Consider the following 72,089-nt stretch of genomic DNA (forward strand, 5'->3'; position numbering starts at 1 on the left):
CAGTACTTAGCCCACTGCTATATCGCATCACTCGTTGTTGATCTGTTTCCTAAAGTCAACACCTTGAAGAAAGTTTGCGGAATTCGAGGGTGTAGGAATCCACCTCCTTGTTGCCTTGGTGCAAGTTAAGTAATTTATGGAACATTACCTTCTCATAATTAAGAAGAACAAATATTGTAGTCAGGATCTGCTTCATGACCTCCCAATTAGTAACAGGTCCAAGTTTTTTGACAAACTTTACATGCAGTACATCATCCCACCATGAACATGCATACCCAATAAACTTGGTGAGGATGAGTTCACACTTCTTCTCGTCCAGAAGAGATTTATATGCAAAAATCCTCTCAACTTTGGAAAGCCAGTCAAGGAATTCTTCAGGTCCCTTTTCACCACTGAACTCTGGAACTTCAACTTTGATGCCATAATCTCAGTCAGAAAATTGTCATTTCACATCATAGGGGAAAACTGGATTAAGTTGCTGCCTCTGAGGTGTATCTTTGATCCGTAAAATATTGAACTGAGGAGGTAGTGTAGAGGATCCTTCAGTTCACTTGTTGGACCTCTTCATAAAAGCAGTCAAACTTGTCAAACTTGGCTTCAGTCCTCTCAAGCCTAGCATCAATATTCTGTTGATTCTCAGCTAATTCACAATACAATTTGTGCAGCTTGGAATTTGTGACATGACCTGCCATGGCTAAAAATTGCAGGAAACCTAGCTCTAATACTACTTGATGCGGATCCAAGTTCCAAAGACAGAAATGGATCACTCAAGGCCCACAAAAAAACAAATATTTCAATCTAGGCAAACCAAGGGCAACAATGTCATTTCTGGTACACTTTAGGAGCTTTTTAGAGTGAAATAATGGACTAAGGACTTAACAGGAATTAGACCCAAAGAGAAAGGTGAGTTCTGAAAATAAGAATAGTAGTGGCGCTAAACTGAAATAAGAATTCAGAATAAGGGTTATTTTGAGAATATCAAAGAAAAGGGGTTTAAATGTAAATAGGAAAAATATCATCTTCTACCTTTAGGTCACGTTAGAGAACAAACCAGTGTTAACCCAACCCCTGTTGGGTATCGATTCTCAGCCCAAACTCTACAACTCAATCTGAAGCATTAGATCAGAAGTCGCAGCAGCAAGATAATAGTAAATCCAGCTTCGAAAAACCTCAACAGCTCCAAATCAGATCTGTAGTGGAACCTGCAACTGCATCTGGTTGGTATAGACTTAGAGCTGAACCAGGTTCTAAATCTCTTGATAGGACGATCTTGTGGAGGTGAGATTCTAGGAATAGGGTCACTCAGGGAAGGGAAACTTCAACCGAAATATCAGTCCAAGCAGTTCAAGAGAGAGGAAGATCGATCCACTAGTGTGGTGCTGCTAACGTCGCCCAGAAACAGAGTATCTCATATCAGAAATTAAACAGCAAGAAATAAGAAAGGATTAGGAAGAAGATGAGAAGATTAGGGGCAGCAAGATTATTAGAAAGGGGGGAAAAATGAAGAAGAAAATTCAGGGATGGGAAGAGGGAGATGCAAGCTTCACGGCAGCCATGGGTCACCCCCAAAAATCTTTCAATTCATTCAAAATCTTCAAAACTTCAAGTCTGTCTGTCACTAGTGTATTACATGGCTTATAAAAGGAAACTCAAAGCATCACAATGGTAACTAATTAAAAATGAAAACTTAACCAATATAGAAACTGAAATAAAAATCCAAGCTAAATAAAATACCACAAACTAAATTTTTAAGTCTAAAATGGAAAGGAACCAAATCAAAAAATATTGTTTCTAAACCCATCGCCCAACTGCATCACCTTGAATTCTTACTCCAACTACGAAATTTTTTAAGCTTCAAAATAAGCCATTGGATTTTAATTCTGTTAGCAATTGCTTTCTGTTCTGAGCCTTCTTACAGTTTCAAAAAGTCAAACTTGAAACCAATTTCCCCTTTTCCTGGTATGTCTTATTTCAGTTTAATCAAATTTTCAAATTCCGTTTTCTATGTCTGATCTCAGATTTCTGACTCATTAGGCTTGTTATTTGGTAATAAATCAATATCTAATCTGATTTGTCTAAACCTTCGATTGATCCTCAGATTCTTATTCAAATAGGAATCTTCAGATCCTAAGAGTTCAACCGTTGGATCAAACCTGATTTCTGATATCACAGGGGAACAATGTACTGTGGAACATGTCCTACTGCAAATCTTTAACAGGTCAGTTTCTTGCTTATGTTTCATCATATCTAGAAGAGCATGGGCCCTCAATACTTAATCTCATTGTTTATGGATATGGACTTTCACCTTTGTCTTGTGTTTTCTTCATCCCACATTTAAGAAGTCAAAACCTTACCAAACACCACTAAACCTTGACAGCATAGGGTCATTCATGTAGTTCTGAGAAATGATAATAGACATTATTGCAGCTTCCTATAATTTATATTTGTCATATTTATGTAGTATGGTTGAAATTGAATAAGAAATTGCACCAATTCATCTATGTGAGTGTACTCATAAAAGCTTTGTGCTGCAACTTGAAAATCAATCAAAACCCTCATCCATGCACGGTGCAACTCCAAGCCCATTCTAGTTAGACACTCCAATATATACCTCTTTCTCCACAAGTACTTTCATTTCTTGGGTATCCTTATTGAATAAGGTCCCCATGACAGAGAGGCCTAGAGGTACCATAGCATTCTTATCACCCCACATTCTCTCCAAACATTAATGGATCAGCAATAACCTTATGTAAAGATACCAGTACCACAGAACAACTTCATAAATGTGGAAATCAAAATTATTTATGAATGTTGTAGGAATATATAGCAAAAATTTTCACCATTACATGGCAGGGTTCGTTTAGCTTTCATCCTAGATCGTATGGATCATACGAAACCAATCTTTTAAAGACGATAGCATATGATATTGTTCACTACTGTTCCACCTAAAAGCTCTAACTGTTAGGGAAGGGCAGGGTCAATGTATACATCGACATTTCCCCACACATGCAGTCCAAAATCCCATGGTCCTTGCACTTGGAGCTCACACGGCACCATGGGAGAAGAAATGTCAGAAAAACTCTTCCGATGCACTTCCCAGGAGTCAAAACACTTGATCTCCTTGCTCTGATAACATGTTCACTACCGTTTTACCTAAAAGCTTGAACCCTTAGGGAATGGTAGCATCAATGTATACATCAACAGATGAATGAGCGATAAGAATGCTAAATGGACACATACCTATGTGCAAAGAAATGGAGAGCTCCCAATTCCCCATAAGCCAAATGATTCTCAAGAAAAGCCAAGAAATAGAAACATAGCATTATACATACCAGCCCATAGGACGGTAGCTCTGTTACCCTCGATGCAATTCTCGCCTGCAACATCTCTACAAGTGATACTAAGTCTCATCTTGATCATCTCCCTAGTGTTATTGCAAATAAGAACTTCCATAGGAGTCATATCATGTGCAAGTATGGAACCTTTAGATCTTGGAGACTTCACTTGAATATTGGACTCTCTTGGTGAGTCAACTTGTGCAGTACCATTTTTAGCCAGCCTGAAGCCAAAGGTTAAAGGGTCTGGCAGCAATATGTCCATGACCGATGTTTGTAGAGCTGTTTGTATGGCATCCTTAATGTTCAATTCCCCAGAACTGTTCCTTCCAGATTGCCATCTGACCTTTATTCTGGAGATCAAATTCTTGATAGAAGTATTCAATTCAGCCTTGGTATTCTTCTCTGTAAAGTTTGAACTTCGACTAGTGGTAATATCATCTGCCTGAGAATCCTTTGCAAAAAATGATCCATCAAGAATAGGGAGCTTGAAATGCTCCAGGGGTATCAGTACCCTTGCAGAGTAATCCCTATCAATTCTAGTTTTTGGATAACCAAAATCAGCAGCATCATGATCAACAAAAGTAGAAGTATCTTCATCCTTCGCGCTTTCCAGCTGGACAGAAACACTAATGTCAAACACAACATCAGTTGGATTAGATAACTCAAGCTCAAGAAGGCGCAGACCCCAACTTCCTCTGTATGGATCGATCTTTACCAAGCTTTCAGTCTTGGCATCAGGAACAGTGGATTCTTCCATAAAACCGTTCTCTAGATAAACTGGCTTAGGCAGGTTTTCACTAACATGTGCTGGAATTTCCATTGAAAGCAAACGAGCTTTCACAAAGGACAACCCCTGCTGAACACAGATGTGCAATGGAACAACCAGACGTCTACCTGGAGGCACAACATTACCATTTACTGTGTTGTCTCCCGGATGTTCCAGTGGCCCTGATAGGAAAAACAGGAAGAGGCCAAACATTAGGAACATGTGTACTTCACATAAATTTTTCTTTCTTCATTCAAAAATAATAAAAGCAAGCTATCACAAGAACACATGACATCTGATGGCTGTAAGCATACAATTCATAAAGAGGGTTGTTGTAAAGATGTTTCGTCCTCTTATTTGCAAGTGGGGCACATGTGATATCTATGCACCAGCTTGAGGGGGAGTGTTGTAATAATGGGTTTTAGGGAAAGTGTCAGATTCCAAACGGGTCCTTAAGTCCTTAAGGGGTTTAATCGTCCTTGTAATATTCTAAAATTTTCTCTCCATTATTATAAATAAAGAGGGCTGTTGTCATATTTGACATAAGTCATTATCCCATCCAACAATATTGAAGGAAGTTAATGGTTGGATGATGAGAAACTGACATGGACGGAAATTAATAAGTTACAAAAACAGCAAAATATTAAAGTAGAGAAAACTGATATAACTCACCAGCCATCTTATGAACACAAGAATTATGTTGAATATAGTAGGGATGGAGGAGAGTAACATAGTTTAAAATCAGCCCAAACTGATAGACAGATTCTCAGAATCTATCAGCTGAAGTTTAAACAATGTTGCTGTCCAGTGGGAGATAACAGACATCATAATAGATCTGTAAAAACTGGCAAGAATATGAACTTATAATCATGGAACTAAATTTCAATTGAAACTGACCATAATCTCCGAGTTTTCTTGGTTTCGAGCCTGACTGAAACAAAACCTAGGGTCAAAACTTGGGTTTCAACCCATGGAGGCCAAGGGTCAAAACCTCGAAACGAGATATGGCAACTCTCAGTTTTGGGCCTGACCAAAACCAAGATCTCGGTCCTTGCTTATAAAGTTATAATACTGTGTTAAGAAATTAAATAAGAACAAAGAAGAAAATCAGAACGTAGGGATGCCCACAGTAGGAATTAGATCGCTGGATTTCTTGCTCAAACAGTGTGTGACAGGGAAGAAAACAGAAAGTGGAGAAACAAAGAAAAGGGTATGACCAATAGGTATCACCACCTATAGCCTGTGGTAGGCCATCACCACCCACCCTCCAAGGTTTTACCACCTAGGGTGTGACTGAATCACCCCCAGTTCACCGCTCTCAAAGACCATGAAATAACTCAACCAAAATCGTGGCCTATGGTGGCCCATCCTCTTTATTTATAATAAGAATAACCCTGTAATTACAATAATAGTAACTTGCAATAGCTTTGGGAGACGATTGACTGCCTTTTTCAGAAGGGGAAAAAAAAAACTAGCAATACGAGGAGATAGAAGCTTTAGTAACTAAATATTTAGAAACTCAAAAATCTCGGCAGCTTCAATTTGACCCACACCACATATGGCCATATGGGACACACAACTAAATTATACAAGAATCAAATCTGATCCCATACAGCTGGCTAACTAAGAACCAGAACCAGAAACATGGCCATTGTTTTGGGCCTGGTTCTGGCCTAAGAAATGGCCTGCCTTCCACTTCCTTCGATAAACCTTCAGCTCTGCATCAACCAAACAGCTAACTACGATGTTGCAATGCAGTAAGATGGGTTGTAATTGGAAATATGCAGGAATCCAACATTTAAGTTGTAGATTCAGAATGGGTTGGTATGAAGTACCAACGGTAAAACCTCAAACACTGTTGCCAAAGATTCGTGGGCTAGAACTTCAAATTAATCAATACGGACAGAAATGCGGGCACTGCAGAGAATAAAAATAATAACAAAGTATAGCACTACTATGAGCTGCATAACTGCTGCCATTAACTGCCAAGTAATACAAGTTATAAAATTACATTATCCAAAACAGTTATGGGCTAACACAAGTTCTCAATGACGAGAAATAAAGAAGAAGATAACTGAATAAACCTCCAGCAGATTTCAGATATTCTGTTTTTCCCTTCTGTTTTCATTTCATTGAAAAATCAAAGGACCAAACAGTTTGAGCAAATTCCATTAAACTGACAGTAATGATAAACAAGATTGAAACTGTTCAAGACAGAAAGTGGACAACATTGATATGGAGGAATATCTACCTGCATAATGAATAACCAACATGGGGCTGCTTCCATCTTTTGATAGCCGCCCTGCATTTCCTGAAATACTCTTTCCAGCAGAATTATCAGGGTCCACCAAGCAAAGCTGCCAAGCTTTTACAGTCACAGGTATCATAACTTCTGCACCTGGCTTTAAAGGAAGAGCTGAGCTTAGGGCTTCATATGCAACTGAAATAACAGAATCTTGATTCTTCCCTGACAGTGAAATATGTGCTTGTTCAACTGGTACAGATCCTGCATTTGCCAGACTTATCCACATATCACGAATTTCACCTTCATATAAGATAGCAGCACCATCACCTCCTACCACATGAGGTAGAAGCAGAGGTAGAGGCAGTACCACAGAAATATTTGGCACACACACATTTCTTAACTTGGGGGACCCACAGCAACGGAAAGGGTCAGAAAGTACCAGTCCTTGTGCTGCTCCAAGGAGCAAGTTATCAACATCCCTGAAAAGGTGCTCAGTTATAACACCAAAACAATGAACAGTGCATCCTGGAATCGTTACTGGACCTACAGAAGTTGGAATCCCTGACAAACTGATGACTTTTGATGAACTAGGTGGAAGACTCACACTTATGGGAAAGGCATCAAAATTTCCAGAATGGACTGACAGATATATACTGTCAACCACTAAGTCAAAGCCACATGGATTAGCCAATTCCACTAGAACTTGGACTGGTTCCCCGACAATCCAAATCAGCTCCTGCTTACTGCTATTATTTGGCTCTCCTTTACTGAATGGTGTATAAATAAAAGGCCCCGAAGGAGCTGAGCCTACCCACCATTCTTCCCTCCCTGGATTGCGTTTAACAATATCCATTTCTGATGGATGGAGAGGAAAAGAATGCAACCTGGAAACAATAAAACAAAATTATGTCGATCCAATGAATCCATTTTTTTTTTTTTTCTCAAGATAAAGAACTATACTTGTTAACCTAGGAAATAAAGGCTTGTTTAATATTACTTATAGGTTTCAGGATATGATTTAGATGCCTGAAACAGTAACCAGTAACTCAAAGAAAATATCCAGCTAACTCGGGCCAAGCGATTAGCCCCACCCCAGCTCAACTCCCCTGAACCTGTGCAGTTGTCATACCACCCCTAGCTGAGTTTACTTGGTGGACTCTCAATTTATTTATCATTTTGTTGAGACAGATGATGGACTGATGTATAACACCACCATTTTGGTGGGTGAGATTAACCTGTGCATGGAATCAAAATGTCGACAAGTTTCAATAATAAGATACCAAATACTCTGGTCTAACAGGGACCAAAATCAAAATATTTATTTACCCACCAAATAAATTAAAATATTTCAGGGATCTTAGTCAAATTTACAGTGATTTCTATTGAAATCACCAAAACATTTTCGTTTTAGCCATGACCAGAATCAAGATCAAAATTGAAATACAATTTGCTGAACCTAAGTTTTCTAGATATAAAACGTCAGTTTTAAAATATCAAAAAAAAAAAAAATTCGAATCAGAAATGAGAAGTAGTCAACATGATACAACACCTGTTTCAAGGCATAGAGGTAACATAAGGGTAGACCAGTGTCCACGCTGGTCCAGGTCAGATGTATTACTTCCTCCAGGAATATGTTTGCAGAAGCATCAAAAGATACAATTAATGGTGTTCTCTTGCAGGGATACACAGAATGAAGATATTCATAGTAACCAAGACCTCAATAATGGCAGAAACCTCTGAGAAACCTAGTTTATCCCCACAATATTCTTCCATAACTACGGAAGAATATTCCTTTTAATCTATAAAAAAAAAAACACTTGGCTACCTAGAAATCTCTAGATGTTATTCTGGAATACATCTGGATACACTAAATAAAAAGTTGTACACTTTTTCTCATAGCTAATTTTTAACAGAATAGAATATTAAAAATCAGAATGAATTGCAGTAAAAGGAACTATAGCCAGATTAGAGAAAATTTAGTAACTTAAAGAAAGCTAGTCTGATAGGCCTGAGATTTAGGCCAACACAGCAATTTATGAGACAGCAAAAGACTGCAAAGTTTGATTTAAATCTAATGGTTGGATCTCCAGATATTGAACAACCCTACTGGGACTAGGAAACTTGAAAAGTAACTCAAAACAGTAGAATCAACAAGGGAATTTCAGAACTCAGATCAGAAGTAAATGGGGATTCAAATTAAAGAGGTTTCAGTAACTGTAATCAGATTCAGAAGACTAAATCAGAAAGCTGAAAATTTTTCTTGTGGATGAATAAAATATATATAAGGAGAAGAATATACAACAAGGAGGAGGGAAGGGAGCCTCACCGGCAGGCGAGCAAAAGGGCAAAGCCCAAACAAAAAAAGGGGGGCACTACAGGGGTATACAATCCATCAGGGGGGAGCAGAGCACTACAAGGCAAAACAATCCTTCAGGGGGGAGCAGTAGATAAGATCGAGATGATGAGGCCCCAGGAGACAACAATGAGCTTGTTTCTTAGGGGATCTCTAACCGAGCAGTGGGGAAGTGAGCAAGTTTGGTGCTAACGTCAAAATAGATGGCCTTCCAAATCATGTCATATGAGCGGGAGTTGGAAGTCCATCTACGCAAGTTTCGCTCCATCCAGAGGTGGTTAATATTAGCACAAAAAGCAAGTTTCCCAATAATGTCACAGATGGTGGAGCCCCGAAATGTCATGTCAACCCAGATCCATTCTCTACAAAAAGGGAGGGGACTCCTAGTAGTAGGCCAGCAACATCCGAGAACCTTTTCCCAGATGGCAGAGGGGAAGAGACAAGAAAAGAATAAATGGTCAGCATCTTCATTGCCATTCCAGCACAGACAACAGGCAGGAGGAACCTGTATGTGATAATAAATGAGGTAGGACTGCATGGGAAGGCAATTGGAGAAGACCCACCAGGTGGTGAAACAATGACGAGGAATGTGACCTTTGAACCAAAGGATATTTCACCAGGGAGCGAGGGGGATGGAAGATCTGGCAAAGTTCCAAGCAGAGGAAGAGCTGAACAAGTTGGTAGGGGAGGGCTTCCAAAGGATGGAATCCACTCTGCCTCTATGCCTAGGGGGAAGGGGGGAGATTGACCCAAATGTCATCCGGAGGGGGAGGGGGAAAGGGGGGCCCAGCCGTCATTTCGGATGATGGAAGAGACAGAAGTTGAATGATCAAGACCCAGGGAATAGATAGTCTTGGCTAATGGAATGGAGAATCACACCTGACGGGTGCCAAAGGTTAAGCCAAAGGGACGTAGAGACACCATTACCAATGGAGTACGAGATGGCATCCATGACCAAGGGCCTTCAGCCAAGGATATCGCGCCAGACCCAAGATGCGTCCAGACTAAGGGAAGTGGACTAGAGGGAGTCATGCTTCAAAAGATGGGAATAAACCTAGGAGACCCAGATGCTGCTTTGTTTGGTCACCACCCTCCAAATGAGCTATAAGATGCCCGTGGAGTTGATATCTTTGATGCGCCTCAGACCCAAACCACCTTCAGAATGGGGGGGATAGACAATGCTTCAGTGGATGGGATGGAGGAACTCACTGGAGTAAGAACTTTTCCAAGGAACAAATGAGAGACTCAATGGATTTAATGATGGGAGGGGGAAGAACAAAGATACCACACCAGTAAAGGTACATGGATTGGAGAACCGATCTGGAAAGCTCAAGCTTCCTAGCATAAGAGAGAAGCTTGCTCTTCCACAGCTGCAGCCTCTTCCCCTGGAGATCGAGGATGGGAGTGAAGTGATGGGCAAAGAGCCTGGTAGGGATGAGGGGGAGCCTAAGATACTTAACTGGGAGGGAGCCAAGAGGGAAACCAGTAATCTCAAGGAGACAGCAGAAGCTACTTCAGAAATACCAGAAATGAAGATGCATGATTTGAGAGGGTTAAGGGGAAGACCCGAGAGCCTTTCAAAAAGGAGGGAAGACATGATGGAAGAAATGGAGGAATGATCAGCTTTAGAGAAGATCATGAGATCATCGGCAAAAGCAAGATGGGTAAGGGAGAGAGGCTAGCATTTCGGGATGGGGGAGATGAGGTGGAGGTCGGTGGAAGATTGGATGGATCGCAAAAGGACCTCAAGGCCATGGAAGAAAAGGAAAGGGGAGAGGGGGCATCCTTGGTGAATTCCAATAGAAAAATGAAAGAAAAGCCAGAGGGGCTACCATTCACCAAGAAAGAAACGGGGGGTAAAGATGCAAGCTAGGATCCAACGGACAAAGTTAGGGGGAAGGACATGTCCTTGAGATGAAGTCCCAACGGATAAAGTCAAAAGCTTATCGAGATTGATCTTAAGAAGAGCTACCGATCCATGGGATTTTCGCTCAAAGCCCCGATCAATCTCATGGCCACAGGATGATGTTATCGGGAATACTCCTACCAGAGATGAAGGTGGATTGGTTTTGGCTGACCAAGGAATCAATGACATTTTGGATGCAATTGGCCAAAATTTTGGCAATGAATTTGTACATCCGGTTACAGAGAGAGATGGGCCAGAAATCCTACATTGAAGAGGCTCATCGGATTTGGGGATGAGACAGAGGAAAGTTTGGTTCACACCATTGATCTGGCTAGGATCAAAGAAGAAGCTTTTAAGAGCCCGAATAAGATCTGTCTTGATGATGATTTTTGCTTGAGGAAGCTCTCTTATGGGGACAAGAGCAAGGAAAGCTCAAGGGAGACAAATCTTGCCTCCTCAGCTAAATTCGAGTTATAGAGATCCAAAAGGGGTCTAGCTTGGATAGCCTCAAGTCTGTCTTTACAAGAGGAGGCTCTGCCAGAGATCTTACTGAAGCTCCCAGAATTCCAAAGCTTAAGGGGAGCTTTGACGCTCTGAAGCTTCTTAGAGAAGGCAATGAGAGGAGAGAAGGCATGAACAAGAGAATACTCCAAGCTTCCAAAACAAGAGGGGAGAAATCAGGGTGGAGGTGTTGAAGAATTTGAAGCGCTTTGGACCAAAGGAGGAAGAATGATAAGCATGGAGAGAAATGAGACAGTGATCAGAGATGGAAGGGGAATCAAATGTGGCATGGGATAATGGAAAAGAAGAGATCCACGCTTTATAAACAAGGGCTCTGTCAATCTTACAAGCAACCCTGTCAACCCCACTTCTACGGTTTTGCTGAGTAAAGTTAGCACCATAATAGCGGAGGTCAAACATGCCAATATGTTCAAGACAGTTGTTGAAAGCTTCCGCGAAAGTGTGATCAATAGGACCCCCTCCCTGCTTTTCTGATGATATTAAAGTCACCCACCAACCCCTCAGGAGAGGAATCAACAGAGGAGGATATGGATCGAAGGTTAGTCCATAACGGGAGTCTTTCAGAAGCTCGAGGGCATAAACAACAAAGAAGACAGATGGACCCATAGAGGTCAGATATGGAGAGATGGATGAACTGGGAAGAGGAGAAGAGGGAAGTGATCTAGAGAAAAAGGGGGTTCTACAGGATCCAAATCCAACCATTCGAACAGTCAGAATAGTTGGCAAGGAAGGACCAGGATGGAGCTATAGAGGCTATAATGCAGGGGCCATTTGCCTCCAAGGAACCCAACCTAGGCTAGATCCTAATAAAACAAGCCTATCTTGGTGATGAATCTGCTGCATCAGGGAGACATGGTCTGATGGTCATGGTGAGAATCTGACCTGACAGGTTTTCAAAGGGTACGTGGAAGAAGCTGCATGCAGGAAGTGCTGGTCCCTACAAGATTCTAAAGAAACTTAGTGCCAATGCCTATCATTTGGAGTTGGCACCAGATATGGGCACCAGCCCAATTTTTAATGTTGAAGAACTTGTGCCTTACAAAGGATCAGCATTCCAAATCCCTTTGAGCCTTCCACTTCAGCTAGCCCAAACCCAACTACCATTCATACATTCTCATCTTCTGCCTCCCCCCCACCAGCATTACCAGCTATGCCAATAAGAAGAGAAGAGGTAGAAGATATTTTAGATAAGCAGATCGCGTCTACTCATGCAGGACGATATCGCAAGTTCCTAATCAAGTGAAGAGACAGACCTAGTACAGATTGCACATTGATCACTGAGGATGATCTTCAGTGCCTTAACCCTGATTTATTAGAGAGATACCAGAGCCTATTTTCACCGGAGGTGAATTCTTCCCACCTGGAGAGAATTGATGAGGACATCACTCCAGGATTTAGGACTTCTCAGTGGAGGCACAAACATATGTTGCCACATGTCACTTCATTACAGCTACATGACCAGCATTATATGTAGTCTTTTATTATTTTGTTGTATTTTTATTTGGGCTAGACTAATTTAGTTTATTGTTGTGCTATGTTGCAATTTTGCAGTAATATGGGTAGTTATTTTAGGAAATAACTGTTTATAGGTTCAATATGTGGTTATATGGGTAGTTATTTCAGAAGAAAAAAAGCCTCTTTTGTTGTGTAATGTCATGGAGCCTTGGTACTCAGAATAACAAGACAATGAGGAAAGTATTTGGGAACTTGGAGGTTGTTCTCGGCGGCATGAGTGAATCCAAGATGGTGTGAAGCCAAGGTGATCTACTTTCTTCTCTATCTTCTTTTTCTTCTTCCATCCATTCCCTCTCTTTCAAACTATATTCCTACAGGCTACAGCAGACCATCCCTGTTTGATCCCCCAAATCCATAATTTTTTTGTTCCATCATATTTCTCCCAACCTTCATTTTCATTTCCTAAGAGCAATCCATTCTATTTCAATTACGACAGCCCAAAAACCCAATAAATCATACTTGCTTGGCTGGATAGGACTGACTGTAATGAAAGATGTGGTATCCTAAATTTCCTTTGTCCCTTCTTAGCCAAATCTCTAAGAAACCCAATTTCCCCTTTCTTGCCTAGACTTGATTATTATATTACTAAAATTCTTGCCATTTCTTGTATCAGTCCCATATCTCCCATTTTTATCTCAACTTCAGCCCCAAATACCTTGGATATTCTTCTATCAACAAGGAGGCCTTAAGGGGCAATTTTTGGGGTTTGGCAGTGATTTAGCACTTATTCACAGCTTTCTAACATGTGGGACAGAAAAGAAAGTTACTGATCTATCATGTTTCTCTTATTATATTTTCCTTCCCACACTTAGCATGAAATTCTGCATATAAGATTTGTTTAATTCTTTATTTATGGCTATCATTATTAAGAATTTCTGCATGAATGCAGAAATATGAGTTGAATACCCTTCCCAACCTTCCTACTTTTAAGTTAGAATAGTTTTCTAGGTTTCCCAAACCTGACCTACACCAACTTATAAGTAGAAAAACACAAAAACTTCTCCGATAAATTGCACCATGAAAATCGTAGTTAAGAAATGCATGATAACTTATTTTTCCCCTAAGCATGATTTCCATTGCAGTAGTACAAATTTAGAATAATGTCTCAGGAAAATACCTGACAAAAGGTAGGGCAGGATCAGCACAGCGAGTTCCAGAAGGGAGCCTTTCTGCTGAATTTCCAAGTGCACTTGCGAGTCCACTTTGCCCAGCAGGTGTGATCAGAGGGTAATAAGACCTAAGTAGGCGAGCTGCTGCACTCCATGCAGCAAGTGGATCTCCAGCACGAATAGAAGACATCAGAATTTCTCTCAGCACAACCATCTGCAAGGTGCTCCATTGGGACTCAAATAACGAGACGACCGATTGGGGATGTGTTTTCCCAGTATCAGCATGAGTTGATTCAATTTCCTTCAGAAAGAAGAAAAAAAAAACAGCAATTTAGGACATGTAAAATTGTAAAGCAGAAAACAGTCTCGTTTTATGGATTGGCAACAATGTAATTTATTGCCAAAAAATAGCAAAAATCAGGAAATAGAGTAAAATAACGACAAAGAGACCAAAGCCAAACCCTCAAGAAGGGACTACAACAAGCTACAGCCATAGCTTGTAGCCTCATATAGCATCTCTATTCCAGTAAACACATCAGCAACCGGTCTATAAATCACCTAACTCATTTAGCATCAGCACATTGTCCATGTGCCAAAACTTCAAAGCATTAATTGCCTTCGGATGTGAATTGCTACAATGTAACTAACTAAACATAGAAAGTACTAAGATCCAGATCCAGGGATTCCAATTACCACTGTTTTTAGATTTCTTCCGGTGGATGATATACAAATGGACAGTTTTGCTTGCAAACTAAAAATATTCATGGCTCTACGTTGAACAACTTATGACTCTTTTTCAAAGAGCTCCACCAAGCGGGAAGGAAGTAGTATCCCTTTCATGCCTAGGACTCTAGGAGAGGACTCCAATATGAAAAGACTCATAAAAAAATATTAAAAAAAAAAAAAAAAGGTCTGAGAATTTGAAAAAAAGAAAAAAAAAAAAATCATTGATAATGACCTTATTGATACTCCTTTGAATAGTGCTAACTGAGCTTGGTTCATCTCTAAGAAGTATCTCTAAGCAAATTGGACAGGTTAACCTGTCCAATCAGAAATTGTTGGAGCAATTCAAAAGGGCCTTAGTCTGAGAGCTTCTGAGACTAAGCATGACTCATGGTTTAAAGTATCTCCAATACCGATGCGATACTTTCCGATACGTATCTTAAATTTAGCCGACTGATACGATACGTGGAATTTTTAAAATCCTTTCGTATCGATATATATCCTACGATACATACCGATATGCATCAATACACCACCAATACACATCGATACGATACGATATACACCGATACAACTCTATGAAAAATATAAAATTGAGGTGAAATATATGTTTCAGTATGTATCGGTACGTATCGGTATGTATCGATTGGTACGTATCGCTGAGTATCGGTATGTATCGATCGGTACGTATCGGTGAGTATCGGTATGTACCGATACAGTGCACTACGGTCATATAATGGCCAAGATGGGCAATTTTTTAGAAAAACATGATTTATTGAGGGGTTTTTGTTCCAAAGTTGCTGTCAGCCATATTTCTTTCTAACTAAAGTGGAAATCAAGGTTGGGAACAAGGATTTTACATTTATGAGACAACTACAAACCTTGAATTCTTAGTGCGATATCCTCAATTTAGTGTTTATGCATAATACATGTTATCACTGCCTTTTTTAACAAATTCTTTATGCAAAAGTGTTTAAAAAAATGTTTCCTATCCATTTATGTGTGTATCTTTAGTGTATCTCCGATACGATACGATACCCTCCGATACGTATCTTAATTTTGGCCGACCGATACGACAACCGATACTGATACTTTAATCCTTGGGCATGAGAGCATAATGCTATCATGCCATCAAGGGGTAGTTAGAGAAGAAAGCTTCTTACTTCAAAGTTCAAATGTGAAAACTGCAGCTGGATGCTCCCAACTTCACTGAAATGTGGAACTGATCAGCACCATTCAATGTATGGAAAAAACCAGTTACATAATGCAGATGAAGTCGAAAGCCCTAATAACTGAAAAGTCGTAGAAAGATGACCAAGAAAGCTTCAAAACGAAGAAAGAGCAACTTCTTCAATTGAGATCTGGCAATGAAAAGAGCTGGGGCACTATGGAGAGGGAGAAAGTGATTATATGTCAACAGAAGACAATCTTTATGAACATTAAAAACCAAAAGCAAAGAGAGAGAGAGAGAGAGAAAGTGTTTGTTTTTAGAATATGTGTTTTAGGGGTACATTAGGAACTGTTCTATCTTTAAGTTGTTCTTACATGTAATTTCTCTTATTTTCCTTATTTCTCTTTCACCTCCCTAAGGAAGGAATATGTAATTCCCTAAACTAATATTTGAATGTAATATGGGTGAGATGAGAGAGAGCTCATTCACGATTTTGCTCCCACTGTAACTCCTCTTTCTCTCCTCTTCTCCCCTTCTTCTTCCTTCATCTCCTCCATCTTCTTCCCTCATCTTTAACCTTGGTACTTCTTATTTCTAACTTGGTGTCAAAGCCAGTACAAAGGTTTGAGAGTCGACCAATCCCTTCTAGTTCCATTCTTTAAGTCTCTCTTGGAACCCTAAAAGAAAAAGGGGTTGATTAGAGGCTAAACTATGTAAAAAGGTATACAAGAAAGCCTAATGGAGTTGTCAAAACAAGTTAAAGACACTTGGAGGGAGATTTGAAGGCTACAAAGACAGTTTGGAGCTCACAAAGAGAGAAGAAACTCTCCACAGAATTACCGCCCCTGCCTGGTTTGATTTTTTTTTCTCTCTCATCCATGCTGGGTTGGGAGATTGGAATAGCCCAATAAAATCGCCCAGGGGTCTATATTTGACTCCCCAAGCCTCGCTCCCTGATTTTGGGTGCTGTTGGAGTTCTACTCCATTCTCCATGTGCTGCTAGGTATTGCCTGGTTCCTTTTTTTTTCAGGTTTTATGGTCTGAAACGGATGGTAGATTGTGTTTTGGCTGTGTTTGCTAGATGTTCCCTCTCGTACGATGCTTGTATGTGGTTGTTGGATGATGCTCCATAGTTGAAGTTTTTTTTTTTATTGGCTTTGCCTCAAGTCTCTATAGGTTACTAGCTTGCTTTTTTTTTGAGTTCCGAGAAGACCTTTTTTGGGGGGCTGGTGCTCCCCTTTGCTTTGGATTCCCCCTTGGAGTGTTGTTTAGGGACATCCTTACATTATGTCTGATATCACGGAACCTTTGAAAGCTACATCGGGTGGGTCGAGTAGTACCAATCCCAATTCGATTGTTTTTGACAATCCTAACACCTAGATTTCTCTTGTGAAGTTGGATGGTACCAACTACTTGGATTGGTCACATTCTGTGAAGCTATCCCTGCGGAGTAGAGGGAAGCTAGGATATACTACTGGGGCTATCAAGGCTCCCGCTGTCACAGACAGCGAGTACCAGAAATGGAAAACTGCAAACTCCACTATCATGACTTGGCTACTTTTCTCCATGAAACCTGAGATAGGTAGGAGAGTTATACGGAAGGAAACTACTAAGGATATTTGGGACAGTGTCTCTAGGACCTATGATAGGGTAGGTGACTCTGTGAAGGTCTACCAGCTTCTTCAACAGGCACTCTCCATAAAGCAGGGGACTAAGTCCATTTCTGACTACTATAACACTGCTATAGGAATCTGGGAGGAGTATGACCATTACCGAGATCTTCATTTGACCAATCCTGATGATGAAGCCAAGGTCTATAGATCTCTTGAAAAAGAGCATGTTCTGATACTTCTAGGTGGGCTGAATTCAGAATATGAGCAGATCCAAATACAGATTTTGGGCCGGTCACCCCTACCTACACTTGATGAGGTGTGTAGCTATCTGCTGAGTGAGGAAACCAGGAGAGGTTCCATGGATTCTACACCTCCACTTGAGCGCTCTGCTCTTTCCTCCACTTCTCATAGAGAATGGTGTGGAGGCGGCCGAGGTCAAGGGACCTCTCCTGGAGATGACAAGGATAGACGACAGTGTGATCATTGTGGAAATCCTAGACATACTCGAGATAGGTGTTGGGTTCTTCATGGCCGTCCTAGTACACGTGGTGGATCTACTGGCACACGTGGTGGTAACAGAGGAGGGGCTAGCCCATGCTATTATGATAGAGACTGATACTACAGCACTGCAATATCATCCCTTCTCTAGGGATGATATTGCAGTGCTTCGTCGGTTCATGTCTCAGCTTGATAGCCCGTCTACCTCACAAGATGCCTCAGCTTCTGCCATGCATGTCACCACCTCTGCACCTTCCACAGCTCCGTCATGGGTCATTAACTCTGGTGCCACTGACCACATGATCAGTACGTCCCATTACTATGACTCCTCCATTTACTCTGGTAAGGATAAAGTCCGAGTAACTGATGGTACTTTCTCCTCCATCTCTAGTAAAGGTAGTATTCCCATTACCTCTTCCATTTCACTTGCTTCTGTTCTTCATGTCCCTAACCTTACCTTGAACCTATTGTCTATGAGCAAACCCTGAATTGTTGTATCACATTTTTCCTTCTTATTGCCTTTTTCAGGATTTGGGGACGAAGAGGATTATTGGCAGTGGACGTGAGGAGGGCGGCCTATACCGTCTTAAGTCGCGGTTACCTTTTTTGCCTACACCACAGGCATATGCATGTGGTCATAGTGATGCTAGCTCTACAGACTCTGTGATGCTTTGGCATCAACGTTTGGGACATCTATCTTTTGTTGTTATGAGAAAACAATTACCTCATTTGTTTACATCTTTTTCTTCTACTCATGTATTTCATTGTGAACCATGTACTTTTGCTAAACATTGTCGTTCATCTTATCCCTATCATGGTAATAGATCTGTTTGTTCCTTTTCATATTGTGCATACTGATGTTTGGGGACCTTGTCCCACTACCTCTCTGTTTGGCCATCGCTATTTTGTTTCTTTTGTGGATGACTTTTCTCGTTGTACTTGGACCATTCTTATGAAGCATAAGAGTGATGTTTATGATGCCTTCAAAAACTTCTATCAAATGGTCCATACCCAGTTTGAAACCAGGATCCAAAATTGTCCGGTCTGATAAAGAGGGGGAGTACATGTATGGTGGTTTACAAGATTTTTTTTACTGACAATGGTATTATCCACCAGTTTGTTTGTGTTGATACACCCCAATAGAATGGGGTAGCTGAGAAGAAAAATCGTCATTTGTTAAAAGTTGGTAGAAGTCTTTTATTTGGTATGCATGTACCTAAAACTTTTTGGTCGGAAGCTATTCTTGCTGCAGCTTTCCTCATCAATCACAAGCTTACAAAAATTCTTGGGGTCTCAAAACCCAATTGCACTCTTATCTCCTCAGTCTCCTGTTTTCACTCTTCCTCCAAAGGTGTTTGGTTGTGTTTGTTATGTGCATGTTAACAAATCCTCCAACACCAAACTCGATCCCAAGGCTCTAAAATGCCTCTTCCTTGGATATTCTTCCACTACCAAAGGCTACAAGTGTTATCACTTTCATCTCATAGGCGATTTCTTTCCAAAGATGTCACCTTTCTTGAGTCTGTCCCTTATTTTGCACCTCATCAGCATCCTCTTCAGGGGGAGAATGGAAATGAAAGTGAAAAGGTTGTTGATGCCATTCCATTTCTTACCCCATTGTCTCTTACTCATTTTTCCTTTGATATTGGTAAACATAAAGAGGTGGATGATGTTGCTAATGTGGATGAACCTTGAACAGAGAAGGCTCATGTTATTGTGTACATAAGAAGGACAAAGAAGACCTGCCAAGAGTCCCCTTTGTCTCCACATCCTGAGCTTTCTCTTCCTCAGTCAGGTAACATCTCCTCCCCTCATTTGGAGTTGGATCTTCCTATTGCTGTTCGTAAGGGTAAGAGAATTTATACTAATCCTATAGCCCAGTTTGTTTCCTATAATGCTCTCTCCTACAGGTGTTGCTTTTATAGCTACTCTTTCCTTTGCTTCCATCCCCAAAACTGTTACTGAGGCTATGTCAGACCCTAGGTGGAAACAAGTCATGTCAGAGGAAATGATAGCTCTTGAGAAGAACTTTACCTGAAAACTGGTTGACTTTCCCAGGGGGAGAATCCCAGTTGGATGCAGATGGGTCTACACAGTTAAGTACCGATCAGATGGTGCCATTGAGAGGAACAAGGCAAGATTGGTGGCCAAAGGGTATAGTCAAGTGTATGGGATTGGCTATCAAGAGACCTTTGCTTCTTTGGCCAAACATAACTCTATAAGAGTTATTTTATCTGTGGCAACAAACAGCGACTAGGCCCCTATATCAGTTAGATGTGAAGAATGCCTTCCTCTATGGAGATTTAGAGGAGGAAGTGTATATGTAGCCCCCCTCCTAGCTTCAAGTTTCCAGGAGCCGATGGGAAGGTGTGTCTCCTAAAAAAGGCACTTTATGGTCTGAAGCAGTCACCAAAGGCTTGGTTTGAGAGGTTCAGACAGGCCATTCTAAAAAATGGATACTCCCAGAGTCAAGCGGATCACACATTATTTACCCAGAGAGGTAATGGCACCATCACAGCACTGATTGTGTATGTTGATGATATTGTGGTGACTGGAGATGATGAGGAGATAACTAGGTTGAAAGTTTATTTGGCTAAACAGTTTGAGATCAAGGATCTAGGACACTTGAAATATTTCTTGGGTATTGAAGTGTCAAGATCTAAGAAGGGAATCAATGTATCCCAGAGAAAATTTGTTCTAGATCTGTTGAAGGAAACAGGAATGTTGGAATGCAAACCAGCAAGTTCTCCTATTGAGCAGAATCATAAGTTGGGAGAGGATTGTGGCCCTTCCCTTGCTGATGGAGGGAAATACCTGAGGCTAGTGGGGAAGTTGATTTATCTGTCTCTAACTCGCTCAAACATTTCTTATGCAGTGGGAGTTGTGAGCCAGTTTATGCATGCACCCAAGAGTGGGCACTTGGATGCTGTGTACCGTATCCTCAGATACTTGAAGTCCTCTCCAGGAAAAGGACTTTTGTATGCCAAGGACAATCACTTGAGGATTGAAGGCTATTCCGATGCTGATTGGGCTAGACCCACTTCTGATAGGAGATCTACATCTGGTTATTGCACATTCGTGGGTGGCAACTTGGTTACATGGAGAAGTAAGAAACAGTGGGTTGTAGCCAGATCCAGTGCAGAGGCTGAGTACAGAGCAACGGCTCATGCTGCTTGTGAGCTCACTTGGTTGTGTCGATTGGTTCTCGAGTTGGGGTAAGACACTGAAGGACCTATAAGACTCTACTGTGAGTCTGTGACAACAAAGCAGTAATAAGCATTGCTCACAACCCAGTACAACATGATAGAACAAAGCACATTGAAGTAGACCGACATTTCATCAAGGAGAAGATTAATTCCGGTAATATTTGCACACCATTTGTGAGGACAGGTGATCAATTGGTGGATATCTTCACCAAATGACTCATTCCTTACCAGTTCAGTACCCTCTTATGCAAGCTGGGAATGCGTGATATTTATTCTTCAGCTTGAGGGGGAGTGTTAGAATATGTGTTTTAGGGGTACATTAGGAACTATTTTATCTTAAGTTGTTCTTACATGTAATTTCTCTTATTTTCCTTATTTCTCTTTCACCTCCCTAAGGGAGGAATATATAATTCCCTAAACTAATATTTGAATGTAATATGGGTGAGATGAGAGAGAGCTCATTCACGATTTTGCTCCCACCGTAACTCCTCTTTCTCTCTCCTTCTTCCTTCATCTCCTCCATCTTCTTCCCTCGTCTTTAACCTTGGTACTTCTTATTTCTAACTTATGTGTGTGTGTGTGTGTGTGCGCTCGCGTGTTGACGCAAATAGATATTCAACTCCAATGGTTGGCCTAAGGGACAACAGTTCTAGGGTCTACCACAGAAAACAGAGTAAAATGATAAGTAATACCATTCTGTATTGAAAATGGGAAATGATTTATTGGAGGAGCAGGTTAAAGTCACATTTTCTCACAGTACTCTGAGCTGTCAGGTTTCAGAATTAAGTAGGATAGACTGAATTTCGAATCTCTCTAACAAGGATGAAGCTTGACCCAGAAAACTCATTGATGGTGGAATGACAACTCAAGATGCAATTTGGGAGTTTAAAGTGGAGGGCCTGTTAGAGAAGGGGAAACCAGAGAAAGATCAGAGTAGCATGGGGAAACGGAAGCACAGAATCTCACAGAGCACAAACTAACTTAATTCCTCTATTCATTCACTGTGTCCATTGTTGGATGACATGCCAGTATTTAAAGAAAAAGCAAACTCCTACCTGGACTCTAAAATGGGGGGAAAAAAAAACTATAAAAGGAAGTAATGTTCAAAAGGAAACATCCTAAATGGAATCTAACTCCTACATATCCAACTCAAACAAATAAAGGAAATAAAAGAGTCATGAGTCCTAACTATCAAAAGAAATAAAATGACATAAAATAAATAAACTAATTCTAAACTAATTTCAACCTTTTTGGACCAAAACCTTGGGTTGGACCAGTTCGTCTTGGCTCTTGGCTTCCAAAGTCAGTCATGCTGGTCCAATTAATCAAGTGCATCAGTATCTGCATCAACTCTCCTCCTCTGCAAAGAACTCGACTCCTTCGAGTAGGGAAAAGGATCAAAGAGACCATCTGAAGGAATAAGCTAAAAGAGGACTGATCCCGCCATCTTCTTGAGCTTAATTTCAGGAAGATCTTTGGAAGGATGAAACTTTATGATTTTGTTGTCATGCTTGAAAGCATAGGTGTTGGTATCGCCACAATGCTATCCTTCATTATCAAACAACCACGGTCTACCAAGAAGGATATGGCACAACTTCATAGGGAGGACATCGAATTGGACTGTATCCACAAATCCACCAATAGAATATGTGACCACTCAATCCTTCCTCATCAACCGCCACATTCCAGTCAAACCTTCATGATGCCTCTGCCCCCATGGAATGGAGGAGATCCCTCATCTCTTCTTATCCTGCACTCCTCTCTACTTCTGTCTGAAAATTTGTCCCCTCCAAATGCTGGCCGTCTAGGAGAAGCATTCTTCCCTTCCACAGGGAATGGAACTGGATTGAAATGACCTTCTCTGGCACCTTCATTTGTGATACTATTGGTAAATTGGTCTTTTCTGCCACAATCAATCATCTCTGGATGGAGCGTAACATTCGTAGATGGACTCTCAAATCTCGTTCCTCGGATAAGATTTGGAAAGCTATCTATTTTGATGTTTCCTCCAAAGTCCATGCCCTCCCAATTCGGCCCGTCCCCTTCTCTCCCAGAAATTCCTACATCATTTCTTCTTGGAACCTCCAGGTTGATCTCATCCAAACTCCCTCTTCTTGATAGCATGTATGCTTTCCCCTCCCCGCCCCACCCCACCCCACCCCACCCGACCCGACCCTACCCTACCCTTTTTTTGTATCCCCTAGGTATTGATGTTTAGATTTTGTCCCTTGTTTCCCCTTGGTGGATTGGCTTCTCCTTGTTGGCATTAGCCTTCCCTCCCCCCACCCTTTTTTTCTTTCCTTTGTATATTCTTCTTCTTCTTTTGGTAATGAATTATTTATTCGATCAAAAAAAAAAAATATGTGACCAAACACTTATCAGTAATCTTAAGATTAGTGTTGTTCACCCAAGCAACCTTGTAAGGATTTGGATGTGGCTCTATCCTCAAACCCAGCTTACGAACAGTGTCTTCAAAGATGACACTAGTGCAACTACCTCCATCAATGACCAAGGTTAATAGTTGGTCATTGCACTTCACAAAAGTATGGAAAATACTATTGCGATGCCAATCTTCATCTTCAGTGACTTTTTAAGTAATCAAAACAAGATATGGCTCATCATCACTGGAAATACCATTGGCTTCACCTGACTCACGCTTTGCCTCTAAACCAATTGTCTTAGAACCAAGATGACCTTCCAAAATATAAAGCATAGGGATTGGGGAATCTTTATCAATAAAAGCAACCAAACGGTTGGGACACCGAGCACTGATATGTCCAAATCCCTTGCACAAGTAGCACTGAATGGTAAACTTTATCCCCCCTAAAAGGTTTGTCTGAACCACGCTGAAGTGGAGAGTAAGGACAGTTAGGCTGTAAAGATGAATGTCAGAATCAGGTTGAGATGGAGAATACGGTCGGTTAGGTCATGAAGATGCCATAGATGAAGCACTCGCCTATGGTTTGTTGAATAAATTTTCCTAGGCAAAAGGCTGTTGTTGAATGGAACTAGGACCCCTAGAAAAAGTATCTGTAAAAGGCAGCCAATTGTATGTGCATTTCAAACTTTCCTCAACCTAATATGCTACATGTATAGCATCTTCCATTGTAGATAGTCGCCTAAATAAAAGGGCAACATTGGTCTAAGGGCAAGGGACAAACCATAGTTGTCACGGCATCAAGGCAAACCAAGGCGTTGGAGGGCTGCCTAAGCGCTTAGGCGACAAGGTACCCGCCTTAAGGCGAATAAGGCAACCAAATGTTATTTTTTATTTGTACTACTTAGTATGCTACATATACCTTGTATTATCAAAAATCAACATTAAGCCATATCTAGTCATCAAAAATCAACATTAAGCCACATCAAATCATCAAAGATCAATATTAAGTCATATTAAGCCATAAAAATCAACATTTAGAGTAATTTTCTTGTTCTATAATAAGTTTTACAGATCAAATGATTTTACTTTTACATGAGATTTTTTGTATTAGGTATATCACAAAACCAGTTTCCCAACAAATCTAAGATTACTTAAATCTGAGTTGTAATAACAAAGTTATGTTCCAGTCAAACTTATTTTAAAGTGCACAAATGCTGTAAAGCCAGAATGAAAATAATTTTAAAGATATCAAAACAAAAGATTATTTCACCAGACTTTTGGTTTTTAGCAATGTTTTACCATGATAAGATTTAGAAACTTTTCAAATTTGAGAAAAACTCCCAGAATTTGAAAGTTGAAAATCGCCCCTACAACCAAAAATCCATTTACATGAGATTTGAAAGTTGAAAATCTAAGACTTTTATCATTTTGGAATTTGATTTTTAACCTATTTTTATTGGATTCAAATATGGGGTATTTGCTTATTTATGAATAATACCTTAAATAAATGAAATAACAAATGTAAAAACATTTACCTAGACAACTATTATACAAACCATTACGGAACTATGCCACCAATACTTTTTCATCCCCCTCAAAATCAGAACGATTGGCAAAATAATAGAATCTGGAAACAAACTCTTTAACGGTCAGACTTTTCGGTTTCAATTGTGCAAACTTGAGGGTGCATACACTGCTTGTAGTTAGAAGGAAAAAATCTCAATGCCTTGGGTTTCGGTTTCAATTGTGCAAACTTAAGGTGCATACATTGCTTGTAGAAGGCAAAAATCTCTGGTTCATGACTTCATGTATTTCCGACTAAGTAATGACTAATCCAATGCCTCGGGTTTGGCTATTTATTGTTGCTTGACCCACCAGACTTTAGATTGTGCCTTTTAGTTTAGCCTCTCCAAATAAGACCTGTCTGGCCTCAGTTAACCCATACCATTTGAAAAATGTCTCTAAGTTGGTCAAGGTACAGTTCTGGATTGTTATCCCCATAAAATTCAAGAACATCCAATTTTGCTACTCGTTCAGCTCTATAATCATCTTATCGACCAGTTCCATATTGTGGTGGTGTAAGTTGTTGTGGTGGTGGTGGACCCTGTGCAATGGAGTTGGATGAATCCCCAGATGGCATGGGACTTTTTTTATCCAAAGCCACCAATTGGTTAAGAGAACTTTCATGGTTGTCATCATTGTATGAATGGAAGTGACAACCACGTTGAGGGACGTTCAATGAGAGTGTCAATTTTTTAATCGACCTGACATTTATAGGGTTGTTAGAGAACTTTACTATTGGCTAGTGGCTACAATGGTGAAGATAAGCAAAGGGCACTTAAAGGGTAATGGCAGAACAATAAATAAGTCGAAATTTATTATAATACTGGCAGAATTGTAAATATATTGAAGTTCAAATAGAAATACACACGTATGCTCCTAAAGGTATATCAGTATATGTGGAAAGCAAATAAAATATGGGACAGTGAAGGATAAAGGATAAAGGCTAAAGAGGGGTAGGTGTGAAAAATAAGGAATCGAATAGGAGTGGGGTTTCTTATAGCGACAAGATGGGCAAGGGGGTCTCCTTGGAGATAGAACTGAAATAAACTAGAGGGGGTGAATAGGTTATGCTAGTGAAATTTAAATATTTTCGAATTATGAATCCCAAGTGTGATTGCAATATAAAAACTGCAGAATAAATAAAAAGTCACAATCACACAACACTAAGATTTATAGTGGTTCAACTCAATCCGAGTTTAGTCCGCTCCCTACAAGTTCCACTAGTAAAGTATTCCACTAGCTCTTCCCTTTCAATACAGTAGGTAGGGAGAAAAACCTTTACAACTCTTTTAAGGATAACAAGATATGTACAATCTCTTTACAGGATGAGAAAGTCCTCTACAATCTCTTTCAAGGATAAGAGGGTCCTTTACAATCTCTTTCAAGGATCAAAGGGTCCTTACAATCAATCTCTTTCAAAGATGAAAGAGTCCTTACAATCTCTTTCAAAGATGAAAGAGTCCTTATAATCTCTTAAGGATGAGAGGGTCCTTACAATCTCTTAAAGATGAGAGGGTCCTACACACTTGTCTAAGTACAGTCTAGATCAATGTATAAACAAGGTGTCCAATTCTAGAGTTAACCTAAGTCTTGGACAAAAACAAATTCAAAGTGGAATAGAAAGGTTTAGAGTTACCTCTTGTGTGGTTCGTGAATGAAATGCAATGATATGAAATAATGCACCTTTGAAGTCTTCTTAATGCTTGCAATGCAAGTGCCAAGATGTAAATGAAGACTTGTAGACAACCTTGAGTTCCTCTTGAATGGAAAATGAAGAACTTGAACTCAAGAGATAGTATAAACCAATCTCACTTCCAATGCTCAAATAATGCTCCTCCAAAGTCAGGATTAATTGTTAATTAATGAGTAGCATTAGAGGTATTTATAGGTGAGATTAAGAGATAATATTAGGCAAGAAATCTCACTCAAACGGTCACTTTTTAGGTATACCGGTTGACCGCCATCGGTAGCCGGTTGACCGCCAAAGAGCCATTGGCAAAAACTAGCAATTGGAGTTAGTTGTCAGCCATCTGGACTGGCACCAATCGACTAGACACATCATCCGGACAGGTGCCAGTCGACCAGGGGCTTGGCCAGAACCAATTTTGACAGGGTTTTGAAATTCTGATCACTCGTCAGTACTTTGGCTGTAACTTTCTGGTCCGACATCGGATTGATCTGATTCCAAGTGCGTTGGATTCGTAACTCGAATCTCTACAACTTTGATGAAGAAACCATCTCCTGATACCTATTTTAAGATTGACCAAAATACCCTTGAATAGGGTTATTGCTGTTTTCTCAGCAATTTCCTCAGCCAATTTATTCCTAACATGTTCCTAACTGCTTTTAGGTCTTTACACTTGGTCAAGGTACATCCTAAGGTCATTCTAAATTAATATAAACTAAAGACTGCAATATGTAATGCATACTTATGAGATGTTGTGTAGTGCTTGTGTATGGTGTGTGCACTATTACATTAAGCTACACTTAAGGTCTTCTACTCTTCTTGTATTTGGTCCTCAATAGTCTTCATGTTGACCTTGCTTGCTTGATGTTTTCAGTGTACTTCAATTCACTTCAAGCTTTGATACATTGAGGTTTTGATCCTATAACGTATGATACCGTCTGATACCTTCTTATTGTATTGATACCAACTTGTTGTACTCCTCATTTGATGACTTCAATCTTCATTTCTTCCTTTTATTCATTAAATTCAATCTTTGATATGAAGTCTCTACAAATTACAAAACAATACTTCATAGTTGTCACGGCGCCAAGGCGAACCAAGGCAGTGGAGGGTTGCCTAAGCGCTTAGGTGAGAAGGCGCCCGCCTTAAGGCGAACAAGACGACCAAGTGTTATTTTTTATTTCCCCTTTTTCTAACATTATTTAGTAAGCTATAGATACCTTATATCATAAAAAATCAAGATTAAGCAACATAAAGTAATTAAAAATCAACATTTAGCCATATCAAATCATAAAAAATTAACATTAAGTCATATTAAGTTATAAAAAATCAACATTTAGAGAAATGCTCTTGTTCTATAATAAGTTGGACTGGTTAAATAATTTTATTTTTATATGAGACTTTTTATATTAGTTATAACATAAAGCCAACTTTCCAACAAGTCTAAGATTACTTAAATCTGAGTTGTAATGACAAAGTAATGCTCTAGTCAAACCTATTTTTAAGTGCACGAATACTGTTAAAATCTCTTGAATGAAAATAATTTTATGGATATCAAAACAAAAGATTATTTAACCATACTTTTGGTTTTTAACAATGTTTTAACATAATAGAATTTATAGAATTTTCATAATTGAGAAAACCCCCAGTATTTAAAAGTTGAAAATCGCCCTTATAACCAAAATCCAGCTTTTGTTCTTGGACTAGGGGTTGACTTTTTATCCTTTTGGAATTTGATTTTAAACTATTTTTATTGGATTCAAATAGGGGGTATTTGCTTATTTATGAATAATATCTTAAGCAAATATTACTTAAACGATATTTGGCATAAATAAGTGTCAAAACACAAGGCGACATGCAATACAACAAGGAGACTGTCGCCTAGGCCCCAGGCAAACCTCCTAGACGCCTAGTCATCGCCTAGGCGATGCCTTGACAACTATGCAATACTTGAAGACAAATTGTGAATTACCTTCATACGTTTGTTATCATCAAAACCAACTATATGAGTGTGGGCATGTCCCTAACAAAAACCAGCAAAGACCTTCTCTACTCTATTGAACCAAAGGAATAGCAAGATGGACAATGGGCTGCACAGAGGAGGGGGCCAACACGAGGGAGCGGGTAGCTGGGAACACATCCCGCATCTTTAGGGAAACTAGGTGCATTTTTTTTTATTTTGGTTGGTTCCCTAGCTCTCAATCTCTCCTTTCTTCTTTTATTTTGTTTTTTGTTGCAACCTGAACCCTACAGGAAGGGAAGCAATTCGATTGAAGAGTCACAGGGGTGGGGTTGGCTTTTGCGGGAGAGGGATAATGAAGGGGATATTAGGTAACAGTGGAAAAATGGAGAGGAATAGCATTGTTGTGAGGTCGAAGGAAGAAGGTTGGGGGGTTTTGTGGGCCAATGGATCATTGGATTGGGTTTATCGCTTTTTTTTTATCTCAGACTTCTCGGAAGAAGTAAGGAGAAAATTGGGGAGGGAAGAAGAGATACGGGATTGAGAAGGAATGGGGATACTTCGGCTCTGATCCCAATTGATGGAGGGCCGATTAGAAAAGAACGAGAAACTAGAGAAAGATCAAAGTAGGAACGGGGAAATGGAAGCACAAACTAGCACAGAGCCCTAACCAACTTAATTTCTCTAATCTCTATTCATTCATTGTGTCCGTTGTTGGATTACATGCCAGTATTTAAAGAGAAAACAAACTCCTACCTATACTCTAAAAAAGGAAACAAACTATAAAAGGAAATAATGTTTAAAAGGAAACATCCTAAATTGAATCTAACTCCTATGTATCCAACTCAAACAAATAAGGAAATAAAAGATATAAAAGAAATAAACTAATTCCAACCCTTGTTGAACCCAAACCTTGGGTTGGACCGGTTCTTCTTGGCTCTTGGCTTCTAAAGCCAGTCATGCTGGTCCAACCATCAAGTGAATCTGTATCTGCATCACCATAAAGACAGAATACAGCATGCCTGAATCCCATGATAAATTTTCCATGCCACCCTTTCATTCTCTTTTCAGCCTTGTAGCAAAAAAAAATTTATGAGTAACTCTTGAACCTACAATAAGATAGTGAATTTGTTTCCTCCTAAATGACTAACATCCCAATAATATAGCAGCTAGCAATTGGGAAAAAAAGGAGGGTTCTCCTTAAAATGCAAAAGTTCTCAAAGGACTGTCAACTGTGGCACTGGTGAATTTTCAATTTAATCATAACACCAAGGGAAGAATTAAATAAAAAAAGGAGTTCTAAAAGCAATACAACTCACATCCACAAAAAAAAGAAAGATACTCTTTCAGCTGCTATTCAAAACTCACATTGGGAGACTTTGAGCTGATTGCTCTACTTTGGACACGATAGGCCTTTGTGGTCATTGCCAACACTTGCATCGCACTAATAGCAGCCAAACTATTGTCTTGTTGTAAATACAGCTGAGCAACCTGCCTCGAAAAAAAGGCAGCTTTACGCTGATAACCAAGAGCACCAAACAACCGAGCTATTTCAACATTTAATATCAGCCGGTCACTGGCATCAATCAAAGATTTTGCACCATCTGCTGCAGTCATCAACAACTCCACCACCTCCTTAGCCAGCTCTCTTCTGCCAAAACCAAGGCTTTTGTGATAAACAAATCCCAGAAGAAAAAGTCCAGAGTAATAACATTGGCAAGGAAACTAACACTTCAGGCTTCACCGCAAACCTACCAGCTCAAATACTTGGCAAACAATAATAGAGGCAGGGACCAAGGATATAAGTGTACCAAAACATGGGGGAAAGGGAAGAAAAAGAACTATCAGAGCAAAACCAACCTCATCTGTTTATAATAAAACAACCAAAAAACAACAGAGTTCCTGGACTGCCAGCAATTTTTCTTCTGAACATCCTTTTGTTTTCCTTTTGGGTAGTAGAGTTCTAACCATTCCAAAGAATGCAAAAATAACATAAACAGATATTCAAGGTTACCCAACTGCAGCAGTTCCAACCCCAGAGTGAGGAAATCAGCAAATACTCAGACCTAGAGAAAACGGTACAACACTAACATGGGCCACCCGGTGACTAAGACATTAGATGATCGCCCATCCAGTGCTATTGATCTCTGGGATAAGACTCAATTAAATACCTATTGAGATACCCAACTTAACGAGAAAACTTGCTCGATGGCTTCTCCTGCTATTAGAATTTGATGTTATGTAACTCAGAAGTCCGTTAAAGGAAGAGAAATCATTGATCACAGGTTGGATGTTCTGAACCTCTGGTCAATATCCATATCAGAAAGGAAGAATGCAATCTATCATACCTAGTGGATCAGCTGATATGGATTTAATGAAGCATTGGCAACAAGTTGGGCTTTGCCAAAACCATACATAACCCACTCAAAATATTAACAAAGACCCGCTTTGCTCATGAACACATGGAAATACTACTTTTACAAGGGAACTTTTTTTATTTTTGGGGGTGGGGGGTTGTGCTGTTGAGGTGGGGTATAGATATTATTCAAGATTCAAATCCAAGCTGGACCCTTTCTTGGTTGTACCAGATCCTAACCATTAAAGGTGGGAACACCGTGTACCCCAACATCCGACCATCCCTGATTATTGGGCTCTTTCTGAATCGACCAACTGGTCCTTTGTTTGACTTGTCGAATGTGAAATAGTATTGACAGAATCAGTTCGGAATGATCCCAAGCATAGTTTTTAAGGCGGTAAGGCGACGGAGGCGTTTGAGGGTCTTTCGGAGCGCCTTAGCGATAAGGCGGGCATAAAGCGTCGCCTTATCGACTAAAGCGTTCCTGTGTAATTTTTTTATAAAACCAATCTATTTGGCTCAAATCCTAGTTGAATCCTATTACTCATATGTTAAATAAATATTAAATGTTCATATTAACATATTAATATGAATACATATTAATCAATAAATGTTCATAAATGTTCCTATTACCAATGTAAGATATTCATCGAGAAAACAAATCAATAAAGTGAATAAACTAAGTTCATCTTCATCAATCATCAATCTTATTAACATATAATATAAATACATAATTATGAAACAAAATTATAGATATAAAGAAAAGAAGACATAAAAAATACAAGTATTTATTATACTTACCTCTATGATGCCAAAATGAGTGCCTAAGACCTAAGGTCATCCACTATATTTCTACTCCTGTCAAAGAAGAATAAAGCTCACCGTTGCCGGAGCAACTCACCGCTGCCGGAGCAAAATGGTCGCCTAGATCAGTGGTTCTTCCTTGTTCCTTGATTCCTTCTCAAAGTCCTTTCTTAAAACCCTTGACAAAATCCAAACCCTGTTTGTGAATCTTGTTATTGTTTTGTTTGTTTTGGTTATTTTTGATGGAGTAAAGTTGATCCCATACATCTCAAGTGTTAACAAAACCATACACATACCAATAAAAAATCTATATTTGGAATCTTCATCAAGTAATTTTAAAATGTGTTTAAGAAAGAAAAAAAAACCCCATAAGGCGCCACTTCACATAAGGCAGAGCACTGCCTTACCATCTCTAGACCGCATCAACGCCAAGGCGCTGGTAAGGCGACGCCTTAGCAGCGCTCGCCTTACCAGCGCCTTAAAAACTAGGATCCCAAGTCCCAACACCGATATCCTTAAATCCATTTCATTCACATAAAAAGGAATGCATTCAATAACCCGTAATGTAGGCTAATCCTGAACCAGAAAAAATCCAGCAGGAGACAGAGACCAGAAATAGAAGAAAATTTATAACTCTGGCCTGAGATAAAAGAACAAGCTAGAATCATGGTCGAGCATTAGTCAGAACCATTAGAATAACTCTGCAAATTACCTCTGAAAACAGAATATTGGTCTGACCTGAACAGTCAATTCCTAATGGCACTAGGAAAACAGAACTGCAGTTCTGGAACTAGAATTTTAGCTGCTGGAATCAGAATTTGACACCAGAATTCCAAAGAGAAGTATACCAGAAACTGATGTGCGAAACTTGAGACAATACAGATAACTAACTAAAGAGATATATGAAGAATATGCAATCCAAAATTTAGAAGAAAACATTAGTGCCACAAATTAGCAAAAGTAATAATAAGAAATAACAAGTAGAATAGTAGAAGAAATAAGGTGGGAAGAGATCATACCCTAGAAGAAAGAAGAACATAACCAGGAGGAGGGAGGACCTGGAAAACCAATATTCACAACTCAACAGCTCCAAAACTTTTTACTCAAAACATGCTTAACTGATGTGGATATATATATATATAGGGAAAAGAACAGGTATGCTAGCGCATTACCTAGGAATAAGGTATGCTAGCGGGATTTTAACCGTTAGATGAAACATAAAAAATCTCATCCGTCTTACAAAACCAGCCCAATACCGCCGCTCCACGGTCTTCTTCCCCCCAACTGTTCCATTGCCCTCACCTGTCACCGCTCCGGTTACTAACGACCCCTTCTCCGGCCAGTGTGCCCGAAGCATCACCACCGCCGGCAAGTTCAGATCCAGGAGGTGAATTATTCTCTTGTGGGAGGGATTGAAGCACAACATCATGCTTCCTTAACCAGTCATCTCCTTTCAGAGCTCTTGTTGCCACAAGAAGCAGCTGGGAAGCCGAACCGACGAAACGGAATGAGCAGACTCCGCAGATGCTATCCATTATGCTTCAGATTGGCGAGAAGTCTCTTATGTGGAGGAAGAGACGAACGAGCATCAGTAGCAGCGCCGCCGCTGCTACTGCCACCGAACCTGATCTGCTGGTTCCTTTTCCTTCTTCTACTTCCTCCACCATTGAAGAAAAATAATTAAGCAAATGAGAGTGGCTGCAGACAATTAGGGTTCTACACAGAAAAAGATGACACTTCGAGGGTTTTGACATTGGTGAAACCGTTCCTTTGAAGATCTAGGGTCCATTAGTCGTTCTTGTTGAGCTTTCAGACACAACGCGAATTACCTTTCCAAACGGAGGGAAGAAAATAAAAAAAAAAGGGTAAAAATTGAACTTGCCAGCGGCAGTGATGCTTTGGGCACACTGGCCGGAGAAGAGGTCGTGGTTGGGGGAGTAGTAACTGGAGCAGCGACAGGTGAGGGAAAAGGAATAGTTGGGCGGAAGAAGATCGTGAAGCGGCGGTATTGGGCAGGTTTTGTAAGACAACGATTATGAGCAGATGAGAATTTTTATGTTTCATCTAACGGTTAAAATCCCGCTAGCATACCTTATTCCTAGGTAATGCGCTAACATATATATAGATATATATATATATAAAGACTTTTTTAAAATTCCTAAACTGACTCATGAAAAGACTCCTAATCACTCTCACATTCTGGATAAAGTAAATAGACGTGAACCAAGGTTTAAAGTATTGGTCTGCATCGTACCGTATCGGTCGTATCGTATCAGTATCTTTCAAAAGGTTACTATATGATAGGTTCAAAGTATCGGTCGGTATCGTATTGTGTTGGCCATATTGGTATCGGTCTAGGTAAGTATCGATACGATACATGATACCGATACTTTAAACCATGCTCGAAGCATAACTCTATACTTTGCTAATAAGTATCCCAACCTAAGTAAAATACACAACTTGGAAGTTAATACACTTTCTACTACTATTCTTGTGTCCAGACCTCACCCCACCTATAGGCATATAATTTAAGCCCGCTACAATATTAACCCCATAAACAAGTGATCCAAGACCCATAAAACCCATCCATGGCACAAAATAAGGTATTTCTAAGCCCAATTGGGCAGTTTTAAGTTTTAACTACTATGTTTGGTCAAAATTTCGAGAATAAAATTTGTTTCAACAAAGGTCAAAGGTCAAAACAAAAGAAGAGCAAAACACACGGAATCCTAGGTTTCAGTGAAAATTTTCAGCAAATGACTGAAATGCAAAGACATGGAATCCTAGGTTTCAGTGAAACATTTCAGCAAATGACTGAAATGCCGAAACATTTCCATCATTTTTCTGAAACATTACAAACTATTATACAAAAGTATCACTTTGAGAGATTTCGTCGAAATTTCGAGCCAAACCCCTGTTTCGACCAAGAGCATTGGAAAGTACCAAAAAAATAAAAAATAAAGATTTTGGCCAATTTGCTTCAAATTTTAGCTGATCAAGTCCTTGTGAACTACTTTGGAGCATCTACTTCAATCTTCTAGTGGATTTGAGCCACATAGGGCAAATCATGAATTTGAAGGTAAATCCTTTTTTTTTCTTGAAACTAATTTTTGCGGAAAAAAAATATAGGGTAAATATATATTTGTCGAAGTTCAATTTTTATGTTTTAGAAGCCCCTGTCCCTGTCTGATCTACGGCTTCACGGAGTCGGATTTAATTTTCTGTTTTTTATTATATTTTAATTTTCTGATTTGAAACTTGATTTTCTTGAAACCTAAATATTGAAAGGGGAAAAAAAAGGGTCAATATATATTGGTTGGAGCCTGGAGGCTCAACTTTATATAATAATAGTCGTCACGGCATCTAGCAAAGAATGGTGATTTTGGTTTAGCATTTTAAGTCCTTTTCTGCCTGCGATGATCTTGTACTTTTGACTGATTGCTATCCTCCTTTGAAGGGGGTTAGCCATAACCTTGTTAGGCAGTGCTAGGGGTTCTAAGGGAGATTTTATTCTGTTATTATTTTCTGTTTTGTATCGGTTCATATATAGTTGGGATAAGGCTGAGTTGTGTTGTTGTTGTGTATCAGTTCATACACTGTTATTAGTGTGCCACTGGAATCAGTTCAACGCAGACAACATAAGCATATAAATAGGAATATGAGAAATCCAGACAACTTATTCACAGAAGCTTACCTGCAAAGAAATCTAGCCAATTTCAAAGTGGCTTCAAGTTCAAAGCTTAGGGTTGAAACTCTGCAAAGAAAGAAGCAGAACAGAAACTGTTAGGACTCCAAGCAAGAAGTCAATAAAAATATGAAGACAAACATAAAAAAACAGAAACTTCATGTCAGTCCTCACAAACCACAGAAATTGACTCCACCCACATTATCCATCCACAAAACTTATTCAATTCAGATGGCTACAGAAAAGGCTGATATACATACATACGAATACAATACAACAACAACAAACTCAGCCTTATCCCAACTTAATGGGGTCGGCAACATGGATCCATAATAATAATAATAATAAATAACAACCACAACAACAATAACAGCAACAACATCATTGGGGGAAGGAAGGAAGAGATGAGACAAGACAGATGAAAGTACATAAATAAGAGTAAGTGGAAAGAGGTACAGCCCAACAGGTTAGGAGAATCTCAGCTAAAAGGGGTCGGTTACTTAAATCCTAGCCTCGAATAGGCTTTATCCAGGGTCATACTTGGGACAAGACCGAGACTATGCATGTGGAATGCACCACTTCGCCTATGGTCATTTTAGGCTTGCCCCTAGCTCTTTAACTCCTTTGATCTAAATCAGGTCACTTCTCCTTACTAGGGCGTCGTCAAGCCTCCTCGTACATGGCCATACCACCTCAAATGAATTTCACGAAGCCTGTCATTGATCGAGGCAACTCCCAAATAAGCTCTAATATGCTCATTCCTTACTTTATCCTTCATAGTTTTATCTCCCATCCATCTTAGCATCCTCATCTCATCTATACATAGCTTCTCTGTATGACACTTCCTAACTGCCCAACATTTTGCTCCACACATCATGGCTGGTCACATAACAGTCCTATAGAATTTTCCCTTAAGCTTTAAAGGGATACGCCGATCACACAACACTCCGGATGCACCTCTCCCCTTCATCCATACCACTTTAATTCTCTATGAAACATCATCCTCTATGTCCTCTTCTTTATTTATGGTTGACCCAATATATCTAAAAGAATCAGTTGGTGGAATCTCTCTTTCCTCAATTTTCACCATTTCATTATCCATCATAGAGTGGCTAAAATTACACTTTTTATACTCTATCTTCGATCCACTAATTTTAAAACCTCTTGTTTCCAAGGTTAATCTCCATAGCTCCAACTTAGTGTTAATCTCTGCTTAGTCTCATCCACTAAAATGGTGTCATCGGCGAAGAGCATATACCAAGGGACCTCATCTAGAATGTTCATGGTTAACTCATCCATGATAAGTGCAAACAGGTAGGGGCTTAAGACTGATCCTTGATGTAACCCAATCATAATTGGGAATTCTTTGAATTGACCACCCACAGATCTCATGCTAGTCACTACACCCTCATACATGTCCTTAATTTTATCCGCATATGTACTCAACACCTCTCTCTTTACTAGTACATGCCAGATTACATCTCTAGGAAGTAGGAACTTTGTCATAAGATTTTTCTAAATCACTAAAGACCATGTCGAGATCCTTCTTGTGGGCTCTAAAACTTTCCATAAGCCTACTCAGTCGGTAGATATCCTTTGTCATGGATCTTCCTGTCATGCATAATAGAATTACCCGAGTTTTTCTTTTTCTGACAAACTAGATGAAAGGAACTTATTCTTTGAAAGAAGATGGTAATCATAAGTTTGACTATATGTATAGAACCCATGGAACTAAATCTCGGTTTTGATAAGTACCAGGACGAAACCTATGATAAATACTGGATTGTACCAAGTTTCGACCATATTTTGTATATTTTGGTTTTTTCGACTAGTTTTGGTTGAACCAAACACTTAGGGCCTGCATGATAACCATTCTGTTTCTGGGCTAAATTTCTATCGAAAAAATTACTTCTTAGATTTCTGTTTTTGGGCCATATTTTTGGGGGGAAAAAACGTGTTTGATAACGTGTAGTAATTTCTATTTCTAGGTTAGAAAAGAAATAGAAATATGTTTTTTAATCGCATATTAATTTACATGTGGAACTTATATAAATTTACAAAATGTCATTTAATATCCAAAATTTTGGCATAGGCGGCGATGGTGTTGATCGTGACGGTGGAGTAGTGGTGGTGGTGGTGGTGGTGGTGGTGGTGCGGCAGTGGAAGTGGCAATAGAGGTAGTGGCGATGATGGTGGCAGTGCTGGTGGCACTGGAGGTGGAGATGATGACGATTGTGGTGGCAATAGAGGTGGCGGTGGCGGTGGCGGTGGCGGTGGCGGTGGCGGTGGCGTGGTGGCGGTGGCGGTGGCGTGCGATGGAGAGGGGAAATGGTGGCGAGGTGTGCCCGTAGAGGTAGAGGTGGAGGTGGAGGTGGAGGTGGAGGTGGAGATGGAGGAGCTGGTGGTGTGGTGGTGGTGGTGGTGGTGGTGGCGGCGGCGACGGCGATGGCGATGGCGATGGTGGGGGTGGTGGTGGCGACAGTGGAGGAAATGGCGAGGTGGTAGTTGAAGTTGCATTGGAGGTGTTTTATATTTTAACAAGAAATTACTTCTTTGGCCATCAAATTAACCATATGTTGATTAAAGGACAACCCCCTATTTCTCCCTCTTATTCATGGGGTAGAGCAATTCCTAAAAGATGCTTCTTTTTTCAATTTCCTAACAAGCTTTTGGCCTTGGTTCATTCTCGGGAACAACAAATAAACCAGTGTTAACAAACAGATCTATTCTTTTTTTTTGTTCCCAGAAACAAAAAATAATAATAATAAATAAATAAATAAAAATTGAGAAATAGAGAAACAAAATAGTTATCATGCAGGCCCTTAAAATCCTCCATGTCCATCGAAACCTATCTTATTTCGACAAATTTCAACCAAGAGCACCAAGTTTCACAAGTTTCAACTCCCTTAGAGAGGATTTTTCCAAGAACTTTGATTCTTTGACCAAATCACTTCATTTTTCACCAGTTTTTTACATTTTCATATGCATGCAATACTTCCAAAACATGTATTTGCGTCATTGGAGCTTGAAGGTTAACTTTTTTCCCCATATCTAATTCGGGATGAATTAGTATATAGACATGGTATGTTCAATAGAATGGCCCAATCTACAATTGCACAAAAATTAGATTATCTTTTATGTTGTTGAATTATTTATTAAATTTTTTGTTTAAAAAAAATTTTAAATTTTCCGCAACAATTTTTTGAAAAAATAAAGTGCAATATGTGATGAATGGATTTCAATTAATATAAGTTAGACACTATTGGCCGATTTACGGCTTGACAAAGTCGGAGTTTTTTGTTCCACTCAGTTTCAGCCTCAGTGAGCCATTCCCTAGGTTGGGACACCTCTAATATGTTGATGATGGAGCTCATAGGTGGCAGTCATGGACTATCAGAACAATTGGGTCCAAATCATGTCATTGGTTATATGTATGATGCATTCCAAGGAGCGGCTATAATTTATTCAATCATGCACAGCTCATGGAATGGACCCGCCAAGAAACTCCACATGGAATTGAGTGGTGACTTGTGAGAGTATTGTATACTTGCCTTTCCTTTCTAATCTATGTTTTGATTGTTTAATAGCTTATTTACATTAACAAAAAACATATACCACAAGTACCTAGGTCGGCAGCTTATTTATATTTCCACTATTTTTTTTTTTTTTGGGTGAATAATTTAATTCATAACCAAAGAAGAAAGAATATACAAGACCCTAAAGAGGGGGGAGAAAAATACGAAGGGATCTCAAAGAGAATCCAGGGACCTGGGCACATAGCTAGAAAGCTCCTAGGAAGTTACAATATGATCATTTCTAGGGGAAGGGGGCAAAATGAGGAAACTTTTGAGATCTTAACTTTAACATCAAAAAAGATCGAGCTCCAAATCTTTTCAAGAGGCCGAGAGTTGAAGGTCCATTTTCTATGATTTCATTCCATCCAGATCTGGTTGATGGCTGCACAAAAAGCGAGCTTGCCCACTAAGTCACAAATGATCTTCCCATGAAATGTCATATCCATCCAAATCCATTCCCTGTGGAAAGGGAGAATTCTTCTTGAAGAAGGCCAGCATTTGAAGAGGACTAGACTCCAAATGGAGTAGGATACAGGGCAAGCAAAGAATAGATGCTCAATGTCCTCCGGCTCTGATCCACAAAGACAACAAAGCGAGGAGACAGGGATCCTTCGATGAATGAGGAAGGACTGGGTGGGCAAGCATTTTGTAAACACTCCAGTCCGTGAAGCTTTGTCTAGGAATGTGGTACTTGAACCACAATAACTTGTGCCAAGGGGTGAAGGAGCTCCGAGTTCGGACAGAGGGGGAATGGGACCAAAGAAGAGTATCACACCTTTGGGTGCTAGAGGGGAGCCCAGGCAAAGTATTCCAAATTTCTTCTATTTGCTGAGAGGAGCTAGGAGGAGGGGACCAAGTTCCATGAGATACTATGTCAGCAACCTTAGCAAGCCTTGTAAGGCCAACATTATAAATGCTCCGAGCACTGAGAACATGAGATAGGATCCCCATAGGGTGCCAAGGGTCAAGCAAGAGACAAGTAGAGGAACCATCACCTATCCGAGAGGAAATGGCAGTAGAGGCCAAGGATCTAAGAGATATCATTTTACGCCAAACCCAAGAAGCATCTGATGGAGAGCGAACAGACCAAAAGGTATCATTCTTAAGCATATTCAAGTAAATCCATTCCACTCAGATACTTTTGTTCTTGGATACTACTTTCTAGATCAATTTGAGAATTCCCGCACAGTTAACATCCTTGTACTTGATGCGCCTTAAACCCAATCCCCGTTCGTTTTTGGGAAGACAAACCACTGCCCAACTTAAAGGGCTAAGAAATCTAGAGGATTCACATCCTTTCCAAAGGAAGGCAGCAAAGATGGACTCCAATTTTGAAAGAGATGGATTTGGGCAACCCATAGATTCCAGACCAGTAGATGCAAGAGGCTTGGAGGACAGATCTAATAAGCTCAAGGCACCCAGCAAATGAAAGAAGCTTGCATTTCCAAAGTTGAAGCCGTTTCCTGATGAGATCCAACATGGGGGAACAATGATGAGCCGTGAGCCTTGCTGGAATTAGAGGCAACCCCAAATATCTGACTGGAAGAGACCCCAATTCAAAACCAGTTTTCTCCAGAAAGGAGGATTTTGCTGCATCTGAAATCCTTGAGAGGAAGATAAGAGATTTTCTTGGGTTAATGCGAAGACCTAACATCATTGCAAAGAGATCCAGGCAGTGCATAATATAATCAATGGATGAGACATCAGCTTTTGAAAATATCATCAAATCATTTGCAAAAGCGAGGTGGGTAAGTCTTAAAGCTTTGCACTTATGGAAGGGGACAATAAGATTTTGATCCGAGGCAACTTGCAAAGTTCTGGAGAGAACTTCCATAGCAAAGAAAAATAAATAAGGCGAGAGAGGACATTCCTGTCTAATTCCTGCTGAAGGAGAGAAGAACCCAACCACTCTACCATTGATCAAAACTGAAAATTTTGGGGAGGCAATGCAATGAAAGATCCAGTTTGAGAAGGTGGGAGGAAATCCCATCTTGTTGAGAACAGAAATAATAAAGTCCCATCTCAAGGAGTCGAAGGCCTTATGGATGTCAATCTTCATGAGAGCAGCTGGAGGATGGTCCTTCCTTTCAAACCCTCTAACAATCTCATGACAAAGCAAAATGTTGTCTCCTATACTTCTTCCCATGATGAAAGCTGATTCGTTGACGCTGACAAGGGGATCAATTTCTTAAGTCTGTTGGCAAGGATCTAAGCAATAAACTTATAAATGAGATTGCGAGAGAAATTGGCCTGAAGTCATTCATAGTGATTGCCCCCCAATGCTTAGGGATGAGGCAGAGAAAGGTATGACTGATAGATCTGGCTAGGGCTATAGAAGAAACTTCTGACTGCTTTAATCAGATCCTCCTTGATGATATCCCAGGCGAATTTGAAAAATCCCATATTAAAACCATCAAGGCCCAGGGCTTTGTTTGCTTTGTGAGAATGGATAGCTGAAGTGATCTCTTCATCTGAGGGGATAGACCAAAGCATATGGGCCATGTCGGGGGGGACAAATTTGATAAGGAGGTCATCTTGGATGGAAGGACTGGAGGAAGAGGAGGATTGAACAAATGTTAGAAGTGATTCACAGCTAACTCTTTTATCTCATCCACTATGGTGACCTAGGAGCCATCAAGGGAATCGAGCTCAAAGATGGAGTTGTAGTTGTTTTTGGCCTTCAAGGATCTATGAAAAAACGATGAGTTGGAGTCTCCAAGCTGAGTAATTCTAGACTTTTGTCTTAGAAAGCTCTCCTCTTGGGATAGAAGGTTTAGGAGCTTTGCAGATTCTAACTTTTCTTCCACAGCCAGAGAGGAGTTCATATGGTATGCCTGGAGCTGGACCTGAATGATAGAGAGCATGTTCCTGCAATAGGCAACAAGAGAGGAAATGTTCCAAAAGGTGTTAGTATTCCAAAGCTTAAGATCAGCTTTGACATTTTTTAGCTTCCCAGCCAAAGCAATGAGGGAGGTGGAGTGGGCTTGGACAGGTTTGAGCCAAGCGGACTGGACAACTGACAGGAAGTCGGGGTGGGATGTCCACATATCAAAAAATTTAAAGGGCTTAGGGCCAAATGAGGTGTAAGGCTCGATTAAGATGGAAATGGGGTTGTGGTCAAAAGAGGAAGGAGGCTCAAAGATGGCATGGGAAGTGGGAAAAGAGGTGAGCCAAGCTTCATTAACTAGCATCCTATCCAGCTTACAAGCAATTCTGGAGGAACCAATTCTTTTATTGTTCCAAGTGAACTTCAAACCAGACCAGCGAAGGTCATCAACACCAATGTCCCCAATGCAGTCATTGAAAGCATCACTATTAGAAGGATTCAAATTACCACCCCCTTGCTTTTCATGGGAAAAAGGGATCACATTAAAGTCACCACAAATGCCCCAAGGAAGGGGGCCAACCTGGGAAGCTAAATTGCAAAGATCGTTCCAGAGAAGGTCTCTGTCCAGTAGTCGGTTAGAGGCATAGATGGCAGAGAACAAGAGGTAAAAGCTATTAGAAGGGTCAGATAAGGAGAAGTGAAGAAGTTGAGATGTTGCAGAGATAAGGGAAATTGAGACTTTTGCAGGGTCCCAAAGGATGCAAATACGGCCATTGGATGGTGGGAATGATTAGTGATATGGGACCAACCAGGGGCTATGGACGAAACAATACGAGCTAGTGCACCATTTTGGGTGGATTTTTTGTGAAACTAATTCATGGAAGAGGTTAAAATGTATATAATAGACAACACAAAAAACCGCTTCTGGGACTCGAGACCTAGGTTTCGAGTTTGGCCTAAAAAAAATACCAGGTTTTGACCTGATTTTGGTCAAAACATGTGAAATCTTGGTTCGGACCAAGGTCAAAACCAGCCTCCAAACTCAAAACCATAGCTGTCAAGGCACCGCCTAGGTGGTCAAGCTATTTTTTGGATGGGCACCTTGGTTGCCTAGGTGATGCCTTGTCGGCGTCACCTAACACTTGGACAACTATGCTCGAAACCGAGATTTAGAACATTGATAGAACCATATATAGAAAATATGCATCAGCTACATTGTCAGTCTCTCAATGAAGATATAAAACAGCTCACAAATGCACAGAGTAATGCATCTGGAAACTCCTTGAGAACAATATCCAGACCCAGTCTATAATTTGAGTGAACTTTGGAATGTCTTCTTCCACATCAAAAATATGCCAGTTTTCCTTTTTCCACAACCCCCTAAAAGACTGCAAAAGGAATAGCTCACAACAATAGACGTTAATACCCTCAGACTCCAAAACTGATGGTCAGCAGTTGTATAAGGATATGTTCAACTTCATTTACCAACTCCCATTCAACTAGAGGAAGCTTGATGCGGATCCGGGTTCCAAAAATCAGACTCGGATAGCTTATGGGCCCACAATTAACAACTAAACCAGCTTTCAAAGAAGTAGTGGCATTCTTGTAAATTCAGGAACAACTCAAGCACTTGAAAGAGAGGGAATAGATAATAGGGTCAAACTGGAATAGAAAATTAGAAGAAGAGGGGTTTTCTGGAATTACAAAAAGAAGGGGAATAATATGTCACAACCATAGAAAATAGGGGTTTTAGCTGTAATAATAGGTACTAATTCTTTTAAAGCAAAAGAAGAACATGTCTTCTTCTTCTCGATGGAACTCCAAGCCAAGGCGGTAGACCAGGGGCACTTCTAACAACACATCTCGATATCCAGGGCTGGTCTCGATCTGAGATTTCAGGTAATGAATCGCAACAGCAGGACGGCTATAGATCTAGCCTCGAAAAGCCTCAATAGTTCCTGATGCAGCAAAAATTGACCGGATGATCTTCCCTGCAGTTCCTGGTGCTTTAGCCGACCTGCACAGAAGAGATGACAGGGGAGAGCCGGGCTGACCCGACAGGGGACTTTCCGATGCCTAAGTCAGATCTTTCCACAGCAGATGTTCAAGAGAGTTTTTCCAGTAAAAAAAGTGATTGATCGATCCCCTATGATGGAGGCTTACCTTGGTATTTATAGGTTGCTGATGAAGAGAGAAGGAGGGGCGTTTGTGGAGGGTCCAGTTTAGGCATAGAGTCCTTGAGGGGAGTGAAACTGTGATTCTGGAAATATTCCAGGTTCCAGAGAATATTCTGGGAATATTCTCCATTGATCTCGGAGGTGCAAGTCGTGAGAGGGGTGGACGCCTCTGATGACGTGTAGTGGATAGTCCTGCCCCCATGATCAGGGATCACGTCCCTTGAATGTAGGAGTGGATGTGTGCACGTTTCCAGGTGCATTACTTGACTGTGCCGAGCCGAGGTGACAGGTTGGTCGAGCCAAGGTGACTGGTAGCACGGCCTGATGGAGGGCCGAGGTGGCAACATAGCCTGATGAGATGCTGAGGTGGCGTCACGACCTGATGAGATACCGAGGTGGCGTCACGGCCTGATAAGATGCTGAGGTGGCAGCACGGCCTGATGGAGGGCCAATGTGGCAGCACGGCCTGATGGAGGGCCGAGGTGGCAGCACGGACTGATGGAGGGCCGAGGCGACAGCACGGCCTGATGGAGGGCCTAGGTGGCATCATGGCCTGATGAGATGCCGAGGTGGCAGCATGGCTTGATGGAGGGCCGAGGTGGCAACACGGCCTGATGGAGGGCCTAGGTGGCATCACGACCTGATGAGATGCTGAGGTGGCAGCATGGCCTGATGGAGGGCCGAGGTGGCAACACGGCCTGATGGAGGGCCGATGTGGCAACACGGCCTGATGGAGGGCCGATGTGGCAACACGGCCTGATGGAGGGCCGATGTGGTAGCACGGGTTGATGGAGGGCCAAGGTGGCAGCAAGGCTTATTGGAGGGCCGAGGTGGCAGCATGGATTGATGAAGGGCCGAGGCGGCAGCACGGACTGATGGAGGGCTGAGGCGGCAGCACGGACTGATGGAGGGCCGATGTGGCAACACGGCCTGATGGAGGGCCTAAGTGGCAGCACGGCCTAATGGAGGGCCGAGGTAGTGGGTAAGTCCTGTTCAGGTTTGCATACACGTTTCAGCCGTGCTGAGGAAGGGGACATATTTTGCCTCATCACCAGCCCCCCGCTCTAGCAGTTTGAATCGATCTGCTAAAGCATTTAATTCAATGCGAAACGCATTGCTTCACTTTCTCAGCCGAGGCTGCTCAATGGTTCGAGGACGTGATTGTCGCTTGTTCAAATGCGAAGGAGGCAAAGCGCCTTCATGAGGAGCCGCACAAGATCACAAGCCAACTGGAGGTTGAGAAAAAAATGGCCTGATCTGAGGAGGTCCGTGCCAATGATGTCGGGTTGATAACTGGAGAGCTGGAACAGGAGGTTGCTAAGCAGCTCAATGCCAACAGCAATTTGATGAAGGAGAATGATGCTCTCTAAGATGAGTTGTCCGAGACTCAGGGCGCTCGCAGCTAGGGTTAGCGAGCTGGAAAGGCAACACCGGGCCGAGCTAGAGGTCAAAGAGGTGGTTGAACCCCTAGGCTTGTCAAAAGTTGGTTGACATTAACATTACTTCGTTTCAGGTCGGCTCGAACGATGCCATCCGGTTCATCCCGAGTAAGATGCTAGGCTATGATCTGACGGACTATGAGTAGCGCGTTCCCGTCCCTGCTACTTTGGTGCAGCTCTACGGCTCGATCGATGTTGGTGAAGAGGTGATCCGACTCGAAGGATAGCCAAGTGAAGAGCTAGGCCCATAGATTAGCCCCCCGAGATTAGCCTTGTATATATATATATATATATATTTTTTTTTTTTTATATAGATGTCTCCTTCGGGAGTGATGTACTTTGAGGGCTATTTTCCTTTTTTTTGTTGAATGGAAAATTTGTTTTGATGTCATCTCTCAGCATTCTTGTGCTTCTTTCTTTATTTTCTTATACATTAAGCTGGCTCGAAATGAGTAACTTTTGGAAGAATAAGGACCAGTACAGTTGTCTGAGTGTGGCTCCGTTCCCTATCTGAGCTCGGAATTGATCTTCCATATCTAGCTTATGAGCTCTTGAGGTGCCAAGCCTGGGACTAGCCATAGGGGTGCCGAGCTGGGGCTCAATCTTTTGATGTCCCTTGCGTTAAGGTCTTTTGTGGTGCCGAGTAGCGGTTGGGGCTTGCATGCTTTATTGCGTAAGGTCTTGAAGTGCCGAGCCATGCTCAGGCTTACATGCCTTAATGCGTAAGGTCTTGAAGTGCCAAGCCGGGGCTTGGGCTTACATAAATTAATGCGTAAGGTCATGAAGTGTTGAGCCGTGCTCTGGATTGCGTGCCTTAATGCATAAGGGCTTGAGGTGCCGAGCCATGCTCGGGCTTGCGTGCCTTAGTGCGTAAGGGCTTGAGGTATCGAGCCTTGCTCGGTCTACATGCCTTAGTGCATGCCGAGTTGGGCTCGGGCTTGCATGCCTTAGTGCATAAGGGCTTGAGATGCCAAGCTAGGCTTGGGCTTGCATGCCTTAGTGCGTAAGGGCTTGAGGTGCCGAGCCGGGGCTCGGGCTTGCATGCCTTAGTGCGTAAGGGCTTAAGGTGCCGAGCTGGGGCTCAGGCTTGGGCTTGCATGCCTTAGTGCGTAAGGGCTTGAGGTGCCGAGCCGGGGCTCGGGCTTGCATGCCTTAGTGCGTAAGGGCTTGAGGTGCCGAGCCAGGGCTCGGGCTTGCATGACTTAGTGCGTAAGGGCTTAAGGTGCCGAGCCGGGGGCTTGGGCTTGAATGCCTTAATGTGTAAGGGCTTGATGTGCTGAGCCAGGGCTCAGGCTTGTATGCCTTAATGCGTAAGGGCTTGAGGTGTTGAGTCGTGCTCTGGCTTGCGTGCCTTAATGCGTAAGGGCTTGAGGTGCCGAACCGGGGCTCAGGCTTGAATGTCTTAATGCATAAGGGCTTGATGTGCCGAGCCGGGGCTCGGGCTTGAATGCCTTAATGCGTTAGGGCTTGATGTGCCGAGCCGGGGCTCGAGCTTGTGTGCCTTATTGCGTAAGGGCTTGAGGTGTTGAGCCGTGCTCTGGCTTGCGTGCCTTAATGCGTAAGGGCTTGAGGTGCTGAGCCGGGGCTCGGGCTTGAATGCCTTAATGCATAAGGGCTTGATGTGCCGAACTAGGGCTCAGGCTTGCATGCCTTAGTGCATAAGGGCTTAAGGTGCCGAGCCGGGGCTCGGGCTTGCATGCCTTAGTGCGTAAGGACTTACGGTGCCAAGCCAGGGCTCGGGCTTAAATGCCTTAATGCCTAAGGGCTTGATGTGCCAAGCCTGGGCTCGGACTTGCATGCCTTAATAAGGATTTGTGGTGCCGAGCTGGGGCTCGAGCTTGCATGCCTTAATGAGTAAGGGCTTGAGGTGCTAAGCCGGGGGCTCGGGCTTGCATACCTTACTGCATAAGGGTTTAAGTTGCCAAACTAGGGTCTGGTCTTGATAGTGCCGAGCTTGAGCACGGTCTTAGATGCTGCCGAGCTTGTACCTCGGTCTTAGATGATGCCAAGTTGTAACTCGGTCTTAGATGTTGCCGAGCTGTAGCCTATCTTTATGCCTTAATTGTTAAGGTCTTTGTTTCCTTAGAAGAGCCAGATATTTGGGAGAAGCTTCATAGTATATTGATGTGTGGCATGCACTTGGGACAAATACATTGCTTCGAAATAGAATCTAATCCGCTCCGTGAATAAAATTGAATAACTGAGATATGGAAGCTAAGGTGCTGACAATATAAAATCTATAAGACTAACACCCAATCGATGGGATTTCAATGCAATCTACTTATAAAACTGTCTACTGGCTCAGTGATTGGGACAGTAAGCAGTTGTTCTACTGGCTCGGCTCGGGTCAGGAGGCTTTCATCTCGGCAATCAACAATTTCTACCGTACATGCTAGGCCCGAGCATGGTTTCTTGACAAATTTTATAAAGTTTGCATAGCATTCCCGGGATTCCTTCTGGCTGGACTTGCATTCACCAACTCCATTGCTGGCGGGGAATTTGACTTTCATGTGCTTAGTGGACACAATCGCCCCAAGGCCATTGAGACCAGGTCGGCCAAGGATTGCGTCGTAGGGTGAGGCAATCTTGGCAACCATAAAAGAAACCATAGTAGTGGCTGTCTGAGCTCCCTGTCCGATGGTTACGGGCAAGTCTACAACTCCTTCCAGCTCTACTGGTGTGCCTGAAAATCCGTACAAGGGTCCTGGAGCTGGCTTTAGGGTCCCAGTGCCAAGCCCTAGTTTTGTGAAGGCTTCGTAGGACATGATGTCAACAGAGGCTCCTGCGTCCATTAGGACCCTGTGGAATGGGTGGTTTGCCACCACTAATTGAACTACGACAGTGTCGTTGTGAGGCCAGTTCAACTCTTCCAGATCTCTGTCAGAGAACGTAATGAATGGATCCGTTCTGAGGGCTTTGACAGGTTGTTCTGTGATGCATACGAACCGCACGTGGGCATTGGCTTTTCTGATTGATTCCGCCATGGGTCCGCCCATGATTTTTAGAATAGCTGGACCCATGGGCTGATTATCTCAAGCGTCAGCTCGGTCTGTGGCTGGTTCCTTAAACGGCTCGACCCTATCTCGGCTCGACCTGGCATTATCTCTCCTCGGCTCGGGCCAGTTCCCACCATATTTCTGCTTCAAATACTTGTTGAGGTATCCAGCCTTGATGAGCTCATCAATTTCCCTTTTCAGAGACTTGCAGTCTTTAGTGTCATGTCCATGGTCTCAGTGGTATCGACAATACCGGTTGAGATTCCTCTCCTCTGGTTTAGCTGTCATTGGCCTGGGCTAGCAAAAATACTTCTGATCTTGGATCTCTAAGAGCAGGTTTGTTCGGGAACGATCAAGTTTATATCGCTTGGGTTCATCAGTGTCAAGCGGCCGATCTATTCTATTCTTCTTCGGCTCACGAGAATCGTCCCTAGGCCTCAGAGTCCTTTTCTCCTCCTTCTCCGACTGATCACCTATCCCTCTGGCGGCCAAGATTTCCTCCATGTTGGCATATTGATTGCATCGTCTTAACAGCTTGGGCATTGTTTCTGGCAAGTCAAGGGCCAGAGACTGGACTAGATCAGGGTGCATTACCCCGTTGCACGTGTTATACGCCACTCCTTCCTCTAGGTTTTTTACCTCCAGTGTCACCTTGGTGAATCGGGCAAGGAACTCTCTTATAGTCTCTCGCTCCCTGCCTCATGTTCATCACGTTTTGTGTAGTTTGCTTCTGCTTCATACTTGCTTGGAAACGTGTGAGGAACGCTCTTGTCAGCTCTTCATAGCTGCGGATAGACCGTGGCCGCAAGTTCGACATCCATACTAGTGCAGCTCCTTTTAATGAGGCTACGAAGGCCAGGCAGAGAATGGCATCTGACCTACCATGAACTGTCATGGCCGAGCTATAGTACAACAGATGATCATAGGGATCTGTGGTGCCGTCATATCCATTGAAGACGGGTATCACGAAATTTGGAGGCAGCTAGGCGTCTATCAGTTCGTCGGATAGTGCATTATGGGCCGGAGTTACAGTTATGTCGGCCGGGTGCCTTTGCCTCTGCATTCCTTCTACTTGCTCAGCGAAGCACTGGATACGACTCTCTAGGTCGCCCCTTCTCACCTCGGCCTGGTGATCCGGGGATCGTTGTGCCCTTTCACCTCTTCTGGGGCTTCTTCCTCGGCCTTGGTGACCACCAGGCCGATCCTGGCCTTGCCGTGGTGCGCCACTGGTCGGCCTAATGTGCGAGGTCTGACCCCCATGGGGTTGATTTTGCCGTTCTTCTCCGTGCAGATGCACGCCTCTAGTGAGTCTTTGAGGTGACAGCTGGTGTCTTCCTACCCGGGGTAGGGATCTATGGGCATCATGTGTCTCTGGACTCCAGTGACACGCGGAACGACAAGCTCTTCCGTTCTAGGCAGGAACAGAACCTTGCCTGCGCCCCTCGGTAGGAGAGAGGGGTGGTACCGAGTGAACAGTGTGTGACGTTCTGGCCGACCCCCTCCTTGCTGTTGATTGAGGGGTGACACTGTTGTCAGGAGATTCATCGTTGAGTTGTCTGCCCGGAACAGGCCTAAGCAGCTGAGCTGAACTAGTCTGTGACACTGGAAGTACCAAGCCGAACTGACGTATGAAGTCCCGCACCAGTGCGTTTGTCACTAACACCTGTAGCTGCAGGCTCTGCATCTGCTCTTCCATGTTTGGGTGAGTTACCCGGGATGATGGGACATGGTGAGATAGCTGAGGGTTCTGCTCGCGCTGATCCCCCTCTCCCTGGGCAACTTGCACATCAAGCCTGGTTTGCTGGGGTCCTTGTGGAAGGGTCTCTGCTGGGACATTCTCCTGCTCTGCCATTGGTGGAGAATGGGGACGTCCAAGTGGTAACTCGCGAGTGGATCTTACTCATGTTGTCGTAGAAGAAATGACATTCTCACTCCTTAATTGCATTGGTCCAACGTGACTTTTTTTAACTGTTCCCACGGACGGCGTCAATCTGATGAGGCAAAAATTAACCAGATGATCTTCCCTGCAGTTCTTAGTGCTTTGGCCGACCTGCACAGAAGAGATGACAGGGGAGAGCCGGGCTGACCCGACGAGGGACTCTCCGATACCTAAGTCAAATCTTTCCACAGCAGATGCTCAAGAGAGTTTTTCCAGTAAAAGAAGTGATTGATCGATCCCCTATGATGGAGGCTTACCTTGGTATTTATAGGCTGTTGATGGAGAGAGAAGGGGCGTTTGTGGAGAGTCCAGTTTAGGCGTAAAGTCCTTGAGGGGAGTGGCACTGTGATTCTGGGAATATTCCGGGTTCTAGAGAATATTCTGGGACTATTCTCCATTAATCTCGGAGGTGCAAGTCGTGAAAGAGGTGGACGCCTCTGATGACGTGTAGTGGATAGAGTCCTACCCCCATAATCAGGGATCACGTCCATTGAATGTAGGAGTGGATGTGTGCACGTTTCCAGGTGCATTACTTGACTGTGCCGAGCCGAGGTGACAGGTTGGTCGAGCCAAGGTGACTGGTAGCACGGCCTGATGGAGGGCCGAGGTGGCAGCACGGCCTGATGAGATGCCGAGGTGGCATCGCGGCCTGATGAGATGCCGAGGTGGCAGCACTGGCCTGATGAGATGCCGAGGTGACAGCATGGCCTGATGGAGGGCCGAGGTGGCAGCACGGCCTGATGGAGGGCCGAGGTGGCAGCACGGCCTGTTGGAGGGCCGAGGTGGCAGCACGGCCTGATGGAGGGCCGAGGCGATAGCACGGCCTGATGGAGGGCCGAGGCGGCAGCACGGCCTGATGGAGGGCCGAGGCGGCAGCACGGCCTGATGGAGGGCCGAGGCGGCAGCACGGCCTGATAAAGAGCTGAGGCGGAAGCACGGCTTGATGGAGGGCCAAGGTGACAACACAGCCTGATGGAGGGCCAAGGTAGTGGGTCAGTCCTGTTCAGGTTTGCATACACGCTTCAGCCGTGCTGAGGAAGGGGACATATTTTGCCTCATCAGTTCCCAAATCAGATCATTGTGAAACCTGCAACTGAATCTGGCAGCAGGTTTGGGTTCAGCTTTGTTGCAGGTCTTGTTCCCCACCACTTAAAAGACCTTTGAGGCTGAAACTCCAGGGTTCAGGTCGCCTAGGAGAGAGGTTCTCACGCCCTAAATCTCAGGCTCATCTGAGGGGTATCTAGGGAGATCGATCCTCTAAGCTAGGGCTGCAACTGTCGCCCAGAACAGGGTAAGGGAAAAAACCAGAATATATTAAAGAGGAAGAAGAAGAAATAAAGGGGAAGTAGAAGAATGGAAGAGAAGAGATTAGAAAATTTCAGAGAGAGGCAGGGAGGGGGGAAGCAGTCACGGCAGCCATGGTTTCACCCAAAATATTCTTCAATTTCATTCAATTCAAAAAACACAGTTGGGTACAATAACTCTATTTAAAGACTGAAAATAAACCTACTCTCCTATTTGAAACTGAAACAAATAGTTCATCTAATCTAAAATAGAAATAAAATCTCACTCAAATAAGAATACTACCAAACTAACTTCTAACTCTAAAAAGGAAAGCAAAGACGGAATCAAATCAAAAGATATTTTAAACCCAACGCCCAACTACATCAAAGCTACAAAGAAAAGTTACAACTCCTTTCTAGCCAACAATTTGCAATCAACAGGTAGTTGCAGCCAATTCTTCCTTCATCTTATTTACTGTGGGTATGGATCTGGTTTCTGTTTTCGCTGGAGAAGAGGGCAGCGAATAGGTAGGTTCAGCGCAGGTATGGCCAGGTGATGGGTGATGATAGGTTTGGCATAGGAGAAGAGAGGTGGTGGGAAAGGGGTTGTCGCAGGTATGGGAGGGTGAGCGGTTTTAGGAAGAGAAAACCTGCTCTAATACCTGTAGATTTGTGGAATTTGGACTTATCCCTTAGTGGGCAAGTCCCTTCTTTATTTATAGCAAGATGGAAGTCTTAGTCCTTATATGAGTAGGAGTCCTAATTCTTACATGAGTCTAAGTAAACCAAGTCATAATCCTAGTTATAATAACGTACTATTCAACATCTCAAAAGTATTTTCTTGATGAAGTATCACATTGTATCAAGAAATAGACCTCAAAACCTCTAATTTAATGAGAAATGAGCTAAGTCAAATAATGCAATCAAAAAAAAGAGTAACCCAGTGCATTAGGCTCCTGCTATTGTAGGGTCTGGGAGGGGCAAATGTACGTAGCCTTACCCCCTGCTTCGCAAGAGATGTTGTTTCCAAGTTTTGAACCAGTGACCAACATGTTATAAATGTACAACATAACCGTTGCGCCACAAGCTCACCCACTTAGGTAATGCAATAAAATTACACTTGAAACATTCAAATGGTTGAATTCCCTAGTTTGTACCCATTCATGTGATAAAGCTTGAATAAGCAACTTGAGAAAGCCTTACCAAAACTGCTTGGCATCAGCTACAAAATGCTGTTCCACCATTCCATATCTTTCAATAAATGATAAACTCTCATGTCATTTTCTCACAAGCCAAGTCCTTTTTTGTCTTCCATAGTTCTTTTGAGCCTTCCACTAGAACCATATTACTTCTCATTGCTATTGTTATAAACTATAACTTCCGATCATCTGGCCACCTGTTGGAGCTACTCTACGTGTATGGAATCATTCTAATTCAATGATTCCCACCCACTCAAAACCAAAGTTTATAAAATTGCCTTTTTCAAGTGAAAAGGATATTTATAAATGATGAAAGTACAGCCATTAATGGTTGTGAGAACAAATGAAAAGTTCTTAGTTTTGATTACTTAAAATTAATGAGCAGTCAGACTGTATTTTCTTTGTTCTTTTTATTGAAACAAGAGGAAAGGCAAGATGAACATGAAAAACATAGCATCTAAGAAAGACCAAAATCATACCAGACACCTAGGTTATATTATTTTTAGAAAGATGCAGTTACACCATCAAGAATATCCATCAGCAAATGGAAGCCTCAATCACCTTTGAGCATTGTCTTGCATGAAAGGCTTTCTGTAATGAAGGATCACACTATTATAACGATACCTCACCTCCTCCTCTACAACTGGGTCCTTTTGGCCCATCCGGTCTATCTGATCACAAAACAAACAAAATAACAAGCTTAACACAACTAAAATCTAATATGATCTGGCTCACAACTCATAAATCTTGAAACAGATTGATATCCGGAGAAAAAAAAATCAACCTTTAACACAAGAAATTCAAGGAATTCATAACACAATCACAGAGGGCCATTTCTGAGTAGTGTGTAGAAAATTACAAATTGGGACACAAAACAGAACATAGCCTGCAGGAGGCAGGACCAACCATTGACATAGGTCCTAATAAGGATATATAATCAAACGTACTAGTGTATCTTAGAAATATAACCTGTACAGGCTGTTTCCTAAAGCATTAAATGCTTCCAACAGATAAGACAGCTAGAATAATCCAATATGTACAAGTAGGGCATAGCATAGGTGATAGCTTGATCAATTTATTAATGGTCATCGCCATGCCCTTACATATGCACTACCAGAGTAGCATCCTAGAGTCTGTCTGACAGACTTAGACCAGCCTTCTAATATTTCTAGCCCAGAGAATGTTCCTACCAGTAAGGCGCATACACTGCCTTCCATTGCCCCAGCATACCAGAAAAAGTCCCCTGTCAACCTGGCAAGTTCTAATGCTGTAGAGTAATGAGCATTGGCATCAACAGGTGAGCCTGCCAACAAGCAATAATCCCCTATAGTCTTCTGTGCCCGCCCGAGTCTACGCTTTTTGGCCTTTATCACCTGCAGTTTAGCAATATGAGAATTCCTTTTTTAGTGTGGAGCAAATGCTGAGGATGATTTTTATTTTTCAAGATAAATGAAATAAATGGGAAAGGAAACCCAAAAAGAAAAATGCAATTAACAATCCTTAGGACACCTAAAACATAAACCTCCTCAGAGCTGAGACTGGCTTGAGAATCTAACGGTGTCTTCAGAATAGTTCCAGCAGATTCTGCACGAAGAACCCATTTTTCAAACTCCATCAATAACGAAGCAGCAATGTCTTGCATCATTGTCTGCAAGTGGAATTCCTGAGTTTGCCTATCAGCGGGAGGAAACAATACTATATTGTTCCCCTTTTTACCACCATCCTCTAGCTGTAACAGAAAAAACATAGGAACCAGTTAAACAGGCAAGAGATAGAAGCAAAGAATTCGAAGGATAAAAAGTGGCAATTGGGGGAAGGGGGGAGGTTTAAGAAAGGTCTTGTGACATTGACTCACAATATGGATCACAGATTAACATTAGTGTTGCCCAACAACGAAAACTAGACAACTACAGAGATTTGTGAGTTAACAGCAGGACTGTGGACAAAAACACTGCAACTGATCTGTACGTCAAAATGAAACCATTTAAGGGTGGAGATACACGTCCTATGAATACACTTCAAAAAATTGAGAGAGAGAGAGAGAGAGATTCGCCATGTCAGGTGCATCAGAGTCATTCATCAAATTGTCAAGCTTGATTTGTAGATTGTCTAAAAAGAGATGTATATCAAATTATCAAACATATCCAAATGCCTGTTTCCTGTTGCATAATTACATTACCAAATGCAGTTTCATAATGTCTCCTATGAGAACAGGTGCAGAGATTTTATGTAAGCCACCAGCCCCCCAGTTACGGCATCACCAAATATCATGGCATCCAAGTTGCATAGCATTCCAGGAAATCCATAAATACATTTCTTTAAGAACCTTGCCACCGGATTTTGATTTTACAACTAAGATAACAACATGACTCCACCCTTGAAATTAATAATGGTTAGTTGTTAAGGCGAGCAACACATGCAAGGTGCCAAAACCTTCTATTGCCAAAGGTACTAGGTGAGCCAATAGCCTACTATAAAAAATTATTTTATTTGATTGTTGACAAGGAGTAACATTGCAGGATCCCAAGTTTTAAATTGGGTTCAGTTTCTTCACTTGGAGACTACAAAAAATTAAGAAACCACTTCACTGCTCTATGTAATATCTAGAACTTATAAACACGAACCAAACAAAATCCTGCATCCCTGCTATACATTAACCAGTATCATTTCCTTTAGATGCCCATAGAAATTGCAATTTTTTCCAAGATCACAGAGCACAAATACCACTAGAAAGAAAGTGTTCTAATATTTGGTCCAAGTTCGAGCAATACAGCCAAACTAAAATTCGGCCCATTTAAGCTTTTTCGCATTTCATTGATCATGATCATTCAACTCATAGCTATAATTAACAAATAAGGTCAATAAAACTCAAAACAGGGAAATGCACCTGAGAATCGCCAGGGCTAAATGCAAAGCACCTCTCAACAAGGGCAGAAGAGTATCTCTTACATGCTGTTGCAAATTGCTCAGCAACAACATCGAGATCCGGCGAAGAAGGGCAATGGCAGATCCCGATTACGGCGAGGATCTTACGGTCAGATTGGAAATCCTCCCACGGACTAGGAGGTGATCCACCGACCATGAACTTGAATCTAAGGCTACCAGTCTCCCATGGCTGGTTAGCGAAGGGGCTCTTCTGATGCTCCGTGTAGAAGGAACTGATGGCGGAGAGCCCGACTTTGTTGTGACGGACCAAAATCGATACATAATCCCTCAACTGCACTTGTGGGATTGAACCAATGGGTAGAACAGCAATTCTGATCATGCAACCGCTCTCGATGCTAACGTCTGGTTCCATCGCCGCTGCAAATTGAACGAGAAGATCGTCGAGCGAATTTGAGAGGTGGGTTTTGGGTGTTCTTCTCAGATGGGGTTCATTTGAAAATGGGTTGCAGTTCTGGAGGCAGATGCAGAAAAGAGTCGCAGGGAACCAAAAAATGCTGATGAAGTTTGTTTTCCATTTCAACTGTGAATGTCTGGAAACTTTACCGACTGGAACCACAAGGCCGACGCCGAAAGTATGATCCCCGTGAGCCCGATCCATCCGTTCTGGGCTGGACCTTTTAGCCCATGAGCTAAGCCAGGGTTGCGATTTCTCCACAAAAAGGTATTAGAAATGGGAAAAGATTACGTAAGCTAGCACCCTACGTGTCCATCTCTCTCTTTCCCCTTTGAAATGACCCCCTTGCCCCTCTTGTATGATATCCTATCCACACACCTACATAGGGGTGTCAATCGGTCGGTTCGGCTTGGTTTTGGTTCGGGTTGAGTCGGTTTCAGTGTGGGAAAGCTGAAACCGAAACCGAACCAATAAGGAAATTCCAGTTTCGGTTTGGTTTCGGTTTCGGTTTCGGTGTGGTTTGGTTTCGGTTTGTCTTCGATTTCTTAAATCGATTTGTAACCGGGTTGGTTATGGTTTTTGGTCCAGTTTGGATTCGACTTTCCACACAAATGTATAAAAAACTATGCAAATTTTGATTTTTTTAATGAATTTTGGAGTGTTTCGGTTTCTTACCGGTTTGGTCTCAGTTTCGGTCTGGGTTTTGAGTCGGTTTCGGTTTGGTTTCTGGTTCATCCGATTTCCGGTGCGATTCGGTTTGGTTTTGGGGTTGTAATACTCCAAACCGAACCGAACCAATAAGGCTTCGGTTCGATTAGTGTTGTTATCGGTTTGGTTCGGCCAGTTTTACCAGTTCGATTTAAGAATTGACACCCCTACACCTACATTGGTGGCAGCTGCTACCATAAGTTAGTACCCTTTGTGTCTATCTCTCTCATCCCACTTTGAAATGACCACCTTGCCCCTCTTGTATGTACCTTATCTCACATCATTCCACCAATCGTTAGCTTACAGTAAACTAAGCGGCTTACCCGACCCTTGCCCAATAGAAATATTTACAAGATGGTGATGAGAGACACCTGAAAGATCAGCAAAAAAGAAAAAAAAAATTCAGGGAGGAGCCTGATCATACCAAAGCACTAAAAGACAATTATAAGCCCTGAGCGCACCAAACCCTTGCCCAATAGAAATATTTACAAGACAGGGATGCAACTGAGTTAACTTGCCTATATTCATGCTTAAAGGAAATAGATAAAAGCAAGATTCTAGGACGAGACAGTCTTAAATGATAGGTTAAAGACGACATGGAATTAAAGTAGCTTGGCCCTTAAGAGAGTTAATAACAAGAAGATAGTCTCCTTCAATCTCAATGTGTGTCAACCCTATTAAAAAAGCAATGACAAGAGCGTGACGAATTGCTAGAATTGCTAGGTCTTTAGCCATATAGGAAAAGTATTATCCCACATACTCAACAAAACTTGCAATGAAACGACCTGAATGATCAAGAAAGACTCCACCAATACTTGCAAGACCGGAGACCTAGGGCCCGTTTGATAACGTTTCAAGAAACGCGTTTCTGTCGTTTCTGTTTCCAGAAATAGCAGAAACGGAGCAAAAAGCGTTTGATAAAACTGTTTCGTTTCACTTATTTTTAAAAATAGAAATAGAAATTTTTACTTATTTATGGTTCAAGAAACGACCCAGGCGAAACAAGTACTTGTTTCGCCGTTTCTAGAAATGACTTGTGGCAATTCTTTCACTGGTTACCGTCGAATTCTAAAAACATGACTTATCAAACACCTTCAATTCCCTTTCTATTTCTAGAAACGGAAATTTATGTTTCTGCCGTTTCTTGAAACAGAAACGGCAAAAACGTTATCAAACGGGCCCCCAATTGTTGAAGCATCCACATGAATCTTAATATAATCCAAAGGACGGCACCACTCAATATTGATTCTTGAAGTAGCAGGACAAAAAGTAGAGTAACGCCCAAAGTATTCATGAGCAAAATCTTTAGCCGCATTAACAACCCATTGAAAAAATCTAAATGAATTACGAAAAGAGGCTTCATTGAATGCCACCCAAATCTATCAAACAGTATTACAAAAAATAATGTGAGTCGCCACTGATGGACTATGGTTAATGAGTCTCGATTAGTGAGGATTTAAAAAAACTAATCTAAAATCGATAGAGATGAAGTTGATAAGTCGATCCGAAATCAAGAGAATTGCAAATTGATAATGAGAATTGGCGAAACTTGAAAAGAGGATCTGTAGAAATCTAAGTGTTGGAATAAGGACATAATGAATTTAATTGGAAACCCCAATTAGCCAAAAGACCTGGTGAGGAGCTCTATCGAAAAACAGTTTCTAAATAAAATGTTTAACTTTTGGAGCAACCTTAAGTGTCACATTTTTTCCAAATAGGATTGATGTGAGAAGAGTTGTTCGAAAGCCACTAGAAATAAATAAGATCACTCTTCCAAGTTTTAGCGGATGGATCAATTAAATCTGCCACACACATTGGAGCTTCACGGAGAGTGGAAAAGGAGCTGTCGATGGACAAAATCAAGGAATCCACGGATCGGTCCATGGATTGATAGAACAGCTATGAGCAATGCGAATAAACAATCCTTGAAGAAGAAGGTCTCTCAGTCATTCCCAAGATGAATAAGGACAAGTTGTGGGAAGAAAATTGGAGTTGTGGAAATATTTATTTTGTATATCTTACCCCAAAGCAAGGAATTAGGAAAGAGTAATTCCCAAGCTTTCTTTGCGGGTAAAGCCTTGTTCATGTGAGAGAATCTTTATATTTAATCCACCGGATTTTTTAGGTTGACATATGGTCGACCAGCTCTCAGTTGGGTCTATTTTTTATCGCCAAAACTCTATAAAAAATTTCTAAAACATCTTTCTAATTGGGATAGAACAAAACTAGGAAGTTGAAAACACATGTAATATTGAGGCATAGAATTGAAGCAAGAGTGGCTTGCAGAAGAGTGTGGAGTCCAGTGCTACTAAGGCCCTCTTTGGTATCATTTTTATTTTTTATTTTTACCTATTTAACAAAAAGTATTAATGAAAACCATTTTTTATCAAAACACAAAAATGGTTTGGTAGCTACTTAACAAAAATGGTTTTTTTGTGAGACATAGTTTGGCATTGCTATATGCAAAATGATTTTTTGAAGAAATGGGTGAAGAGATGTTCCATTCTCCCATCTTCCTCCACTTTGGACTGAATAAGAGGGGGCAAGGGGCTTGGATTTCTAATTATAAAGCAAATGACTACTTTACCCCTCCATATTGGGACTTTAAGCACGTGCTCATTAAAGTCCAGTACAAAAATAACTAAAAATCAATTTTTACCAAAACACATAAATGACTTTTGATATCTTTTTGGATTTTGTGTTTTATCAATTTTTTTTAAATAAAAACAATTTTCATAAATGATACCAAACGCAACGAAAATTGTTTTTGTGAACAAAATCAAAAAGAAAAATGAAACCAAAGAGGGCCTAAGAAGCTTGGCTTTCTATCCTTGTATCTTTTGATTAACTAGAGAATGCAGAGAGGTACAATGGCCTATGAATAACCAACCTCTAATAAACAAATACCTAAATAGAAATCAAGATGAGCAGTAGGGATAACATGAATTATGTTGGAGAGAATTCTTCTTGAAGAGCTAAACACATTGGAGCTGAATTGAACTTTGGTTTTTTGTATATTCAAAGGCTGACTAGAAAAGTTATAATATTGATCCAAATATGACCAAAAGTTGTAGCTTCTTGTGAATTAGTTGAATTGAAGAGAATGAGGCCAAGAACGCTTTACACTCTTAATCCACTTCTCAGATTGAACAATGGCAAGATGAGATGAGAGAATTTCGCCACAAAGGACAAACAATACAAAGAATGGGGATCACCTTATCAAAGACCGCGGCCTAGTGAAAAATAAGGAAGTGGAGATCCATTTAACAAGATAGAGTAACGTACAGAAGAAATGCAATACATCACCCAATCCACCCGTCTAGAGTTGAAATCAAAAGCCAAAATTTTAGACATAAGAAATAGCTATTCAACTCTATTGTATGCCTTACTTATATCAATTTTAACAACCGTAATTCCAAAACGCCCTCTCTCTTCCTTGTAAAGTTAATGAAAGATCACCAACGTTGAGAGAATTGATCCTATTGCAAGCATGCCTCTGAGCAACAGTAAAGTGAAAAAAACTTAGGCACCGTTTGACAACATTCCGTTTCTGTCGTTTCTGTGTTTTATTGTTCCCAAAAATGGAGAAACAACCTAAAAAGCGTTTGATAAAGTTGTTCTGTTTCACCCATTTCTAGAAACATAATCAAAATTTATCCCTATTTACAATTCTAGAAATTACTTTGATGAAACAAGTTGGACTTGTTTCGTCGTTTCTAGAAACGAATTTGAAAGAGAAAAAAGATTATTGCGCCCAATAAATCTCTCAACTATTTAAACCTAAAAGAGGCAATTGAACCATCTCTCCCTTTTGGGCATCTGATGATACTATTGGGTTTTTTAGTGGCATTATGTATAAAAAAAACGTTTTGAGAAACAAGTTTATCAAATACCAAAAAATCCATTTTTTTTTTCAGAAACATGAAAAGCCTTTTCTGTTGTTTCTAGACACGGAAACAATAGAAACATTATCAAACGATGCCTTAGAATTGATGTATCTGTGCTTGATCTAATTGAATCAAGATTTCTGTTTCCAAAGAATGATGTGTTGATTAGAGAGTTTCTTGATGGACACATCTAAATAATTCTCTTTTGAGTGTCATTAAAAGTCTGGGGCTGATAAAGGGATGAGTTATTGGATTTGTAATTGAAAGCAAATATCTTGTAAAGCTAAGGAAACATTATCCACAACTTGCTAATTCCAACTTTTAAGAGCCTACCGTAACTTACTAAGATTGTGACAAAGATCCATAGATGGTTAAGATGAAGTATAGTTTTGTAAGTGATGCCTCACTAAATTTTTAAAGTCCAGTTCTTCCAACCATAAAGCTTTAAAACCAAAAAGATGCGCAGTGAAGAATGGTCAGTGTTAGTATAGTGGATAAGATCATAATGGTTAGAAGTAACCACTGAGTGAAACCAATAGAACAACAACTGCCTAGCGTAGTTGGTGAGCTATGGTGTGCAAAAACCCATGTTCACGTCTTTATTTTACGTGATTTGGTTAACTGAAAGATTGAATGAGTAGTTTACTAAACTAAAATCCATTTTTGGTAAATTTCCATTGGTTACAGAAATTTTGTATCTCAAGTAAAATGTTAAACAATGCCCATGCCGAAGTGTACACATTTTTTTTTTATTTTTTTTTTGGTAAACCTAAGTATGCATCTTTAGAGGCATATACTCCTCCACAATTGACGGGGTGAAAAAACATGTGAAGTAGACTTAATAATCTAGGGGTCTAGCCTATGCCCCCTTATTATATATATATATATATATATATGCCAAAGTCCCCATGGCAGTAAAATCTAATGGTTTGATTTTCCTTGTAAACACAAAGGCAAGAGGGGTTGGATGGCCCTCTAAACTTGATTTGTCTAAAGCCTATGACATGTTTGAATAGGGTTTCGCCCGTGCTATTTTTGAGTTCCTTATACCTAGCCAACAATGGTGGGATATGGTTATAGCTATTTAGTATCAACTTGTACATAATCTATCGAGCTACAAGGGAGTAGTTTGTAATTTTCGTAGCCTTCTAGAGGAATCCATCAAGGATGTTCTTTTAGTCATTGTTTATTTTAGCTATGGAAGGCATGCATAAGCTTCTACATGCTCATCATGAGTTAAATTTGTTCTAAGGGAGTAAGATGTGCCAAAGTACTCACGAAATTACTCAATTTTTTATTGATGACACTCTAGTCTTTTGTTGTGTTTTTGAACATGATACTTTATCCTTACAAGTTATTCTTAATCTTTTTCAATATTTATTGGTATATCATTTTATGGGAAAAATAATCATAACGGTTTGACATAGGAAACACCCAGACACACCCGGGTGTTAAAAAAGCAAACTACCATTGCAATTGCTGGTTATTTTCATGTCCAGCTATGCCTAGGCATTCTTACGCCAAACCGGCATAGTTCACCCCTCCCACTTTTATTAAGAGTGGTGTTTATTATAGTCGAGATACCATTGAGGCAATGAAAGAAAAAATGCTTAACATTAGGGGTATTCCTGAAATGCCAGAGGAGTCTATATTGGTACCTGATGCAAAAAAAGAAAAGGGGGGGGGGGGAATAAGACCGTTTAGAATAATGTTGTCTCGTGTCAAATCAAATTAGAGTTTGGAAAGCTCCATTACCTTCTTATTCTAGGAGGTTGATTTTGATTAAGTCTATTCTTAATTTTATTCCCACTTATTGGGTGTATATATCCCATTTTCTTGTTCATAGATTCTCTTTCTGCAAGATTGTAGCATGGATGGTCCGATTGCATTAAACATTTCTTACCCATATTGGAAAACATTGTGTTGGCCTAAGAACTTGAGTGGTCTTGTTGTTCATTCCACTACTCTCCGCAATAAACCTGTATTGACTAAACTAACTTGGTGGTTGCTTACCCAACCTCAAGATATGTGGGTTGAGATTTTAAAAGTTAATATTTTGCTATTTTGACTTTTGTTGGATGCAATGGCTTTCAAGAAGAAAGGATCTCCTGTATAGGATGTTATTTATCACGTTCTTCCCAACCTTAAATAGTTGATTTGCTATAAAGTTTATCAGTCTTTCTCGTCATATATTTGGGATAATCTTTTGCCTCAAGTAAGGCTATGTTTGATTATAAGGGGAATTAAAAGAAAGGAAAGTGAAATTTTCATACTTAAAAAAGAAATATATGTAATCATTACCCATGCTAAGTGTGTCTAGTGCCATTCAATGGCCAGGATTGCATGTTTTGGTGCTTCCAATTGTCTGATATTCGTTAGGTGCATTGGGGCATTGAAGAGGATCGAGTCCCTCTCAAGGTAGATGGCCATTTGAAATTTTTTTTGGGTGATTAGAACTATTTAGACACTTGATGGATATAGTTCACATAATGCCAATGTTGGATATTTGTATTAATTGTAAGAAAGATTATATATCTCTGTACTAAGTTAGCTACTAGAGCACAAGTAGATAGGTTATCTATAACTCTTTGAGTATGATGTACTTACCTTTACATCAAGTTTTGTCTTTTTGTTTTTTGTTTTTTTTTTTTTTGATGGGCTTAGGCTTTACTTAAATCATGGTTTCAAATATCAAAATTGGTTTGGACCGATTAATTTAAACTGAAATATGTCATCCCTAAGCCCAATTCTTTTCAATTATAAGAAAAAGTGTGGCCTAAGTTGGTGAGCAACGAATTTGGTATGAGTCGTAAACTCAGACGTCCTAAGTTCGACTCCCACTAGACATACCTTGGGCCACTCATACGGAGGTGTTTATTATTTTTCACTGCTTTCAGTGAAATAGTTCTCATTCAACCCCGGTATGACCCAGTCCATGCGGTTGTGGGGTCAATATGGGCCCGTGTGACTAGTTAGGCCGAAGGCCTAGATACCCGTCGTTAACAAAAAAAAAAAAAAAGTATGGCTAGTTCCAATCGAGTCTTGGTGGATTTCCTGTCAGGAATCAATGGAGATATATTGGGTGCCTAATTTCAAATTTTAAGACCTTGATCTAAATAGATGTTAATCAGAGGCCTTGGAATGCTCCAAGTAAGGAGAAGTGACCAAATCCAATTGGAAGGACCTAAAAGAACAAAGGGATTGGCCTAAAATGACAATTGATGAGTTAGTAAAGAGAGATATGTAGAGACCATAGGCTAGGTTTGGATCCTAGTATGACATCAAACAGAGTTATTTAGAGAAAAAATATCCATGTTGCCACCCTCATCTTGAAAAGATATTTTCTTTTTCAAGTCAATCATTCTGATGGGATGTCCCAAAAGTGTTGCAATGCTTTATCTTTTCTCCTTTTGTTTTATTTTATTTTATTTTTTCATTCTATCTTATACTTTGGCGGATCCATTTAGCCAACCTCATTTAGTTGGAAACAACTGAATTATTGTTGTTGTTGATCTCAAATACATGTTTATGACAAAAATCATAGGTTTTTACGTATTTATGTTTTAATTAACTTTCATTCTTGTACATTTAACCCTTTTTGTTCACGGATAAAAATTTTCTATTGCCAGGTACATACGTGGACCCCTCCTATTGGCAGAGAGGTAACCCAAATCTCACTCTCTCTCTTACCGTTTATCAAGAATTTTATGTTTCTTTATTTATTTTTGTTATTTGACTGCCTTATTTTCTTTTCTTTTTTACAATTTTATTGAAATCAATTTTCCTTTGGCACATGGTTTTAATGTATTTTTCTCAGCTAGTACTGATAAAATTAAAAAAGGGAAAGATTCCCTAAAAAGCAGTGAAGCCCTTGTACAAGCATAGGACTAATGGGAGTATATACGGAAGGTGTAGAGGCCATGCTGCCTTCTAGGTTTCTTTTTCCCAAATATAATAATATATTAGTAAAATCGATATTAGATAGGTATCATCCGATAATGATACTCGATGATCAACATAGCATGATATAACAACTTAGCCTAACACCATGGTGGCGATTTGGCAAAATGGCTCCATAGTGATTGGCTGTGGTAATGTCCTATACCGGAATAGTGATATGGATCAGTTGTATGGCTGATTCTTCCTACTGTGTCAGTATCCCATAAGAAATCTGTATCTGTATGTAAGGGTGTCAATTGGGAATTGAAATCGAATGCCGAAACCGATATTAGGCCTAATTAATTAAGCCGAATTGAATCAAATTATTTCGGTTCAAATTCGGCTTGAGTATGTGAGTATGATCCTCGGTTCAGTTCAGTTCGGTTTCAATTTCAGGTGTAAGAACAGTGGGTTCGGACCGAAACCGAACCGAATTTTCTTAAAACCAAAAAAAGGAAAAAAAAAAAAAAACAACAATATGTGAATATGCTCCTCGATTCCATCTCCTCTTTCTAATATATTTGAGTTGGTTGAAGTACTGATTTTAGATTTTATCATTCATGAGTGTTTTTTGTAAGCTCTTTTATTTTTTTTAGGTGGCAAGTGTTTTTTGCAATTTATCATCACATATTTACATGCCAAGATAATTTTGGAGTTGGCAATAGCCATAAGGACATAACTTGAGTCCATTATGGCCTTTGGTCCATCATAGTCATGTTTCAAAAATGGAACCGTTTTCATAACCAAATTAAAACCGAAGTTTAAAACCAAATTAAAATTGCATATCAGAACCAAATTGGAATCGAAACCTAACCGAGCCAAATTGAATCGGCTTGAGTATCTAAATATGTAACCAAGTTGGTTCTCGGTTTGATTATGGTCCACCTTACCATCATTTGGAACCAAACAGAATAACCAGAACCGAACCACTTGACACCCTTATCTGTATGACAATATCAATCCGATTGTGCCAAAATGAGATTTTTAAAAAATGAATATTAAATAAAAGTTAAAAAGAAGAAGAAGATGAAAGAAGGGAAGTTAAATAAATAAATATAAATATATATATATATATATATAAAAAGAGAGAGGAAGGAATTTGTGCATGGTGCACGACCATGTATAAAGCCGTTGGATGGATGCACCCACTCATATCTGTCGACGGTTATGTACATGGTTGTGCACCATGCATGACTGTGCACACACCTTTTGCGTAAATAAATAAGAGAAAAAAAAGTCATGAAAGACAACGGTTATGTACGGTTATGTACATGGTTGGCAAAATGAATACCTCACACCTTATGGAAGGTAGAAACTCCACCTTTATTTATGCTTTCACATGTGCTCTTATTGGCCCTCTTGTTGGTGCATGGATTACACAGTCTTTTAAGGAACTCTCCCTCCCCTTAAAAAGGCAAGAGATTACTATCTGATTGCTTGATCTTACGGCAACACAAGGCCAATGAAAGCACAACTGGGACATCATCATGAATGATATTTTTAATTTCAGGTGTGGAACGGTAAATTAATACCCTTGTATCTGAGATTAGGGACCATGTGATCAGGTAGTGTTATTTTTCTTAAAAAATATAAGAAGTGAAAAATTTCTTGATAAACCGTGAGAGAGAGAGAGAGAGAGAGAGAGAGAGAGAGAGAGAGAGAGAGAGAGAGAGAGAGAGAGAGAAGGGGGGAGTTTGGAAAAAAAAAAAAAAAGAGACAATGGGAAGGAGAGGTTGGGTTACTCTCAACCAGTGGGAGGGGACCACGTACCGGGCAGTAGGAAATTTCGTTCTTCGTCAACTTGGTAGTCCTCCTCATGGTCCAACATTTCAGCTGACTGCGCACATACTTGGGAAAAAAAAAAAGAGAAAGAAAAGACCTGAGGCGTGATAAATTATAAAAGACTAAATGATAACACAATAGATGATGCATATAATTTACCACAAAAGAATTTTCTTATTCAGTTTATACAAAAAGCTAAAATATTCTCAAAATTTGACTTAAAATCAGGATTCCACCAGATAGCTATAGAAGAAGAATCTAAACCATGGACAGCTTTTACAACAATATTTAGAAACATTTTTAGGAGAAACAATGAAAGCAAATTGGGAAAGATATAAAGTAGAATATCCAGAAGAACTTAGAACATTAAAAACTTTTGGACCTAATCCATATAATTTTGTTAATAAAATACATATGTTAGCAACAGGAAGAGACCCTAATAGTTCTCGAATAGAACAACAGACAGAAGCATTAGCACAACTTGAAAGATTAGTTTTAACAGACTATAGGTATGCAAAAAGTTTCCTTAAAGATATATTTTGGTAATTCTTTTATTTTTAATTGAAAATCTGGTGCTACATAATATAATGCTTTATTATTTGATAAATCTACTTCTGTCATAGCTAGTAAGGCTTGTCTTAACTGGGTTTTAAGATCCCATCTTTCATCTATTATAGAGATTAGAACTTTTGTTCCTATCTTCTTTCTAGTGAGTTCAATTAACTCACCAAAGAAGATAAAATAAGATTAGAAAACCTATCAATAGGAGTAGGGATTAACTGGGATTTTGTAGCACCAGATTTTCAATTAAAAATAAAAGAATTACCAAAATATATAAAAATAAAAGTTATGACAAAAGGATATGATTCGTTTAAAGGAGATAATTTAATGATCTGTATAGGATTGATAGGGAAGATAACTAATAATTCTACAACAAATTACAAAGTCTCAATTGAAGAAGTTATTGAAGGAATAGGATCCAAATATAGTAAATTATTAAAACCCCCAGAAATTGATCCAATGCTATTAGCAGGACAAGAATGGAATTTAAGTAGAATAACAGAGGATAAAGATTCCAACACAGTTTATGTGCCAAGAGACAGTTTGATATATCAGGATAGTAATAATAATTATAGATTAAGATTTTTAGATTATGAAACAAGACCAGAAGTCGAAAATAGCACAACAGATACTCTAGATAATGAAGAAAGAGAAAAATTAATAAAAGAATTGGAAAACCAAAATAACAATGATAATGGAAGATAGGATAATAACACAGGAAGAAATAAAAATATTAAAACAACATGATAAATATAGTTTAATCAGTACATTATTATTTAAAAGAAAACTTGGTGTTGAACTCACCAAAGAAGATAAAATAAGATTAGAAAACCTATCAATAGGAGTAGGGATTATAACAGAAGAAGAAGAATTAATTGATAGAGGAGATAGATTTATTATAAGGAAATTAAATAATACTGATAAAATTAGTGAAACAAGTGACATAAATCCCAGACTACTAATTAATGAAGAAATAAACAATGATAATGAAAGCCTGGAATCTGACATAGAAGAATTACAAAATATTGAAGCAATGAATGACGTTACTTATGATCAAACAAGACCATATGGACCTAATAACCCAAATATGGCTTGGGGAAATAGACCAAGATGGAAATTAGAACCAACAGAATTAGAACAACCAAAAGATGATTTTAAGCTCTATAAACCTAGAGGAAAGAAATTACCAATAGAAGAACCAGTAATATTTGCAGATCAAAAAGAATCAGGAAAAATATTAAATATAGGATATCATGATCCCCAGAAATTAGACTCAGTGCTTGATATATGGAAGAGCAAAGTTTTAAATGACTGTTTACAATTTAAAGAACCACAAGAAACCGATGAATTATATCAATATTTAGAAACATTTTTAGGAGAAACAATGAAAGCAAATTGGGAAAGATATAAAGTAGAATATCCAGAAGAACTTAGAACATTAAAAACTTTTGGACCTAATCCATATAATTTTGTTAATAAAATACATATGTTAGCAACAGGAAGAGACCCTAATAGTTCTCGAATAGAACAACAGACAGAAGCATTAGCACAACTTGAAAGATTAGTTTTAACAGACTATAGGTATGCAAAAAGTTTCCTTAAAGAATATTACTATTTTGCAAGTATAAGTGGAAATTATTTTACACAATCAGTAAAAGATAAACTATTCCAGAAATTACCTGGACAATTAGGAGAAGAAATAAGACAAAAATGGCATCCTATAAATGATATACCAGAAAATGATAATATTGGTATTAGAATACAACACATTATAAAATGTTTAAAAGAAAAATGTATAACCATACAAATCCAACAACAATTTCAGAAAGAACAATATAACTTTTGTAAAGATATTTATGTACCCCAGATATATGGAAGAGAAGGAAAAGATATTTATAAAAGAAAACAAAATATAAGAAATAGACTACAGAGACCCCAATATAGGCCTCGATACCAGAAAAGAAGTAGTTACAGAAGACCACAGAAGAGATATTATCTTAGAAGATCTGATGCAAGAAGACCATTCTTAAATAAAGATCATCATGCTAGGATGTATGATCCAGATAGAATCTATAAAAGAAAATTAAGATGTTTTATATGTGATAGAGATGATCATTTAGCATCAAAATGCCCAAGAAGAATAAATGAGGATACAAAGAGATCTTTAGTAGTACAAGATTCAAAATGCTGTTTGATAGATGTTGAAGATGATTTAAGTGATACAGAATCAATATACAGCATTGTATCTATAGAGATATATAATCCAAACATTGAAGAAAGAGATAGTGAAGAAGAAATACCAAGTGTTATGCAACAATATTTAGAAGAAAATATATGTGTATTAACAGATATATGCACAGAGGATAATCATCGATGGAAAAATGGATCAGGATCACATGATGTAGCATGTAAGAAATGTCGAGGATATCCCTGGATAACATTACGATATAAATGTGAAAAATGTTTTGAAGAAAGATGTAAGAATTGCTTAGATAAATCAGAAGTTGTTCCAAAGATTGATGAAAAAATAGTAAAACTACAGGATAAGATAGTTACTAAGAAAATTGAGATTTTGGAAGATGAAATTACCATATTGAAAGCTCAACTACAGAATAAAGAAGATTTTAGTCCAAGAATATATGAAGAACCAAGAGTCGAATGGATGGAAATTATTGAAAACGGAGGAATAAAACCAGCAAAATCTACAAAAGGATCTTTAGGATATGATATTTTTTCACCTATAGAAATAGTATTATTACCCAATGATATTACTATAATAGATGTTCAAGTTAGATATGTTATCTCAGAAAAATATGGAATAAAACTAGAAACAAAATCCAGTATGGCAGCAAAAGGATTAATGGTCATAGGAGGAATTCTAGATTCTGACTATGAAGATAATATCCATGTATTAATAAGAAATTTTACTCAAATAGCACAAACTATAAAAACTGGACAAAAAATAGCTCAGGCTATAATATTACCTAACTATGAACAAGGACCTGATATAAAAAGACTAGGAGGATTTGGATCAACAGATATAGCCAGCACCAGCAACCAAGTAATAGAAAACTATATACTAGCTACTATTGAAAATCCAAAAACTATTCAAAAAGAAACAGCCATATTCTGCCAAGTAAAGAATAGTCTGAATAATTTACAAACACTTTGTAGAATAAAAATAAATAAGAAAATAGTATATTTAAAAGCTATAATTGATACAGGATGTACTAGTTCTATAATTAATCCAAGATTTTTTGATAAAAATGACTTTGAAGAAATAGATAAACCAACAATAGCAACATCAGTTGATGGAATAGAAACTAAATACAAATTCAAATTAAAACCAGCTTCTATAAGTTTTAAAGATGTATGTGATAAATATTCAATAGATTATCCACTTAATAATGTATACTTAAGGAAATGTCCTTGGGATATGTTGTTAGGATTAGGATTTATATTAGCACAATCAGGAGGATTATATGTTAATAAACATAGCATTATAATATTCAAAAATTTAACACAAACACCAACCTATCCACCTTACCCAAGAATCAAGCAAAATGATAAAAAGATATTTGAAGAATGCCCTTGTAATATACCTAGACAATGTAAAATAAACAAAGAAGTAATAAGTAATATTGAATTAACTACAGAAGAAAATATTACAGAAAACATGATGGAAGATTTTCTAGAACCAATTTTAGAACAAGAAATGATAGATTTTGAAGACGGGATAAATCCCTCATTAATCTTAGCCATTTTAGAAAATTCTAATAGTATTAAAAGGGCTATAGAAAGGCTGGAACAGATAGACTGCCGGTTCAGGTCAGGGTAGCACAGAAGGATATGTGCTAGACAGAGGGCACAGAAAACGCACACCAGGAAGGGGGTTAAAGGAGAAGAAGGATATGAGGATATTTTGTAAGATCTTTGACAGAACAAATAAAATGGAAAAAGATCTCGGATATTTTTTTTTTTAACATAATCTAAGCTTGTATAAGACGCCATGCTCATACAATTCACATCCTCACACTGGGGTTCAACCGGTGATATATTAAAAGAAAAGAAAGAAACTTACAGGAATGATGAACTTCTTTTATTAAACTGGAGATATCGTACAGAAACTATTACAAAACAAGATTTCTAAAAATTTTCTTCTGGAGAGGCTCCCCTCCAAATGAAGAGACTTCCTCCTTTTATAAGAAGAATTTACAAAGTATTCTAGTTTCATAATTGGTTTATCTTTTTCCCAATGTCTTAAAGGATTTTTATCTTGGATTATTTCTATCTGTTCCAGCCTTTCTATAGCCCTTTTAATACTATTAGAATTTTCTAAAATGGCTAAGATTAATGAGGGATTTATCCCGTCTTCAAAATCTATCATTTCTTGTTCTAAAATTGGTTCTAGAAAATCTTCCATCATGTTTTCTGTAATATTTTCTTCTGTAGTTACTCCTGAATTTATTTTTAAATTTGGGTTTATAATTTCTAGTTTCATAATTGGTTTATCTTTTTCCCAATGTCTTAAAGGATTTTTATCTTGGATTATTTCTATCTGTTCCAGCCTTTCTATAGCCCTTTTAATACTATTAGAATTTTCTAAAATGGCTAAGATTAATGAGGGATTTATCCCGTCTTCAAAATCTATCATTTCTTGTTCTAAAATTGGTTCTAGAAAATCTTCCATCATGTTTTCTGTAATATTTTCTTCTGTAGTTAATTCAATATTACTTATTACTTCTTTGTTTATTTTACATTGTCCAGGTATATTACAAGGGCATTCTTCAAATATCTTTTTATCATTTTGCTTGATTCTTGGGTAAGGTGGATAGGTTGGTGTTTGTGTTAAATTTTTGAATATTATAATGCTATGTTTATTAACATATAATCCTCCTGATTGTGCTAATATAAATCCTAATCCTAACAACATATCCCAAGGACATTTCCTTAAGTATACATTATCCATCTTCTTGTACTTACTCTTTTTTCATTAAGAGTTTTATAAAATTTTACTATAGCTTCACAATCTGTTCT

General features: G+C 40.0%; 1 protein-coding gene across 1 annotated transcript; it reads right to left on the reverse strand.

Moving 5' to 3' along the window:
- Positions 1–677: 677 nt before the first annotated feature.
- On the reverse strand, positions 678–56,368 carry LOC122081901 (trafficking protein particle complex II-specific subunit 120 homolog). The gene is made up of 10 exons (XM_042649290.1): positions 55,723–56,368; positions 54,358–54,564; positions 54,026–54,208; positions 53,397–53,506; positions 35,410–35,469; positions 29,924–30,206; positions 13,763–14,055; positions 6,356–7,233; positions 3,333–4,286; positions 678–1,379 (listed from the first exon to the last, which is right to left on the reverse strand). The coding sequence occupies exons 1-10, from the start codon at positions 56,131–56,133 to the stop codon at positions 1,369–1,371; spliced, it is 3,390 nt and encodes a 1,129-aa protein (XP_042505224.1). The 5' UTR covers positions 56,134–56,368; the 3' UTR covers positions 678–1,368.
- Between the last annotated feature and the right edge of the window lie 15,721 nt (positions 56,369–72,089).

Source organism: Macadamia integrifolia, chromosome 6, assembly GCF_013358625.1.
Source record: "Macadamia integrifolia cultivar HAES 741 chromosome 6, SCU_Mint_v3, whole genome shotgun sequence".
NCBI lineage: Eukaryota > Viridiplantae > Streptophyta > Magnoliopsida > Proteales > Proteaceae > Macadamia > Macadamia integrifolia.

Bases quoted from the DNA above. Each gene is read 5' to 3' on its own strand.
- LOC122081901 (XM_042649290.1), bottom strand. From the start codon at position 56,133: ATGGAACCAGACGTTAGCATCGAGAGCGGTTGCATGATCAGAATTGCT. The intron at 54,565-55,722 runs GTGCATTTCCCT...TTTCTGTTACAG, and splicing joins TTAGCCCTGGCGATTCTCAG to CTAGAGGATGGTGGTAAAAA. The intron at 30,207-35,409 runs GTAAGCTTCTGT...TGGTTTTGGCAG, and splicing joins TTGGCTAGATTTCTTTGCAG to AAGAGAGCTGGCTAAGGAGG.